Source organism: Pholis gunnellus (genome assembly GCF_910591455.1).
Source record: "Pholis gunnellus genome assembly, chromosome: 24".
In the NCBI taxonomy this organism is placed as follows: domain Eukaryota; kingdom Metazoa; phylum Chordata; class Actinopteri; order Perciformes; family Pholidae; genus Pholis; species Pholis gunnellus.
In genome coordinates this window covers 1,255,750-1,327,216 of record NC_136551.1, presented here as the reverse complement: position 1 = coordinate 1,327,216, position 71,467 = coordinate 1,255,750, and the positions used below count along the sequence as shown (strand labels likewise).

Sequence of the window (71,467 nt, the reverse complement as noted above, 5' to 3'; positions counted from 1 at the left end):
GAGGACATGCAGATGATGCTGTAAGTGAGGTCCAGTCTCGTGTGTGTGTGTTGGAGATGACTTTGGTTATTTCTTCACATTGTAGCCGTCCGGTGAAAATCTTGTACCTCTAAGTGGTGATTTTGAGTTCTCCAGATAAACTGACTGAGTGTTCCTTTATGTCTTCATCACCTCCTACGTCTTCAGCTAAATGAAGTTGACATTTTGGAGTTACATGGTCTTCCTACAGGGTATGGCGACAGCGTGCATTTCGCCCGTCACAATTCTCATGCGCACTACATCTGATGTCATGTCACCATCTTAATTGGTTTCCTGCAGAACTCTGCTCTCTGTCTTTGTCTTTGTGCACTTTTTGTCTGAGCATGTTGTATCCTGTCTCGTGCGCACAGTATCTCGTTCCAGCCGGGTTGAACACGTGCTCCACCGGCGCTGATGATCCCCATAAAAGACGGTCGGCCCTGCTTTATTGGTTGCTAAGGGAACCAGGAAGCTAGTTAGTGATCTTTCACATCTTCTCCTGTTGTTTATTCGTGTGGCACATGATGTTTGGAAAGTATTGTACAAAAGCTGTATTTTAGGATCGCTGTGCTGATGGTATCTGTAAACACCCCCAAGAGTGTTATCTCCATCAGCTGTAAAAGAATAAATTACGTCATTTAGTTTGGTAAAAGTAGATCCAAATCTTAGGTTTCCTTTTTCCAAGCAGGATTTTTTAGATATACAATTCATTTAGAAATGTAATTCGGGGCGCAACATTTCCTTTAAATTAAGTGAAAGAGATACTCAGAATAATATTCCCTTTCTCGGGACCTTGTGGCATGTGCTCATACAGTTATCTTTGAAACAAATTGCCGAGTGATATAAGTGCAGCCTGTGATGTAAAACGTGTTGGTCCCTACCCATAATGCCTTTCCATCGAGATTTGAACCCATCCGCGCCCCTCACCCGCGTCTCAGAGCCGGAGCTCGGCTGCTTCCAAAGCCTCGTGTCAGAAAGCGGGTCAGCATTTCAAAGCACTCCGAACATTCGTGAAAACCGCCGAAGGGGCCGGTGCCAACGATCGCTGTTTGTGTTGGCTCCGAGAACGATCGTACAGAAAGAGGGATTCAGAAGTTGCCAAGTAACGACTTGATAACCTCGAAAAGTAGAAGCGATTTTTTCGAAGACGTGCCAGAGATTTCTGCTTACGACCACAAACATGGAGGAGGACTTCTCTCTGAAGCAGAGATACATTCTGAGGTAATGCTAACCGTTTAGCATTGGGGTTGGATTTCAGCTTTCTAAGCATATATGTCTGCTAACATGTACAGCTGTGATTATGAGTTAGTGTGTCTATCTGCGCCTCACTGAGGGGATTTTGAGTACTCATGTGTGTCCTGTTCTATTCCAGCAAGCGTCCCGGGTGGTGACGGGTCTTAACGGCAGACGGATCGATGGTTGGGGACAGAGGTAGGGGTCGGTTGGTCCTCAGGGGTCCGCCGGTGACATCTCCTGCTGCAGCTCGCCGTCCGGCCAGCAGCTCGGGTCAGCTATCCCAGCAGGCCGTTCGCTCTGGCAGCAGTTACCAAGGTGACAGCATGTCAGCACAGCCCCGCGGCGCCGCTGGGGGCGGGAGGGGTGAGGCGGAGGGGAGCGAGCAGGGGGCCCGATGCATCACCAGCTCTGATGGGTTTGTCAATACTGCTTAGATCCATGGGGAGCCGGGCCCGTCGCGACACACACTGGGCCTCTCCAGAGAGCTAGCACACACACACACACACACACTTACCTGCATACACAAGGGCAAGTATGCACGTGTGTGCAACATATGCATTTTGGCTTTGATGTAGTCACACGCACACATTTCACTCCAGCATGTGTACATTTAGGTTACAATCATGAGGAGACTCATGCACACACATGCACTCACTAGTTTGTGTCGCTCAGTTTGTGTCCTGTGATTAATACAAGTACCCCTGCAAAGATTAACAGCGTACAATACAGGCACGTAAACATTCAGATAGGCATAGTGCATGAACAGCATATGTATTTTGGCTTAGAAACACACACTTGCGCATACATAACCTTGGTGCAGGACACACACACACACACATATTGTGTTGTGGTCTCATTTGCACATCAACAGATTCACATTTTGGCACAAAAAAAACCATCAAATGCAAATCACATTCATGAACAAATAGATACAAGCACATTGCCTTCACTTACATCCACTCCCTGGAGACGTTCCCCGACCCTAACCAAAACCACCGCGCGCCTAAATCCACCCCAACCCTCCAATTCACCCTAACCTGAACCAAAAACCCAAGATGTGTCTCACTTCCATGCTACGTCCTAACTCTAAGCAGGTTTGTAGAATGTTCACACTGGAAAAGTGGCTTATCTTCTCAAAAAGTAATATCATATTATCAAAAATGATGCTAACTAAAGCAGGTACTCGAGTAGCTAAAAGCAAAAAGGAAACAAACGTTTTACTCACAGCTGAAAAAAACTGAATAGATTTCAAATTCGGGAGACATTTCGTTGTCATCAGAGGAAGCACGCTTTGCATCATGAACAGTAAAGTGTGTTTATTTATTGCATACTAACCTTAAAAAACAGGATGCTATAGTGATTACTGTGAATTTATTGGTTAACCTTGTGGGGACCTGTTTTTTCTCCACAAATGGAAAGCGGGTCCCCACAATGTCATTAAAAGAGGTACTTCTACAAATACATAGGCATGTAGTTTGGAGACACACACACACACACACACACACCATACACACACATATACCCACACAGCAGGATTTACATTGATACATTTTTGTACATTGATATTTGAGCAAAAGAAAAATAACATTCTCTCGTTATGAACACACATATGCAGCGATGCACTCCGGACGGACTGACTGTTTGACTGCGTGGATGAAGCTGTTGGTGCAGCAGTCGAGAGCGAGCTGGCAGATACAAAATGACTGTAGCGTGTGCTGCTGCAGGACCAGGGAGCAAAGACAGAGAAAGGGGGAGAGAGGTGAAGGGAGAGAAAGCACGCTCGGGCCGTCTGATTCTGTATCTCATTAACCAAAGCGAGACGAGGATTGGAAAAGCAACATCAGCCACGTTTGGCTCAGAGCGGCTTGCAGTGTAACCATTTCTAGGCCGTGGATTTAATAGATTACCAATGATCGGCCACAGGTATTTCCAAGTTAGACATTAGAGGCGGATGCCCAAAAATGAGATCATTTGCTAATCCACACATTTTCACCTCTGTGATTCTTGAAACCCCCTTTGATATGTGAGTAAGAGCAGGGTACGCGTGTTTGCTGGGAGAAGGTTTACAGCTAGTGCTGCTATCTTGGTGTGGTGAGGTGTCGTAACACAGGGGGAGACGGTGTGAGGATATACGGAGCGCTCACGATACCTCGTAGGCTCTATATCCAATCTGACCAATCCTCTTAGCGAGCGAGAGTTGAGCTCTGCCTCCCCAGAGAAGTCTCTTTTTCATTAAAACTATTATGTCAATGTTTAATGCCTAAGGAGGGAGAGGAGAGAGGTAAAAACATCATGACTGTGGCCCCGGCAGAGCTTGTTTGCTGCTAATGCCGGAGCTCCCCTGTCACTTTCTCCTGGTTGTTTTTGAAACTAACAACAATTTTCCACAGTGAACCTGAGCTTTGTAGCAAATGCCTGATTTAAACAATTCCACGTGCGGCTCCTGAATGCTCGTCTCCTGCGAGCGGCAAAACACGACGTACACATCAGCAAACACGGAGGTTGCTTGCTCTCAAACACCATTCCAATGGCTTCCGCTGCCGTTTAAAAGCTTTGCTCGCTGAAATAAAAGTAATTAATTGGTGTTATACACCAAGGACATAATTATCTTTTCCAGTAACTGGCACATATTTAATTACCAGTAATTGTTCCCCGAGCCTTGTTCAAAAGTGTTGCGCGCCAGACAGTTCTGATATATTATACACTAATCCTGCACTTGATACTCAGTCAATTAGGAAATGTGTGTCAAAGAGCAATCATGTAAACAGCATTGTGGAACACACACACACACACACACACATCCTTGTGAGACACGACGCCTACGTGGGCCTTGGTCGGTGTCCGCACACACACACACACACACACACACATCTGTCTCACTGCTCTGCACTTTGTTTTCCTCCTCAGGGTACGAATCCCTACCTATCCCATTCCTTCCCAAGGTGTTAATGCCTGCCAGATTGGAGGAAAGTAATTTGAGATCATTTCGCAACAAAGGCCGCAGATACTGATTAACACGGGGGGGGCTACTTTCTGGCCAAGTGGCGCGGTCCCATTTAAGAAAGCGTCGGGAGCTAAATTTACTCCCCTGTGCCTTGGGGGGGTGTGTGGGGCCAGAGGCTGCAGAGGGGCCCTTGAACATGAGAACAGGGTTTAATAAGTAAACAGAAGAGGCAGAGAACAGTGCTTCTGATCAGGCCTGTTTGCCCGGCCGAGCCCCTGGTACGCGCTACTAGCTGATTAGCCTCGCCGATTGTACCTTGTAATTGCAGTGTCTTGACCCCCTCGAGGCAAATATTAGATTTTAGCGGTTTAACCTTTCCAGTCGTCAGAGCGGGGTAAATTGCCCAACCAGATGTTAAGGAGCCCAGCGGTAGTCTGCAGCCCTTCTGATCAGCAGGAGGGGGGGGGGGGACTCGCAGATTGAACCTTTTCTTTTTAATATTGTCTCAATTTCCTCTTCCCTTTCAAGCTGATTTCTCGCGGCGGTTTCCTTCCCCAAGAAATGTGCTCCGACTCCTCATCCCCTCCTCTGATGTCGGGTTACAAGCAAGACATATTATTTAAAATCAGTCCACTCACAGTCATTAGTGGGGGACAAATGATCAATGAAAAGATCATTGGTAGATATTAACCTAGCAACTAGTCCCTCAGTTCAATCACTCCAGCAATTTGTCACCTGGTGAGGTGCAGCATCTATTGAACAGGTCTGTTTTCCTCATGGTACTGGAGGAAATGCAACTTATTTACATGTAAAGAATTGTACTCCCTTAAAATGCACCAAATGTTTATGCAAAAAATGGAAGAAAACAGCAACTGTTGCTGTTATTATTCGACTCATTTCCTCTAAAATTATTATATTTCAACCAAAGTAGTTTGCAAACAGACTGCCAAGACTGCTGCGGTTACATTTTGAATGCAACCAGTTTCCCCATCGTCCGACGAGGCGCAGATAGAAGATTCCCTTCTAAGGATGCCACACTGCAGCGGCGAGAGAACAACAGATTGCAGACAAAGCAACGAGCTGTAGATGTCGTCAAACTCCCTTCGAATTCCCGCACGAGGTCAAACGAGCAGCAATTACACAATCCCATTCCTCGGATAGAAAGCATTGTTTTCCACCATAGTCCCTCCCTGCAACAAGGCAGTGATTGATGTGCGACTGCATGTGAGAGCTCGCTCCAAGCGTCCGTCCACATGAAATGGAAACAATATGAAAACGTTCTCTGGAGGATGGAATTTCCCCCGACTTTTTTTTTATCCAGCGCGGCATTTCAAAAATTCACACAGATATGTAAATCTCCCTCCACCGCAAGCCGAACAGCTGTGCCTGGTTTCCGTCATTCTTTGCGAACCTGTAGGTGTCTGTGCAGCCAAAGCAGAAATGCAAGGAGGTCACACACACCGCCGGACCGATTAACACAAACCTCCATCCCTGCTTAAGTTATAATCTATAACCTCAGAACTTGATTACAGCGGGGAAAGCGTAGACGTGTATGTGCTTGTTCCCATCGGTGCTTTCTGTGTATTCATGCTTTCACACATGCTTGTTTGAGTCCATGGGCCTGTAGGGAACCTCTGCAGACTGAGACCATTATGGGAAACACTTTCGGACAGGACAGGACGAGACCAGGATGGTGGAGGGGCAGCGGAAGTTTTTCTTGGGTCATTCCCAGACGTTTCTAGAGATCTCAGGTTTCTCCCCGTCCAGTGCCGGATCCAGATCCTCTTCCTCCCCGACGGGCCGGGCAGGGCTGGCAGCTGCGTCTCCAGGCCCCGGCTCACCCCCGCATGTAATAGTTTCCTTCCTCCCCGAGCCTCTCACCTGAAAAAAGAGTCGGACGGAAGAAGGGGAGGAAAATAGTTATCTTTTCTTCCCAGAGATGGACTGAAGTAACCCTTCAGCTGGAGAGGAAACCCAACACGGCCTCCAGCTCGCTGTCTGAGAGGACGGAGAGGAGAGGGCACGGGGGGGGGGGGGGGGGGCAACCAAAGTGCTTCCATGTGAGAAATGGAAGTGAAGTCTGGGAAAGACAGAGAGCGACACCCTGAACGTCCCTCCCTTTTCCTCCCCCTCCTTCCCTACTTCCCATCGCTGTGGACACCAAAGAGATAACAGTCTGCTCTCGTTTACTCTGACTACAGCTGTTTATAGACGTTCTGTTCTGTTCATGTGCTGTATTGAGGGATGTAAACCTGCTGAGGGATCAATCAGATCCCTCTACTACTGAAGGGACCTAGTGGCCTTCACCTACATAATATCAACCAAAGACACACCAACCACCCAGGGAGAGACTCAGAATGACCACAAAGAAACACAAAACCAGTACAAAGAGATCCAAAACAGCTGCAAAGAGACACAAAGAGACTCACAATAACTATGAAAAGGAGCAAAACAATTACAAAGTGACACCAAACCACCACAAAGAGACACCAAACCACAGAGAGATGAGTAATGACTATGAAGAGACTCAAGACAACAACAACAAAAAGAGCAAGAACAACCTTTAGACCAGGAGAGGTGCTGCAGCCCTCTGCATGTCTGTGGTCTCATAATGTTGAAGCACTTTCAAACTACCTCTGTGTTTTCTATTATGTGCGTTGCCTTCTGTTAGATTTTATTCTACTCTTTCCTTCCCTTCCTTCCTGTTCTATTCTGCTCTACTCTTTGTGTTCTGTGCCGTTCTGTTCCTCCTCTCTCGTGATCTTTATTTTGACTGTGCATTTAGCTCTCTGTGTTGCTTTCTGTATTTATTTGCATGGTGTGCTGTTCTATTTTGTTTTCTCTGTTCCAGTCATTTTTTGTTGTATTTTATGCTAATTCTGTGCTCCTTGTTACGCTATTCCAGCCTGTGCCCTTCTATTAGATTCCGTCACAGTCGGCTCTGTTCTGACTGTTTTCTGTTTTAATATGAAACTTCTAGAACAGAAGCAGCAGCAGCTTCCAGTCTGTTCAGGTAGCTTTCTCCCCTGTGGAGCCGCTCTGAGGAGGAGGCCTAATATCTGCAGACATCTATGGCCGCCGCCCAATCTGTTGCACGCTCCATTCATTTCACGCACTGCCAGAAGTGCTTTGTAATTATCCCGATATTGATGAAGGCTGATTCCAGCAGGTAATCGCTGGCAGTTCAGCTGTTTTTACGCATCTCAGCAAAATGTCTCTATCCATTACCAGTGGCAAATTAATTTCCACTCAATGACCATACTTGTTGATAATCTACCAATTTGTGAGTGTGTGAGTGAGTGTGTGTGTGTGTGTGTGTGTGTGAGAGAGAGGGATGAGTAATCCCTCCTAGAGCTCTGAACCGCAGCATATAACTTGGTTTACTTCACACAAAGATAACTGTGGGTGTTAGCTTGATACTACACAGAGGCCCGTAGCACGCTGATGCGTGTGCTTCAGTGTTATTGTATATGTATACGTGGATTTATTGGCAGCACTCTATATTGTAGCATTGTTAAAGTAGCAGCATTATGCTAGCAATAAAATAAACACAGGAATTCCCAGAGAGATAAAAGGAAATGGGAATGAAAATGGACGTAGAGCTATGGAATTGAATTTAAAGGAAATGACAAAAGAAATAGTGAAGGAAATGGGAATAGGCATGAAAAAGAAATGGGAATAGAAATATACAAGAATATAGCATATCTTTTTAGGATATTATGACTCTACAGACTTCAACTCAATTGAATTTACTTCCCTTCCTTCAGGAGCACTTGTTTTGATATATTTAGGTTTATTTTTGCAGATTGATGCCTCAGCATTTGCACATGTTGTGCACTGCAAGATCAGTGTCATAAAGATGCAGCTACGTATATTGAAGATGTGTGATTCCTGGTACAAATGACCACTCGTACTTATGAACACCCTTTCGACATCTTGCTGTGATGCATTGTGGTGTATTGGAGATCCCTTCCACCGCTGCACTAAGGGTAAATAAATGCGCCTTAAAAGAGTAAATGAGCTTGAGCAAAGTGGCCCTTTGAGTCCCCATGTTTGTGGAGCAACCATAATGGATTCTTTAGAGCCGTGAACGGTTTATAGGCATGACAGCCATGTTTCGGCACGATGGGCTTATCCCTACGCAAGGCGCTAAGGATATTAGGGAATCAGCGTAAAGCAGCATGGAAATGATGACTGGAGCAAAGCCTCAGCTCGCTGGTATTATAAGCCCTCAATTCTCCAGCACTCCTTCCTTGGGAAAAGAGGGGGAAGGAGCGGACTTGGCACAGCTCCACGGTATGATATCCTCCATTATTTCTTGCTCCATCTCTGTTTTAGCCATACAATTAAAAAGGACGCTTCTCAATCTGGGGATGGGGCACATTTGAGAGGAGGTCAATGTCGGTGCCGGAGCCCCCGTTGTCCATATGGAGATCTGTGGGAACAGTTGGATGAGAGCCAGCTCTCTATTGCCTGGCACAGAGCTGCAGCCTCATAAGAAGCATTGATGGCACACGCCAAGCATGAAAACAGACGCCCATAAGGTTCCCTAAATGAAATCCCTTTACTTTGACGTCATAGCACACTGTTTTCACTGCAAATGCATCATTTTCACATGCAGCTGTCGATGTTTGGTTCCCGTTAACAAAGTATATCCTCTTCGTTGACAAAAAGTGACTCGTGAAATGAATGCGTTGCAGTCATCCCAGTGTCGAGCTACCGCAGAAAGTCACAGGGTTTACCCAAGTCCACAGCGAGCTCACCAAACGAACATCTCCACCCGATCCACCCACGGTGGCTCGCCTGTCAGGGACGGGCCACAGCAGAAGGATGATTAATGTCCCACCTCTCACCCCCCACTGTAAATTAGAGAGCGTGGGTCGAAACTATTTTTCTTAGTGAGCAGCACGCTTGTGGCTAAAAAAACGGGGCAAACACTGTTTATCATCTGCCTGACGACAGCCGTCCTCGGGGCAAATTAACCACGCGGCCGTATCGACTGGCACGGGCCGGGAGTCAGTGCCCCTTCACTTTGATTAATCTCCCCGTGTTCCTGTTCCAACTCTATCAAAGTAATCTAAGTGAAGACACACAGCATTGATCTGTAAACACAGCGTACTACTGTGCCCAAACACACACACACACACACACACTGAGAGGGAAAGAAGCCACAACAACAGGAGCTTCTCCTCAATGTATGATTAACCAGAGGAAGGTTATTTGCATGCATCATGATTGGCAAACATATATGTAATTGTAAAATGACCAGATTTGGAGATACAGCGTCAGTTTGTGACTTGTAATTCAGCTCATAACCGATAACTTTTCATGTCAGATATTACAAGAATTTAGTTTCATAGAGAACAACGGAGAACAAAGGTATATGTGCAAGACGCATACGGTGTTTTAACAAGACAAAAAGCTCATGTAGATCCCCGTTAGAAAATATCTTAATTCTGTTTTAGGGCGAGACACCTCAGGCATGTTTTTTAGAGATTTTTGGCTATTTTGCTTCCATAAGGTGCGTCTTCTTTCAGACAAGTGGAAAGAAAACATCCAAAATACACCTAAATGTGTATTTTGGATGCAAATAAAAACCATTTCTAGTCTTGTTTCTGACCAACTAAATTTAGAGGGTGAAAATCAAACATGAACATCAGACTTAAATATTTCCCCACTTCTCCTGAGCATCATTGAGCACCTGATCGTCTGCTGCAGCATCATGAAAGGGAAACATGTGGTCGCACAGAAGATATGTTGTACTTTGAGGTATGAACAGCCCTCAACCGTTCCACGGAGGAATGAAGAGACGTTTGGACGAAGGTGGCAGCTTGAGCTCATTTATCCAAGATATCCACACAAAATGCCGTGTTAATCCATCTCTGCACTGCCCGGCACCGACTGCACCGCATATGCAAAACAATCTGTTTTATGTGTAGCCTTGCCAACGTGTTTGGCAGACGGTGACTGAGCATTTTTCATTGTGTTATTTCTGATAACTCATGTGGATCGGCTGCTTTAAATCCTGTGGCGTGACACTTACAGTACCCCTGCTATTGTCAGTGATTTTTACATGGAAGACAGATGGTGCTCACATGCAGCTCCTATTAAACCGGACAGGGCAGAGCCTTACAAGTGCAATGTTATTGGGTCTCTGGGGTCAAAGTGGTTTCACACAGTTGTGTGTTGGTGGGACTTGATTGTGACTCGCGCATGACAGAGTGGTTTTGTGTTGTCAGTCAACATATTTTAGTTTTTTTTTTGCAAACGGTAAAGAAGTGGAAGTGACAGGTGAATACAGACAAGTTGTAAGTAGTTTACGGCTGAATTTATAACCTCTAAAAAGGACATGAGGAATAGTTTTAGTGTGCTGGATCACTGCAGGTTTTGCTTTTAGTTGCAACATGTGGTCAGCATGTTTTGAATTTCCACCATCTTGCTGAAAAACACACGGTTTCAATGAGTTTGACATTGTGATGTGATGTGGACTGATACAAAAAAAAAGCAAATACATCACAATACTCAATTGTTTTAAAATGCTCTGTCCTTGACACATTGTCACTTGGCTCATTTGTCATTTTAGGCAGACTATGCAACTGTGTGGTCTGCTGTAATGTGGCTTGCATTATCATTCTCTTCTTCATTTTGTGCTATTTCTGTTCATTTTACATTTCTGGTGTTTTTTTATCTTCATATTTTTACACATTGTTATATAAAACACACAATGTCTTTTGAAACACTATATTATATACATGGGTAATGTTTATGAAGGCTCAGGGTTTAGTTTCATTCTCAATAAAGAACATATAAATACATATATCATTATTCACAGCAGCCAAAGCTTAAGTTAGCTTTATTTTAAAATAAAGGCTGATGTCACATATTCATTTACATTTCTGACATAATGAATAACAGTTGTAATGGAGCGAAAATAAGAAAAGAAAAGAAACGTTAACTATATAATAATGATTGTTTTTGCGATTTCTGGCTATATTTTCTGAGTAATTGTTTTAATTTGTATTTTTATTATATATTTCTGAGATAATGAATAGTTTTAATAAAGCAACAATAAAATAAGGAATCCCTAACTAGGTTTATAGCAAAGATTGTTTGGCGATTTCTGGCCATATTTTCTTGTAATTTGTATTTTATAATTCACGGCACTTGTTTATGACGTGACCAACGTCCGCCTCCGACGTCATCAAGATCAGACAACATGGCGGCGTCCTGTGTGCGAACCGTGGGATGGATTTTAGGAAAATGTGGGAATTGCAGCTCGAGCTTAAACGCAGTCACGTCGCAGTTAAGTCGACAGGTGAAGTGTGATTTTATCTTTCATAAAGTAACAAGTTATGTTGATAAATCAGACGGGAAGCCGTAGAAATAGACTGAAATGGACAAACACTGACGTCCTTGAGCTAGCATCATGTTAGCATCCTTAGGCTAACGGTACATGTATCATAATAACGGCCCTCTTCCTCTTCCTCGTTCTCAGGTCCTCAGCAGGCAGATATGCGCGAGCTCTGCCCTCCGGAGAAAGAACCTGGCGGCCGCGGGACCGGAGAAGTTCACGGTGGAATTCATCCAGAAGCAGGTGGAGGAGTTTAACATTGGGAAACGTCACCTGGCGAACATGATGGGAGAGGATCCCGAGAACTTCAGCCAGGAGGACATAGATGTAAGTGAGCTGTACTGATGACATGCACGTGCTCTGTGAGTGTCTGTCATGTACCCACAGGGGCTCAGCATTAAGCCCTGTGTTTATTACAGATCTTATGAGACTTAGTTAACAGAACATGTGTTGTGATTTGGTTAATAATTCCATAATGAAGGAGAATATGGGACACGTGTTTCTGGGAATGAACAGATGGTTTGTTAGCATGTATATCAAGCTAATATCAATATATTATAATATCAAGGACGGCTGGGATTTGGGGTTTTTAGTATAATATTAGACACAAAGGAAGAAGTAAAAGTCTTAATCCAGACTAAACACAACAGATTAAACCGACAAATGCAGAAAGCAAAGACAGCGATAAATCACACACTGTGTGAGTGAACAGATTTATAATATCACTGTCTCATCGAGTGATTGTAAATTATTAAAATGTTGTTAAACAGAGCTGGAGTTGCAGCTGAAATATTGTACATGTTATGATGTTGTTTTTGTCTGAGATTGATGTTTTCTTGCCAGCTGTCCTCTCATTTAACTTTCAGCCTGGATGATGCGTTTACCTGCTTCGTGTTTTGTTGAATATTATAGTTTTCTCTGGCATCAGACTCGTCCGTGTTTGCGATTGTTCATATGCTGCAAACACCTTCGTGGGGTTACTAATATTATTTGTTCTGCATTCATTCTACTCATGTTTTGGTTGTATGAGCCAACATCCATATTTAATAAAGTTGTATTTGCTCACATGATTTAATCATCACTCAATTATCACTTTGTTGCAGCTCCTCTTATTAATATGTTAAGTGCAAATTCTGTTTATATATTAAAAGCAATATTAAAGACACTTACTGCTGTTTGTGTAACATTTGGTAGAAACTGCTGTGAGCAGCTGTTTAAGCCTTTTTAAAAGAGAAATATGTGACGGCTACTGTAGGACCCAATAGGCTGGTGGCTGAGTGACAGAGTAGGATAGATGTTCTGCTTTTATGGGTCACATAAAGAGCAAGATTTGTAGCTGCCACTTTTGAATTCGAGCCGAGCCAAAGTGTGACAGCGGCCATCTGTTCTGTCGTTTTATTGCCTTATTGTACTGAGAAAGAGCTGCTGTGTGTTTACAGGCAGGAGCTCGTTTCATGAAGACGTCTCAGACGTAGTTTTACATCTCTTGGTGTCAGATCGCTCATCAACATTCACCGTCCTGAGCCGGAGTTTTAAAAGCCACAAAGCATTTTAAACATTGATTATGTTGCTGGAGAGTTGTGCTTTTTAAAGCGGTGCGGTATCTTCACAATCATCATCGTCGTCATCCTCAGGCAGGTGGAGCCACCTCTGGCTAATCCGCTGCATCGGGGATATTAGCGACGCCTTCACACGCATGCTTATTCCAGATTCTGGCAATGCATCAGGCCCTCACTGCTGCAACCATTTAGCTTGATTTCCCACCGTCCCCTCACCCAGTCCCCAGTGCCGCTCGCACGTAATGAAGAGAGCTGTCGTCTCCGGGCTGTGAAAGCCGAAGCGACGGCTAGCAGCCCGAACCTGGACGTGTGGAGGGAAAGGGGAACATCGGGTACCGGATAAAACCCGCCGCCCCGTTTAGAGTCCAGACTCCAAAGGATGTTTACCGGCATGCGGAGATATGAACACTGGCCACAGACCCATAAAGAGCCTTTCATCTCTTTAATGACTGAACACAACTGTTCTATCATCTTTATATGCTTTAAAATATATCTTAACATAACTGCTAATACCCAACGATTACTTTGAGCCAAGGTTAGGCCTCCAGTCACTGGTGCTGAAACAATTAGTTGATTTATTGATCTGTTGATCTGCAACTAAAGACAGTCAGTCGATTATTTACATTTATTAATGAATCGTTTCGTCAATAAAATGTCCGTAGTGATTTTACCTTCACCCCAAAATAATTACATTCGTGCTAAAAACAGATGAGTTGTATTATTTCAGGAGCCGAAAATGAATCGCCAGTAATTCAAATAATATAGTATTTGTAAATATATCTTCTTTTCTCCTCATGGCGTGTGGAAGCTTTGTATCTCTTTGTTTTGTCGTGACCGAGCGTCCTTCGTATCTGTAACGCTGGACTCCGGCGCTGCGGCGCCGCTCGGTGTCTTCCCGGTGCCGGTTGGACTCGCTCCTCCTCTGTCATCCCGTCGTCTCTGCTCGGGGGTCTCTGGCATGTTGTGCTGAGGCTCAGGGGACACACAGGTGTGTCTTCATCTGTTCCCTGCTTCTCTCTGCCTGTCTTTCCCTTTTCCTCTCTTCTTTTCACCCTTTAACTTCTCTTGCTGTCTCTCACACACACACACACACACACATCTCTCGACCGGCCCTTTTCTTCCTGCTCTCCGTCGTTTTGACAACCTTTAAAGGCAGCAACCTGTTCCCTCCGTGCAGCACCTGCTGCCTCACTAATTGAACCGACAGAGAGAGGGAGGAAGAGGAGGAAGAGGAGCGGGGAGACGGAGGAAGGGAAGAGATGAACAGACTGTCTTGATGAGTGTGGCGGGGCCAACACACTTTCTGTCTCCCTCTCTTCTCTCACACACACATTTCCAGTGCCATCTGTAGCCCTGCTAATCACACGGACACACACACACACACACACACACACACACACACACACACAGGGCAGAGGATGAACTTGGAGTGAACTGTTGGATGTCCACAGTGTCCTCTGCTCACTGTCAACTGGGCCAGAAACTTGTGCCTTTTTCTGCTAGTTTTCTCCTCTAACTCTCCAGAGTCACACACACACTCTCACTCACACACACACACACACACATCACGCTCGCCTTTTTGTGAACCCGCAAGCAGCTTGCGCCTCCTCTCGTCGCGTCCGCTGTCGTCCGTCGGTGTGACCTCCGTTGTTCGGACATGTCAGCGTTGTCACGATCTGCCGTCGCCGCGTCTCTCAAGCTGCCGTTTTTGTTTTTGCTGTTATTTTATTCATTTGTTTTTCCTCTTCCTCTCGCCGACAGAGGAGTATAGCGTACCTGTTCCCCTCCGGCCTGTTCGAGAAGAAAGCCCAGCCCCTCATGAAGGTACGTCTGTGTGGCTCACACTCGTATAAACCTCACTTTGCTGTGACGTGTAAAGGCTGTACATTCTTATTCAAGCTTATATCTATCAATGTTTTATTCTGCACATATTATCCTTATTCTCTCTGTGATCCTCGGGTATTTCTCTGTCCCGCATGTTTTATTGACTTCACTCTCTGATTTCCTTTCCAGCATCCGGAGGAAATCTTTCCACGGCAGAGAGGTATGTCCTCTGTGACATTCTGAATGTCTCCATAAGTGTGAGTTTTGTGTGAACCGGTTTCCCGTCTCGTCTCTAAAGCGGTCCAGTGGGGTGCAGACGGGCGGCCGTTCCACTTCCTGTTCTACACCGGCAAACAGTCCTACTTCTCCCTCATGCACGTGAGTACTGCAGGCAGGAGCTGCAGCACAAAGCAGCACTGTCAGGTTTTTATGTGAGGTGGAGGTAAATCTTCATCCAGGCCGAGTCCCTAGTTCTCCCCCTCCCCTCCCTCCCTCCCTCCCTCCCCCTCGGGTCATATCCTATTCAGACGGAGTGAGTTCAGAGAGGGCTGCGCTGTCCCCGAGGAGCGGCAACGTCGGATCCTCTTTTCCACATGGAGAGCTACAGCTGAATAGAGCCGGGGTGAAAGAGAGGTGGGAGATTAGAGGGAGGGAGGGAGGGAGGGAGGGAGGGAGTCCGCTTTAAAGGACTACCTCCCTCTACCTGAGCTCCAGAGAGCTGAAGTTGTTTATTCTGAAATCGGGCCGATTCTTAGGCCAAAAGAACGCTCTTACAGGAATTAAAATAAGGAAATGCATAATAAATAATAACAACAAAATCTATAATAATCATGAACACAATAATACTGTTTTTAAAATTGAGATTATGGCATGCAGTCCTCTTTTTAGGACGTGAAAGGGCAAGCCAGTGAAAGAATAGAACACGTTGAACACAGTCCAGGTGTGTTTTATATCTCAGTGACAGCAGAAAGCTTTAAAGCAAAGTGAAGACAGCGATAGGACATGAATGGAAAGGAGGGTGAAAGAGAGAACACAGGCAGCTGAGAGAAAAAGGGGCGTATTTGTAAGATTATACATCGTTTTTTGATTTAAAAAATGTCTTTTTGTCCTTTTTTTTAAAAACAAAAAGAACCAACAGGGGGCACCAACAATCCAACACCGGGCGTCTCACCGATGAGAACATTAAAGGACGTTTAATTTAGTAATTTGAACGTATAAATGATTAAACATAAGGTAGATAGAAGACGCAGAGCTCCCATAGATGAACAACATGCATCATGTGTTGTGTGAGATGGTGGAAAATGAAACAATGTGTCCGGGATCAGAATCCTGTTTGAGGTGTGGCGCATCTGGCTTGTCAAGCTTTGTCCCGCCACGGGGAAGGACTCCTCCATGGGGATTTGGGGGGGGGGGGGCTGCTGCACCATTCACACTGCTCCTTACATCTCAGCAGACCTCTTCCTCCTCTTCCTCTTCCTCCACCTTTTGTTGTTGTCACACTGCGACGCTGACCTTGTTCAAAGACGTTTCACAGATGAGAGGCGTGTGTCTGTATCTAAAACACAGAGCGGGGTGTGATCTCTGAATATTAGTCCCGAGCTCTCGCGTCTCACACACACACACACACACACACACACACACACACACACACACCATTGTGCCCTGCAGCCACAATCTGCACCCCCTGCTGTTGGATTAAATAGGTATGTCAGACATGTCTGAGAGCTCATTCTGCAGGTTTGCTTGATTGCAGGCTCAATCACTCCCTTTTACACTTGTGTTTTCTTCCACCTTTCCTCTTCCTGTTTCCTTCCCCTCACCACACACACACACACACACACACACACACACTCACATCAGGAGTGCTTCCAGGAGGGGGCAGTGGCGTGTAGAGCAGCCTCCCCCGGTCGGCTGCTCTCCTCTGGCTGTTGTTGGGCTCAGCCAGCGTGGCACATTAACCCGCTCACTGCTCCACTGAGCCCTTTATGGCCTCAACCCCGGGGAACCTGGAAACCCCCCCCCCCCCCCCCCCTCTTCCCTTTAACCCCGTGCATATCAAATAAAGGAGATATCCCACCAGAGAGCTCCGTCCTCTCTTAGCTAAAGCCTTGAACTTGAAGGTGTTGCCGTGCATATAGAGACGCACTGAATAGAGAGAGTGGAGCTCTCGCCGTCTGTCTCTGTAACAGCCTCGACTTAAATGTATCCAGATACCGGCCCTCTCCTCTTTCATCCAGCCAATCCATGCGAATTATTCCTCGCTACTGTTGTTCCCGCTGTTTGCAAACGTGTAACGCAAAGCCCTTATCCAAGCCCACCCCCCCCCTCTCCTCCTGCCTGCTCTTTTTTACTGATTTTCTATTACACTTCTTTTATTTATTTTTTGCAAAGAAAATTGGTTTTTGCTTGATGTTTTTTTTGTACCCCCCCCCCCCTGCCTGCTCCTCCGGTCCCCCTCTGTCGCTGGTCGGAGTGGCAGCGGATTAGGCACACTCTATCAAGAAGGAATTAAACAAACATCTGGTGAATAATTGACGGGGAAATGAGTTCTCACCCAGGCACCGGGGGGCTGAGGTGGGGGTCCCCGCCTCGGGGACGTGACCGGCATGCCCTCCCTCCTCCCTCCCTCCCTCCTCCCTCCTCCCTCCCTCCCTCCGTCCGTCCGTCTGTCTGTCTGCGCCCATCGCCGTGACGCACTCCCCCTCGGGTTATTCCCGATGAGAGTGAGCCCCCAAACTGTCCCGTCATTTCTTTAGTTTGGTGTTTGTGATTTTTCTTTCCAGCTTTGCTTCAGGCCAAATAAAGACACGGGTCCAGAAACTGTGAAGTACAACAGTTTTTATTTATTTCTATTGCCACGAGTAGATAAAAAAACATAAATGAATTCATGCACGTCACCACTATAGGACCTTTAGTGTCGAACATAATTAATTGGCCAAAAAAGGTGATAATACTGCAGAAATCTGAATGAATGTGAACTAAAAATGTTCTCTTTTTCCACGCTTTTCATCGAAAATGAACTTTTATAACTTTTGTATAGATACATCGTATCCAACAGGTCAGGCCTGATGCACCTGTAAATACACACGTTTCCCAATGTAAACGCATTGTGTCATCCTGATTGTGTTGTCTGGTGCATTTTTACAGGAATTGTACGGCAAAACCCTGAAGATAGAGAAGCACCAAGATCGCCTGAGAGCCAAGGGACTCTTCTCCATGGACACCAAGCAGATGTAAGTAGAGGAAGCTCCTGAAACATAGCGTCGGTGCTTTCAGGATGTCTTGGCGATGATTTTGGGGAAAATGAACGTGTCCGTGTGTCTGTCTCCACCAGCTCTCTGGGCACAAGCAGGTGGCTCACAAAGGAGGAACTGGAAGCGCTGCTGGTTGAGACCATCTCCTCTCATGACGTAAGAAGTCTCATTTCTCCTCCCATCTTTTTGACTCCAGCGCTTCTCTTGAGTTTGCCTCGCTTTAAACACGCTTTTTCTTGTGTTTTCTCTTCAGTACAATCGCTTCATCCAGCTGATGGAGCGCCTGCTGTCCATGCCCTACTGCGCCACAGAGGAGGACTTTGTCCTGCGGTACCGCCGGACACTGGAGTCCCTGTCCAGGAAGCAAATGGTGCCGACGCTGGAGCGGGATGAAAGGGGCGTGGCCTTCAGCACGGCAGACGGTAGATACGCACTAATGTACTCGCTCATTATACGTTTACTCAGACAGATATTCTTTTAAAACCAGTTGCCTCCTGTGTTGAAAATGCTCCTCTCAGGTCGGAGGAAGACGTCCACCTCCTCTGTGGTTCTTGGAGACTGCGGCTCCGGACGCATCACCATCAACGGCACAGACTACCTGCACTACTTCCCCGTTCTACAAGACAGGTAGGAGAGCCGTGTGAGCTAATAAAGCGTCTTTTTTTTCCCACATCGCAGGCTCTCTGCCGCCTTATTCGTAGATTCTTTTAAAAATGCAAGACGTGATGTCCTCCCCTTCAAAGAAACATTAAAAAGCAGCTTTTTCACTCTTCACAGCATCGCCTCGTTCCTTTATTTATCTCCTCCTAGTAAGTTAATTACACAGTTGAGTGAGTGTGTGTTGGTGTGTGTGTGCGCGGATGTCCAGAGCTGGCGTTGTCACGCAGTGTGAGGACGAGCTGTAATTGGAGCAGAGAGGTGACAATTGACTTTGTCAGCAGCCATAGGCCATTCAGCCTGAGACGCCATCCAGAACACACACACACACACACACACACACACACACAACCTTATCCTTTTCCTGCTGAGTCAGAAGTCACTCTGTAATATGTGGTGGTGCTGGGATCCTCTCTGCTTGTCTAAAAAGTCACCCAACCAGACATTAAATTAGCTAAGCCCCCGCCGTCGATACCGCTATCTGTTAAATAGCACACACTCTGCCATTCATTCATTTTATCTCCTGGTCATTTTTCCCTCTTCTCATCCCGCCTCTCAAGAGAGCAGCTGATGTTCCCGCTTCAGTTCATGGGCATGCTGGGACGCTTCGACCTGGAGTGCACCGTGAGCGGCGGCGGGCGGTCCGGCCAGGCGGGGGCGCTGCGGCTCGCCGTGTCCCGGGCCCTGCTCAGCTTCCTGTCCGAGGGGGAGGTGGAGACCATGAGACTCGGTGGGTCTTCACTCTTTGTGCTCACTTAATGTTTCTGTTGCTTTTACCTCTTTCATCTCCTTTTAACACGATCGTGTTTTAGGATTCTATTTCTTATTTATATAGAGAAGTCCAGGCTCAGCGTTGTCAGTTTGTGAACTCATTTCCTGAACAGAACACCAAAGAGCAACCCAGCTGTGCGTAGATATTGGATGCACTTTGTTTCAATCTGCTTCCATGTTTCTCAACTTGAACTTCCAGCTGGTCTGCTGACCCCCGACCCCAGAGTGAGGGAGAGGAAGAAGCCGGGCCAGGAGGGAGCGCGAAAGAAATTCACCTGGAAGAAACGCTGAGGAAGGAGATCGCCTCCCCCTCAACTCGAACAATGAAACATTCAAGGCTGACTTCTGGTGTTAGTGTTTCCCAGAAGCCCCGTCACCGTCAGGTTATTTAACCCAGTCAAGGAGAGAACAGGCCGCCATCTTTCAGGATGCAGCCCCGTCTCAACAAGCCGCAGTGAGCCTCTTCAGCCACCAGATGGAGGTGTGGGTCAAGGAACAAGATGAAAATGTATATCAATAAATTAAACAACGTGTTTTCATATAGAAGTACATGTTTTCTTGGTATTAGTATATTCATTTATGTTTTTCCTTGTGATTACTTGCAGGTGTCACGCCTTTTAGATGTTTTCTTACGTCAGCACTTTGTTCATGACTTTAGACTTATAATACACGTTGCAAATGTTTGGCATTTGTACTTGATTTATTTAAATTGAATTATTAGTTAACGCTTAAAATGATCTATTAGTTTTCTAATCAATTGATGAACTTTTCTAGACCTGCAGGTTTGCATCGTGTCATAACCAGCTTCAGCCACAAGATGTCGCCAGATGCACATGTTGAGCACGCGCGCTTCTGCTACTCATTATGCTAATATAAAGCATCTGTTCAGCGCAATTAGCTCATTAATTGAATGGGTCTGATGAACGAGTAACAATGCTCGGTGCACTATCTGCTATGAACAAAACAAACATCTCGGAAAAGGGATTAGAGAATGTGTTAAACGGTGTAAGTTTACAGTGTAAAATACAAATCCTGCACAATTTAGACATTATATGCTAATTAATATTGTGACAGGTGCAATGTCTACCTGTAGTGGGTGTAGTGTGTGAAGGAGGCGGAGGCTTGTGTGTGTGGTGGAGGGGTGGAGTCCAGACAGGCGCACCAGACTACAACCGGAATAGGAGTCAGTGTGAGGGGAATGAGCGCAGCAGCAGCTCGGCCCTACCTGTCCTCCGTCTCTCATTAAGATTGGAGGCGAGGTAGCGCCTTTAACTGCGGGTTTTGTGCTGTTCTGGTCCAATGGAGGCGGTGGTGCTGAACCACGCCATGATGGCAGAGGTGGACTGCAACAGCAACACCCTGAACGCCGAGTTGGAGGTGAAGAAGCTGCAGGAGCTGGTCCGGAAACTGGAGCGGCAGAACGAGCAGCTGCGGGCGAGTAGCTGCTCGGGCGGCCCGCACGGGCTCTCTCCAACCTCGGCGTGCATGCTCGGCAGCGCCGAGGGATACCGTCTCCCCAGCCCGCTGCCAACCCTGATGTGTCAGTCGTCCTTGGGGTCATTCTCGCCCCCGGAGGAGCCTTTCGACTATTTCCACTCGGGCGGGGATGGAGAGGAGGAGGCGGACGGATCCGAGCCGTCGGCTCTGGATGAGCTGGAACTTTTGGATTTTGATTCTTTGTGCTGCTCAGACGAGTCTGATGAAACATGGTAACTATTGTAATTTGCAACCATGTGTTGCTTTATGCGGCAGCTTTAAGTCATGGCTCCAGCGTGCATGTGTGATTGCGATGCTCCTCCTGTTAATTACGCCTGATTTCCTCATTGTGTCTGGATGCACCAGCCGGTCCAGCCTCCTGCTGCACAAAGACACACACACACACAATTAGCTGAGAGGAGATGCCACTTGTTATCGGGCTTCACTAAGCTGCCATTCTCCCTCTGCAGGCCACACATTCACATCAAAATGATATGTTTATCATTGCTGCCTTGCTCTACTGCCACACAGGGACTTGAACCCTAACAGTACTTAAACCACACATTCCATGAGCTGGTGTGATTGTTTAGTTTAAATGTCTTCTGCAGAAGGACCCTATAAGTTAATGTATTGTCTTCTTCCAGTGACGCAAACATTTGACGTTGTTGCAAAGACGCCAAATCAGGAACTGAAGTTTTGCTCATGATGTTGCAACCTGCAGGGTGACCAGACTGACCAGCATTGTATTGCATTACACTGAGAGGTGTTTCTATTATTTTGCCCACCCCATCTGTATTAGTGAGGAGCTCAAAGTCATCTTTGAAGAGTAAAGAGAGGGACTGATTCTGCACATTCATCCTTTCTTTGGCGTGTTCACATTGCAGGCATGTCTAGGAATAGTAACGCCGGTGTGTTTGTGTGTCACCTGATGTCAGTGAAGGTTGTAATCTATAATTCAGCTCGCTCCGTGTTGCCCGCAGAGCAAAACGTGGAGGAGAGAGTTCAGGGCTGCCAGCTTCTATCTGATCCGCTCCTCTTCCTCATAATCTAACCGGCTGATCAATCTGTGCTCAAAGTAATGATGAAATGCAGCCCTGCTCTTATAAAGACCTTGCAGATAAGGCACTTGTGTTTAGGGATAATTAGCGTGGAAAGCATGAACACCCACATGTTGGCATCAAAGAGATCAGAGCTGCTAGCCTGGCTGCAGACTCTAGAATGATTCTCCAAACTCCTTTATCCTTTTTTTTTTTTTACTTGAAGCATTTCAATCTGTGTCTCTTTCCAGGTTGTATGTGTCATCAAAAGCCAGAGAGTCCCGAGACGTCTCCCTCACACCTCTGCAGTGGTGCCGGCACGGTCTGGACTGTCCCAAATCAGAGGTGGAGGCCGCCAGAAGATCGCTGTCCCTCCGCCTGGAGCAAGGTACGAGACCCACACACTGTTTGTTCAGTGGAAAGAAACATGACAGAGACTGTTCTCACAGGGTGTTAAATCAGAAGTTATTGTGCATCAACACACGGCTGTGCGTCTGAGAGAGAGAGATTACTTGATTACGTCTGCTACTCTGTCTTTAGTTTTCATTAGATATCTTTTGCTCACCCACAGCCGATTAGTTTCTCCTCCGGGCTATTTTAAACTGATGTACACGGCTTAGGTGTCTTGCCAAAAAAGGAAAAAACACATTCTCTCACTGGCTCACAACACAAATGTTGAAGAACTCTTCATTCTCATGTAGACTTTGTAGCTGGGTGCTCTTGCTGACTCGTGAAGGAGGCCGTCTGGCACCAACGTACACTTTGTTGGATCTTGCAAGTCGTCGTAGGTGTTGAATTGCATTTTTGTTATACAAAGAAAAGAGGAAACAATGACTCCCAATGGACCTGTTGATTTGTCAAAACATGGCATCTACGTTACCCACAATGCAACTCGGCCGGTGACAGTTAAGAGATTTGTATATATTATGCTGCTTTTATTCTTGAGTCTACCAATTACATCTTCTTGATTCATTTCCTCAGCATTTGGTTGATAAAATGTCAGAAGAATAGTCAGAAATGTGTTGAATGTATAAAAGCGACTCGATCTAAATATACATCACTGACACTAATGCGCCTCAGCAGCACAGGAGACCTTCCTGTAATCTGTCCACTTCTTGTAGCCTTAAGCAGATCAGGCCCGGGGTCACCTGACCCACGTGTCTGCATGGTCACAGGCGTCGCTTCATAATAGCGTGCACCACAGAAGAAGAGGGAGCATGAAGTGCGGCTGCTGAGCTCCAGATCCAGGTGTCAGCCTGTGGAAGAAGCTCCTGGTGTGATGGATGAGTCACTGCGGAGGCGACGGCTCCCACGGCCTCGGCGGAACAGGCCGCCTGAAGGCCTCTGCTGAGAGGAGATGGTGCTGCAGGGGCGCGCTGGTGTGAGGCTGCTCTGCAACACTTTCAAAACAAAGTCTGGAGTCTTTTACGAAAGAAGTGCGTTTGTGCCGCACCGCTCTCTTTGTTGCAATCGGTCAGTGGCCAGTTCATGAAAGCTCCCACATTTACTGATGAGGTCCAGCACTGATGTGGATCAGGTCCGGCTCTCGGCTCATCCCGAAGAGGTTGGATAGGCTGACATCAGAGCTCTGTATGGAGTGATGTAGCCATCAGGCTCTTGTCACATTAATGCACACACGCATAGAGTAACCAGATTAAGACAATGGTTTGGTTTAACTGACTCTCTTATAAATGATTTCCTCCATTTAAATATAAATAATATTATTGAGTTATCTTCTTATCCTGCCTCGTTGCAGCAGCGGTGCAGCTGGTTGCATCAGAGGCGGTGAGGCTACATGCTACATGCTACATGCTAACCGCTCTGTGCATCGCTCCCATCTCCCCACCAGCTCGGCCCTGCTGCCATCTCTCTCTCTCTCTCCACAGTGAGAGGAAAAGGGAGAGCGGTTGCCATGGAAACCGTTTAAATGAAAGGAATGCCCCCCCCCCCCCTTCTATTCACATCGACAGGTAGCAGAGAGAAATCCTCGTCCTGCATCCTCTAACACGCTTCAATAAGAGCCGCACATCTGTCTTTATGCATCTTTATTCCCAAGATATTCATATCACAGGTGCTTCAAACCAGCTGAAGTCTACATCTAAGAATAGTAACGTGTGCGTGTGTGTGTGTCTGTGTGTGTGACACTCTGCACTAGGTACAGCTGCAGTGTGTGTGTGTGTGAGCGAGCGGCTCTGTTGAGTTCAATCCTGCTTTGTTCTTTTGTGCTGGAGCTGTTGAATAGAGCAGTTGGTGACAGTCACAGTGCTGGTGAGGTAACCGCTGCACAGTACTGCCCTCTCTTCAAAGATGTGTGTGTGTGTGTGTGTTGACTTATTGTTTGGCGCTGTGAGGTGAGAGGGCTTTTTCAGGAATTAAAGGGTGGAGTTAGTCCGATACCGGTGACGGATAAGGATGTGAGAAATGAATGTCTGCATAGACTTTGCACTCGGCTTCTTTGGAAGTGTTTGAATAAAAAACGGAATACATTTAATGTGCGAGAGGCTAAATAGTTTATCTGCTTTTCTAAATCGTGCTGCACCCTCACATATGACCTGCTGCATCATTAAAGAAGACGTATTCAGACACGTGCATCATGAGGCTTTTAATGCCTTTTTCAAAGGTGTACATGTTGTTTTAATATTTGACAAATTGTTCCTTTCTGAGGAAAAGAACATTTGGTCTTATGCAACCACATTCTGCAGGAATCTGCTTTAACTGAGACGTTTTCTGTGTGTTGCTGTTTGAAATAAATATATTTATATACACATGATCCCTCAGCTCTGCCCGTGTCACCTTAATGAAACATTGCATTTTAAAATAGTGGCTTATACTCGTAGATTTTTAAGAGAGTGACTTGTTTTGGTCTGCTTGTTTCTCCTCCTCAGTCTCCAGGTGGCGTAGCTCCCTGTCCAGCCCCTCTCCCACCTCCTCCCCGGGCCCTCCTCTGAGTCGAGTGGCCGGAGTGTCCCCCATCAGTTCTTCCCCTTCAGCCAAACCCTGCTCCACTCCCCAGTCGTCTGAACGACACGGTAACTCGGGACTTTTTGGCTCTGGAGCAGCTCCGACAAATATTATTAAACTGAAATTTCTCTTTTTGTCCTCCCTCCCTTTAGCTCCATCCCTCTCCTCCCCGCTCCACCCGGTCCTCCATCGGACCCTGAGTCCCGTAGGGAAGGATCTCTCCCCCGTATCTGAGAGGACTCCCACGTTCTTCCCCGCCAACCGCAGTAAGCCTCAGTGCTGCTTCTCCTATACACACTGAACATCAAACTGAATACTCCACGCGTTAGTGTAATCAGAATATCAATGTGCAGGTGTAGAAGTGGGTCAGCCACGAGCGTTTCAACTGTGTTCTCATGGAAGTCTGAGAATATGTTTCAGCTGCAGAAATAAAACTGTGCCGCTGCCTTTTTGTGCATTATTCGTGATGGAAAAAAGATAATGTTCCAAACACAGCAGAGGGTAAAGCTGCAGGGAGCGAGAGAGTGTCTATGTAGTGAGGTCAGCCACAGGGCCTCACTGCTGGCCTTTGAGCTCGAGGCCTAATTCCACGACCGTGTTGGTACAAACGGCGTCTGATTTAGCTTTTTCTTTACAGATATGTTGTGTGTTGTTCCAAAAATAAAACCTGCATTCATCTATGTGCCCTATTTATGTGTCACCAGTGTTATTCAGCCCATAGAGGGTTGTAGAAGTACACAGTCCACCAACCAAACTCTGTACAATTAATGAGGATATTTTACAACACATACAACTTCATGTATTCATTCATAGAAGTGTTTTCTGTAAATGCTCTTTTCTGTGTAAGTGTTTAATGTTGGGTGCGTAGGCTGTTGAAAAATCTAATTCAGCAGCAATATGTCTTTCTAAAAACAATGTCCAGACCACATGGAGATACATTTTAAGACCTTACTGTAAACGGTTTTAATATAAGGACCATTTCAGTAGTTCCAGTGAACTACCAATACAGTGAAGTGAGAAAAGATGTCTAATTTGGGTGGAAGATGACCCAGAAAAGTCTCATAAAGGTGCAGAAAACGTCTCCACATAAGAGCAAAATGTGACCAAAGTAATAAGCATAATACCGATGATGGGAAGGATTATTTCAGACCGCACAGATATCATTAACCGGGGAGAGGTTGGTGTAACCTCTCTGATCGTATTTCTGCCTCACTGCTGCTTAATAGACTCTAATTCTCAGAGCCAAGTATCGGCCTCCATTAGTTTGGATCCTTCATCTTTATGTAGATGACACTCGAGAGCTTTTCTCATTACCGAGCTTCCAAAACTGAGCGTCGTTGAGCTGCAGTGACGGCCTCATTTGTTTAACTCTGTCGGAAGCGAGCGGGGGGAGAAGTGGCGTGAATCAAACTGTTTTCTTACGCTGGTTTAATTCTTGTTTTTAAAAGGCCACATCCTCCGGCGCTCCGCCCTCAGTCCCCAGTCATCCACGGACGGTGACCTCGGTGCTTCAGGGCTGGAGGACGACTCCATCACTCTGGGATACAAACTGCAAGACCTGACCGACGTCCAGGTTATGGCCCGACTGCAGGAGGAGAGTAAGTTTGTTGGCTCGGCTTCGATTCAAGGGACACGAAGCGTACAATTAAAACCCCAAATTGCCATATTGGTCTTTAATTTCAGTGGTGTCCAAACTGTGGGGCAGAGACGGAGCATACAACAACTGAGTTTATCTTAAACATAAAGTGATTTGATGATGGATTTCATGTTTAATTCAGTGTGCTGTAGTTGTTCCTGTGTGTACCAACTGTCTTATGTCTCTCCTGTTCCCTTCTTTCTAATATTTTAACATATGGCACCAGATCTCAGAGCTCATCGCTACTTCAGCTTCATTAACCCCAGAAGGTGATGATTGTGTGTGTGTGTGTGTGTGTGTGTCCTGTCCTTGTGTGTGTGTTGCACGCTGTACCTCATGTCTCGCTCCCCCAGGTCTAAGGCAGGACTACGCCAGCACGTCGTCCATCCTGGCCAACCGCCGCAGCCAGAGCTTCACCTTCCAGCTCAGCCAGCTCAGCGCCGGCCTCGACCTGGACGAGGACGACGAGGACGACGAAGACTACGGCCTCCTTCCCCCGCCGCAGCCGCGCCTCACCCGCCTGCCGCACTCCCACACCTTCTCCAGCATCCGAGACTGGCGAAGAAGCACCAGTTCCCTGTCCACCCCACCTTCCACCCCCTCCACGCCGCCGTACCCGTCCGCTGGGTTCGCCTTTCAGCCTCAGCTGCAGCCACTGGGACTGGGACTGGGACTGGGACTGGGACTGGGACTGGGCAGCCTCTGCGCAGTCGAGCAGCACGGCTTCAGACCAGGATCAGGTGAGAAAAGAGCCGATACACCCATACTGTACACTACCTGCTCTGCACCAGAGTCAGAAAACCAATTGGCGACTATCTGATGTAGCATTTGGCAGCGGAAGAGCCAGATATTCCTCCTTAGGCGATGGAGGAGACCAACACCGAGCTAAAAAGAGACTCACTTAATACACTTTATTGAAGTAGAAACATGCTAACTTTGCAATATCTGGCTGTCAATGGAACTAATCAGTGATATCTTTGTTTATATCTTTTGTACGTGAAACGTTTATGTCTGTATTTGCAAACATGTGTGTGGCGTATTGTATTGGGGGCAACTTCATCATGGCATCCAGCCGACTATGAGAGTAAGTCTACGTTTTTAACCTCACAAACATTTAGAATGTCTTCGTTAACGCCAATCCAACTTTAAACACATCTAATTTAAACCTATTAATTCATTGCCTTTTTAAAATGTTCTTTCTCGTAATTTCTTTCATTTTACAATCCAGCCGGCCTTCCCTCTCTAATCACACGTCGACTGACCCCCACTGATGTCCTTACCACTTAATAATAACTCTGTCTAAGCCTCTTGTACAACTCTTTAAGCCCTCAGACTGCCGTGTGTTTCCGTTTCAGGGCGAGAGAGAGTTTGATGGGATTAGGGTTAGGAGTGTATATCTGACTGAGGGGGCTGGGAGGAGATCACGGACAGCTTTATGTGCCGTTTTTAAGGGACGTAATAAAGAAACGGGCATGACCAATACAGTATAATAGTTTATTTTTAAGGCTTTTAGGACAGTAATCAGGTCTATTCCCCTACAATCTGCCCTACTGCGTTGTTTATCTTCATTCATAGACGTTTGTTTGTCTGTCTCTGTCAGATAAGCTGCGAAGGAGCATGCCTAACCTTGTCAGAGCTCCCAGCATGCCTAGTGTGCCCAGTCCAACCAATCCTAGTGCTTCCCCTTGTTTGCTTCGTAACAGCCAGAGTTTTGATTCGTCCAGTGGGCTGACTCGACTGCAGTCCTCCAGTGAGTTGAAGTGTTTTTTTTTTTCTTATTCACGTTTATTATTGTGCAGCAAAAAGGATCTCATTTCATCTTTTACGCCCACCCCGTCTCCAGTCCCCTCCCCAGGCCAGCTGCAGAACAGGGTCCAGAGCGTGGGGAACTTCTCCCCATTATCACGGCAACCACTGAAGGCCACCGCCTACGTCAGTCCCACCATCAAGGGCTCTGCCTCCGCGCCGACCCCCACCAGCCTCCAGTGTCTGAATATTGGCGGCGGGGGAAGTAACGGGGGCGTCAGCGGCATCCCGATGTTCAGTAAGACTCCAGCTTCCACCACAAACACGCCCCGCAGCAGCCTGCCCCGCCCCGCCTCCTTTGTTGGCACCCAAAGCTCCGCCCCCCGGAGCAAGGTGGGCCAACCGTCACGAAGGTAAACCCTTTTATTACTGGATTAAATATAAGTTATTGTCTGTTTCTATTAATGTTGTCAAATGAGTAAATGGTAAATATGTGAATATTTTAGATTTGACCATTCCTTTATTGTTTTCCTCAGTTTACTGACGCCTCCAAAGAGCTTGTCCACCCTCAGTGCCCTGCGTGACAGCAACTGGAGAGACGGCTGCTACTGATGAGTGGATGAGTGGTGCAGCGGTGCAGTGGAAACCCCGCTGGCTGGGGTAACTCACTGCACCTCAACATGAACCTTTTTCCTTGGGGACATTTGAATGGGTTTGACCAAAAAGTGACTGAAACCTTAAATCCTGCATAGAACAGTTTAACGTTATCCAAAAGGGCCACAACTGAACTGTCCTCTCTTAAATTCTATGCAGAATTTCTTCGGAGAAGACGGGTTGTGAGAGTGTTTGCATGTCGGGTCTGATTTTACTGACAGCTCGACACAGTTTGGTCCGTGCCAAGAGGGAGTTGTTGCCCTTGTGCAATAAACCACTGGCTGTGGGGTACTAGTTACACTAACCTGCTAAAGAGGGCTGCCAGTTACTATACTATACTGTATGTATTTATATATTTATTTTAAATGACATTTTTTAACTTATCAGGTGTTTTCCCCTCTGGCAACAAGCGCCACTGATGCTGCTAAAAATGAATCAGTTCCTGTTAGTTTGGGCACATTTGGCCTAATTTTTACAAGACATTAAAGTACGTATTTGTGTACAAAGCTAACTATTAAGTGTGCTAATTCTATATTATTGTATAATTATATATGATTGAATTTTAAATGTGACCAAATTTAAATATGTCTGACTGCGTTTACAAAATTGTCTCACCATAAAAGCTGTGCATATTAACACTTTAAAATAGTTTAATCTGTTCCTGTTGCACTTTGTATCTCTGAACTCACTCAAGTTGTTATGTTCCGTTTACTAATGTTGGCACTTTCTTTTACAAGTTGCACGATTACATCTTCTGGATTCAAGGGGAGGAAAAAGGATTATTATTATTTGTTGGGGAAGATTTCAGTTATACACGGCATAATGTAGCACCCTTGTTTGTTTAAATGACCGTCACCATGGCACTTTTCACAAAATCCTGACACTTTTGTTACTGTGATGGACTAAATGACTGAAACATTTTATTAAAAAAACACTGAATCAAAGATGACTTTCTTTCCTCACGACTTCATGTTGACTATAAACCTGCATGACTCAAAACTGTGTCATTCCAGACACAGTTTTGAGTCATGAAAACTGAAATTGACATCATCCAGTTAGTGTGCAACAAGCTGTGATGATATGTTGCCACCTAGTGGTAGAATTATTGAAATATTGACTGGAAAGACAGTTTACAATTTAACCTTTTTATTATAAAACAAATCTCAACGGGTTAACGAGAAGTATAATGTATTCTTTCTGCTTTTAAATCCCAACAAACAATTCTTAGTTTTATAAAAATGTAATTAGAATAAGTTGCCACATAAATACATAATTCAATTGATAATTGACTAAAATAATGCATACAGCTCCAGCTGCCCCTCTGTCTGACACGGAGGACTTCTGTCAGCCCCGGTTTGTCCGTCGTCTTGTCAAGGTGCATCGGAGAGAAAAAGTTCATCGACACGCGGCTTCTGAAAAGTTCTGCTCTGAAGCTAGAAGATAGATGGAGATCAACGGCGGTGACACACGGATTTGTGCTGTTGACCTTTTGAGGCAGCGCTGATCCATGAAGTACAAAGTGCCCATGAGAGACGCACCTCCAGCAGCTTGGCCTCCACTGTTCTTCGCCAGATGATCTCCGGGTCTAAAAAGTGAAGCCAATGCTGCATGTGTTAAAGCTGCATTCTCTCTAGTGTCCACCAGGGGGCGACTCCTCTGGTTTTATAGAAGTCTATGAGAAAATGACTCTACTTCTCTCTTGATTTATTACCTCAGTAAACATTGTAAACATGAGTTTATGGTCTCAATCTCTAGTTTCAAGTCTTCTTCAGTACAGCATGATGTTCATTTAGTGCATTATGGTTAATTCTGAGTCGAACAGACCATAAAACAGGGTATGCTTTATGGGCTACTTTGTGATTGCCAGGTCACTATCTGGGTGTTGTCCGGTCCGGGAGTTGTCCGTGTTTTTGTCTTACAACTTTCCCAGTGTGTTTTCATTTCATGAATGATAAAATGTCTACGGTTGTACTTCGCTCCGCACTGTTGTTTCACTTCTGGTTCCAAAAAAAACAAGATGGCGGCGGCCAAAATGCAGAACCCGAGGCTTCTGTCAACAGAACAATGGGTGATGTCACGGTGACAATGTCCACTTATTTTAAAGTATATTGATCTGGACTGCTTTTGAAATGTATTGGTAGCTCTAAAATCTAAGTAATATCAAATTTAAATAGGAATAAACTTGAGGGAGGAGCCTAGTGCAACCGTCAAAATTCAGAGGATGTAATATCTGCATTGCCAAACAATGCCTGTAAGCACTCGTAATTACAACAGGGCCTGTAGCAGTAGTAGTGTTTATCAGCTTAAAATATCAATTCCAGAAGGAAAAAAGAAAACGGATAACATTTACAAACGCCTCAGTCACTGGTCCTGATGTTGCAGCTGCTGCTCACGTTCTGTTTTTGTGTCTGCGATGTTGACATGACATCAGTGGGGCAGTCGATAGCTGCTACCTCGTTGCTTATTCCATGCCTTAACAGAGAAATATGTACACGTCTGTCTCTTTAAATGCGTTTGTTGTGTGTCTGCTGAAAACCTCATACCTCCTAAATGTCCACTTTGAAGGAGATCATATCATATGCACAAAATATCTAGACATCCCATCATCTCAATATGTATTTTAAACACACATTTTTGTATGTAAAACATGATGTTGAATCACATAATACAGGATAAATATGTGCCATAAGTCTCACCAACGTTTGTTGTTATTGGCTGATGTCAGTGCCGTGCAACTCTAGTGTTCATTTGGGTACATAGAGATTGTGTAGTGTTTTCTTATGCAGTGGGAATAGAGAGGGAATAATGCAGCCTCTATGGAGGTGTCTTAATGCAGTTTATTCAACAAATATTCAAAGTGTATTCTTAATAAAAGCACACTTTACTCCCCTGTTTCTACCTTATGACCCAAAATGGAAATGCAGTGAGAAAATGTTCCTGTTATGCATTCTTGTCCTGTCCTCTGTATCCATGTCCACCTAAGAAATGATCTGTTTTATTTTTGCACAGTTTAAAACATATCTATCTCAAATCCATAGAAACACACTGTACCACACATGTCAAGGTTTTAAGTCTTTGGGCCATTGAACTGTTGAATCTGAGTTCCCTTTAAATGTAATGTGTTCGTCAAATGATGTCTTCTTTGTGCAAAGTTAGAATAAAGCTATACAGTATATCAGAATATTTCTAAAATATCTAAATAAATGGATATTGTTTACAATGTTGTTCAGCTTTCTGTCCATTTCTAACCGTGGAGAAGTCAGTAACAGTAAAAGTGTACATTAAGAGTGACACGTTCAAGTTTTTTTGGCGACGTAATGAATGACGCGCTCTTCCTGTGAGGTCATCACTATTTAGCTCAGGTGGACGAGCTCACCTGATGACGCATCCAAGATGGCTGACAACAACCTGAGCGGTCACTGCTCGCGTGTCGACAGTTTGTGAATGGAGGACCAGAGGAAACGGGAGACCTGCAGCTAACGTTACCTGTGAGTTACGATGACATTCAGGGGCTTTTGGTTATAGTCGTTCTGCTGTTGTTGTCAGAGGTGATGCTAACCTTAATCAAGGCACCTGTGGATTGTGTGTGGACTATCTTGCTGTGTGATAATGTACGGTATATTTGCATGTTATGCTAATTTCGTCTTGATTATTGGATACAGTTATATATTTCCGTTTGTTTGCAAGTGAAAAGTTGGACGGTTTAATATTTGTTTTCTTATTTCGGAGTTGGCTTTCTAACCATCCACAGAGATGCACTTCCTTGCGTTGAACACTAGAGGGCGTACTTCATAAATGATATGGAATAATAGTGTTGCAGGGATGACGCGTTTTTGTAGGCCAGCTAAGGGGAGTTAAGAGGGGATGTCAATCTATCATGGGGGTTCAACACATGCACAGTAGAATCTGGTCTCTCTAGCTGGCTGCGATCACAAGACACGATATTGATCGATCGCTCGTCTACCGTGACAGCCTCCCTGTGGACTGAGGCGGACTTCAGAATACCTCAAGCTGACATTACAGCCCATTTTATTTGTCTTCTTCTGTTGGTTCTCAGAGAGAAGACTCAAGGTGTGGGGCGAGGAGCAGCAGACTGGATGGAGACGAGGACATCAAGGTGAGGAGAGATGGACCTGAGAAACAAACCACCATCTGTACACGGCTGTAAACCGCAACAGTCGAAACACATGCTGCTTATATATGAACGGTTGTGTGTCTGTGATGTGTTGTTTGTGTCTCCATCCTCCAGAAAGTGCTGGAGTAGCAGCTGGAGAAGCTGCTCAGCCGCCTCCGAGACGAAGTCCAAGACAATCAGAGGATGCTGGACCAACCTGCAGAGTAAGGAAACACCAGTAAAGCAAAATCTTCTCTTCATCTTGATCTTTTAAATGTTTTAATTGCATTTTTGCCTTTTTTAATAATAGTTTGTGTAGAATGAAACCAGGGGAATTACATAGAATGTTATGAAATATTTCTTTCAAAAATGTCTTTCATAAAAAGTCATGAAATACAATGTCAAGAGATTTGATAGTGTGGCACAAAAAAGTAATGGTAAAGTATATATCATTTAAAATCACAAAAAGGCAAAGTATAGTATGTCATAAAGATTTTCATAAAAAGTAAGAGTATAGTATATCATAAATAAATGGCAATGTATTGTATGTTGTAAAGATTTTCGTATAATATCTCATTCAAATATGGTAAAAAATCGTAAAAAGTCCTCAAATTAAAATTGTATTGTATGTTATTAAAAAAATCAACATAGTCCGTCATAAAAATGTCATTGTATTCATTGGAAATGTCATGTTTTTAATAGTCATAATATAGTTTGCCATAAAAATGTACTGATATAAAACGTTGATAACTTTAGTTGTAGTAGTCATACATGTATGTGATGTCATTTCTAATGTTGTCTTCTCTTCTTTTGTCCTCAGATGAGTGCAGACTTTCCAGACCAGACCTGAGGACGACGGGGTTTCTGCTCTTCAGCAGAAGAGCAGAAACCCCGTCGTCTTCTGCTGCTGTGCGGTTACTCTGAGATCTAAAATGAGAGAGTGGGGGGTGGTTCAAAAGTTGAAAATTTGCTGTGCAGCTGACTATTCAATAAACAAAACTTCCATAACCCTCTCCGTTCACTTCTCTGAAAACCCGGGAGGAGACGGACGTCTCGACTCAACCGGGTGCCACGCGTCACTCACTGTCAGCTACTTATCTCGGTGAGCTATCCCTGAAGCTCGAGGCCCGTTCGTTCTGGGCTTTGTTCTCCACACTGCTGCTGTATGAGCTTCTTCAAATCAAACTTCCAGACCGCGAGTCGAGAACCGGGCAGCATGAGAAAACCAGGAATCCTTACCGCTTGACCATCTATGACGATTTTAACGCTAATGCTAACCTATACTAAGTAAACGATGTAAAACATGCAAACATTTAAAGAAACACAAGGTTTGATAAAATACAACATTATATACACAGTTAGTAAGAATAATTTAATATCTAATATCTTTAATATCTTAACATCTAAATTATTATTTTAAAATATGTATTCTATATGTAAAATAAAATATGTATAGACTCGCGGTCTGGAAGTTTGATTTGAAGAAGCTCATACAGCAGCAGTGTGGAGAACAAAGCCCAGAACGAACGGGCCTCTAGCTTCAGGGATAGCTCACCGAGATAAGCAGCTGACAGTGAGTGACGCGTGGCACCCTGAGGAGAAGGGATCAAATCCAGACTCTGGTTCAGGAAGGTCCGGTCTGTTTCCACCACCGATTAGAGACACCACAACTGAAGATGACTCATAATGTGATCTGGTGTTTTATTTGTAAATGTGCAGAACAATCTCTCATTGTTGGAAAGTAGCTTAAATGTTATTTTTTTTCAGAGGTTTTCTGTGTTTCAGAGCTGAGTGAAGGCGGTGTGACCAAACAGCTCAGTCAGTTAGCAGACTGCTCAGAAGACCTGAGTTCATGAGCTCGCTCCTTGTGAGGTGCAGAGATTTTTGAGTGAAAGTTCCGACACAAGTGGTGCGCGACAACATGAGGTGAAAGGATGAAAACCCTAACTGTGTTTCAGGAAGGTCCAGTCTGTTTCCTCCACACATGTGAAACACTAACAACAAAGCTGAAGCAGCTTTATAGAGAAGAGTGATAGTTTATTTTTGCAGATGAAAGTGTGACGCTGCAGCAGGTCAGCGTGTCAGATCCGATGGCTCAGGTTGATAGAGGACTGATCAGGAGTCTGGAGGTTGTGGGCTCGATCCCGGGGTGCGGTGAATTTTAAAGTCCAACAGCAAAGATGAGGAAGTTAAATATTCTATGAAGATGTACGACTTGACGCAAGTGAGGCTGGGTTATGAGTGACTGGAGGTTATGAGTTTGTACCTTCAGTAGTGCGCTACATGTTTAGGTCAACCAGTCAAAACAGAGGAGACAAATATGCAATGAAAAACACACACATGAGTGTCAGATCAGATAGCGTGAGGTGATGGACGACTGCTTAGAAGACAGGAGGTTGTGGGTTCAATCCTTATGTGGTGCAGTGGCTTTTGAGGTCTAACAGCCAAAGGAAGAAGTCAAATATACCAAGAGAACAGTTCAAAGCGTGAGTGACTTGATGGTGTTGTGACACAGTTCCCGGTTTGGATCCCGGGTTCGCGGGTTCGCTCCTCCTGTGAGGACGTCAATGTCCACTACCCCGGTTGAGTCGAGACGTCCGTCTCCTCCCGGGTTTTCAGAGAAGTGAACGGAGAGGGTTATGGAAGTTTTGTTTATTGAAAAGTCAGCTGTCAAATTTTCAACTTTTGAACCACCCCCCACTCTCTCATTTTAGATCTCAGAGCAACCGCACAGCAGCAGAAGACGACGGGGTTTCTGCTCTTCATCCACGTCAAGACGACGACGTGGATGAAGAGCAGAAACCCCGTCGTCCTCAGGTCTGGAAAGTCTGCACTCATCTGAGGACAAAAGAAGAGAAGACAACATTAGAAATGACATCACATACATGTATTATTACTACTGCAAAAGTTATCAACGTTTTATATCAGTACATTTTTATGGCAAACTATATTATGACTATTAAAAACATGACATTTCCAATGAATACAATGACATTTTTATGACGGACTATGTTGATTTTTTTAATAACATACAATACAATTTTAATTTGAGGACTTTTTACGATTTTTTACCATATTTGAATGAGATATTATACCAAAATCTTTACAACATACAATACATTGCCATTTATTTATGATATACTATACTCTTACTTTTTATGAAAATCTTTATGACATACTATACTTTGCCTTTTTGTGATTTTAAATGATATATACTTTACCATTACTTTTTTGTGACACACTATCAAATCTCTTGACATTTTTGAAAGAAATATTTCATAACATTCTATGTAATTCCCCTGGTTTCATTCTACACAAACTATTATTAAAAAAGGCAAAAATGCAATTAAAACATTTAAAAGATCAAGATGAAGAGAAGATTTTGCTTTACTGGTGTTTCCTTACTCTGCAGGTTGGTCCAGCATCCTCTGATTGTCTTGGACTTCGTCTCGGAGGCGGCTGAGCAGCTTCTCCAGCTGCTACTCCAGCACTTTCTGGAGGATGGAGACACAAACAACACATCACAGACACACAACCGTTCATATATAAGCAGCATGTGTTTCGACTGTTGCGGTTTACAGCCGTGTACAGATGGTGGTTTGTTTCTCAGGTCCATCTCTCCTCACCTTGATGTCCTCGTCTCCATCCAGTCTGCTGCTCCTCGCCCCACACCTTGAGTCTTCTCTCTGAGAACCAACAGAAGAAGACAAATAAAATGGGCTGTAATGTCAGCTTGAGGTATTCTGAAGTCCGCCTCAGTCCACAGGGAGGCTGTCACGGTAGACGAGCGATCGATCAATATCGTGTCTTGTGATCGCAGCCAGCTAGAGAGACCAGATTCTACTGTGCATGTGTTGAACCCCCATGATAGATTGACATCCCCTCTTAACTCCCCTTAGCTGGCCTACAAAAACGCGTCATCCCTGCAACACTATTATTCCATATCATTTATGAAGTACGCCCTCTAGTGTTCAACGCAAGGAAGTGCATCTCTGTGGATGGTTAGAAAGCCAACTCCGAAATAAGAAAACAAATATTAAACCGTCCAACTTTTCACTTGCAAACAAACGGAAAAATATAACTGTATCCAATAATCAAGACGAAATTAGCATAACATGCAAATATACCGTACATTATCACACAGCAAGATAGTCCACACACAGTCCACAGGTGCCTTGATTAAGGTTAGCATCACCTCTGACAACAACAGCAGAACGACTATAACCAAAAGCCCCTGAATGTCATCGTAACTCACAGGTAACGTTAGCTGCAGGTCTCCCGTTTCCTCTGGTCCTCCATTCACAAACTGTCGACACGCGAGCAGTGACCGCTCAGGTTGTTGTCCGCCATCTTGGATGCGTCATCAGGTGAGCTCGTCCACCTGAGCTAAATAGTGATGACCTCACAGGAAGAGCGCGTCATTCAGTTGGTCTGTGTAACGTTCCTCTTCTTCACAAACCGGAAGACTCCACCATAGTTCCCACGGACCGTGTAAACACCAGTCAACTTGCAACCATCTATGAGATGAAACGGAAAATAAATCGTCAATATAGTAATATTGAAAAGGAAAAGTAGCATACTTGTCATATAAGGCCTACAGGAATTATTTCTTCTCATGACATAAGTTTGACAGCGTTTAGAGGGGTAAATGTTTGTTAATCAAGTAACCAACTCAGGTAAAAACAGCTCCAACTTCTATCACTAAATATGTTGTCCCACCGGTGAGCCTCTTATTGAGGAAGAATGGATGAGACTTTATTCTACGTTAGTCATGTTTTTTCAGTCTTTAGCACTGAAATACACTCAAAACTCTCCAACATGCGCTATATTATGTACATCTCTCACCTCTGTTTTACACATGTAACGAGATCATTATGTTTATAGCAGTATTTAAGCAGTTGGTAATGTTAGGCAATGACAGAATCATGCATGAATACTATACAGTGCATCATCACACAGCAAAGGAAATTAATTGGTAATTTAACTGCAAGCAGTTTCATTGTTTAAGTAAACTAGTTTCTTAAATTCCACAATCTTTATACGCTGTTGTCCTCACCCTGGTTACCGATCAATAAAGGGCTTAAGAAACATTTGCATTCATGGGACTTTATTCTTTTAATTCTTTCATATAACAATGGAGCATCTTCAAGTGCTGTGTGGTTTTGATTTAATCCACACCAAAAGAGGAAAAGATAATATAACTTTATTTTTTCAAACATATTCTGTATTTAATTTAAGACGGTTGATTGAATATTTCAAACAATTATTCTTATAAGTTTTACTTTTTGTGGCCTGTAACTATAACGTCACCTGCTGCACCAGAATAAGTGCGTAGCTCCTGTTCAGATTATTGATTTTAAAAAGTTTGATTAATTTTTTTATGTTAACTTTGATAATTAGTTCTTTGATTATCTTTCATTTTTTTCCATGGTTTATGTAGCCGTTTACGATTGTTAATTTTGTTTTGTTCACCGTTATTCACGCAACTATTAACGCAGCTATTTATTCTGTTTACGCAGCTATTTTAGCATCTATTCCTATGTTATCTATATGCACATACACTGGTGAACGAGGAGGACTTGAACCCGACACTGGCGCCTTTCGTGTGGTGAACAAACCTCCTGCGCCGCCAACACAAGTACACACATGATGCTTCTCTTTGCATATTTGACCTTTTCATTTTCAGATTTGGACCTAAAAGTAACTGAACCACATAGGGTTTGAACACACAACCTCTAGCATTTAAACCCGTGTTATATCACTATAAGCTAACTCACCTTCGACACTTTAACATAGTTTCATAGAAGATTTTACTCCTCTTTGTTCCTTTGTCACTTCTGATCTAAATATCGTTTTCCAATCAAACTCATGAGGATTTACCTTTTTTCTACTCGCTCCCCTTTCATTAAAAATGTTCCTCAGAGACACACCTTCTTTGTATTTTTTTGCTCAGACAAACCAGCGAGCCCACAGCCGTCGTTAAGACAGTAAATCTGCATATTTCCCTCTTCTTCAACAGTACAGTCACTTTACGCACAAGTAGCCCAAGGAAAGACAATATCCAGCCTCTTTTCAATTATTTATTCCCACATCACTCCTAAAAGATGACAAATGCTCATTCTGGACCATTCCCCCAGCTGGGCATGCAAGTGCTCATTAGTTTTAAAGAAGGTTAATCCATTTAGGTTTTGCATATTGATATGCCAATTATGTCTAATCGTGGAATAGGCATCCGTCAAGGTAATAGTGCATAAACACATGCAAGAACATTAGGGAGAAGTCAACGTTATAATAAAGTAGGTGTTAATTGGTGAAGGAGGACTGTCGGCTAACTCGTGTGTGTAATGTACAGCCGGGTGAGGAGGGAGGAAAAGGGGGACTCATCACATTTTTCTCCCCCAAAATCCTGTCATTTTCAAACCAATATTCAGAGTACAGTGCAAAGTATGAATTATAGATGTAATATCCAATGAGGCCACAAGATGGCAGCAAACAGCAACTTTTAAATCACATCAGTGGCTTCATGGAACCAAGTTTTCAGATCATGTTCCACCATCCCAACAAGCTGCAGAAGTAGAACATGATGTTCAAATCAGATTTGTGTCTTTAGAGATTAAAGGGTTGGTTCACAGTTTGTTGTAAAACAGTAGTAGACTGAAACAGGCTGTAACATTCCTTCTGTTCATATAACATATATCATAATGATGTCACTGCCATGTTGTATACTTTTTAAAAGACACTCCACAAATGTATAATATAATGTGCTTCAAAATGATAAGAGCCCAAGCAGCTCACATATAATGCATGAACTGATATTTATAATATTTTGAGGGGGATTCCTCAGATGCAATAAGCACCTTTAAATATGTCAGCGATTGTGTGAATGCAGGAGGTTTGACGGATGACTCTGGCCTCACTTTGAGTGGAAACAGAGGCTGCTGGGCCTCACTGAGGGGCGGTTACACCTCCACCTCCACCTGAACATTATGCTTGAGGCTGATTTAATTTGGTGAACTGGGAGAGGATGAGTTTACTCTACCTGGAACCAGCCAGACTTCCTCCTCCCTCCTCTTCCTCTCAGGGATGTGGTCTTCTTCAGGGTCTCCTCTGATCCACCGCTGTGTGGAGAAACACTGGAGACACAAGAAGCTGCCACCTGTGCATCTGTTTTCAAATATTATATCAAATGTTGTATTACATAAATATATTACATTCAAATATAAACCAGTAGGTTTCTGTTTTAAACAATGATTTATTGCTGCAGTTTACAGTAAATGAAGTATTTTAATGAGGAACAGAGAACGAACAGAGACAATGACCATTGTCTCTCTTTAAAAGATCAACCAAAAATACATTTACATTGTTGTTTGTTATTGCATCATTACTTTGAGATGATTAAAGTCTTCAATACATACATTATGCCGACTGGTGACATTGATAGAACAGTTATGGCCTCTACTTGTTTTGCCAAAATACAGAAATAATTGAATCCTGATCCCAACAGAACTATTTGATGAATCTCACAGGGTGTCCATCAGCTTGAAGAATAATCTGTAGTTCCTCCATAAGTATCATCAAACCAGCTGACTACTGTAAACACAGACAGAAGACATCAGCACTTCACCGCCACACCGACGACGGCTTCACCAGATTTCAAAGCGCTCGTCTTTCTTAAAGGATGTTCTGTTCATGATGTGGTTCCTGAAGAGTCTAGAGAGAGAGAGAGAGAGAGAGAGAGAGAGAGAGAGAGAGAATATGATGGAACAGGGTTCACTGATCTGTGAGAACTGTGTGGATTAATGCCCGGTACTCACCGCACAGTGACCATGGAGGGGTTGATGGAGACCAGCTGGAGTAAGTTGTCAGTGGAAGCATCAGTGATGTTGTTGTGACTCAGACTGGAACACAGAGGAGCATTTGAGACTTTATATGTGGAGATTCAGGTTTATTCGTAGGGTCACTGTGTATCTTTGAGCTGACTACCTGCGTCACATAGATTTCTGTCACATGAACACATTACAGATGGACACTCACTCCAGGACTTGTACTTTGTGCAGATGTGTGCTGAGGTTGAGCAGCAGCTGGTCCGTGAGCTGACAGTGACTGAGGTCCAGCTCAGTCAGCCCCTCAGAGAACTCCAGCATCAGGGACAAAGCTCCACAGGCCCTCTGATCCAGTGTGGTGTGACTGAGGTCCAGCTCTCCACCCAGGGCTCCACAGAGGGACACTGCCCGTCTCACTGTGTCCCTCTCACTGTTCACAGGAAGCAGGGACAGCAGCTGGAGGAGGACGGCTTTACTGGCTCTAAACAGGAGAAACAGAGCAGACTGTTGGGATGAAGAAACATGGAAACAAGCTTCTTCTCTGGTCATTCTGTGGTCTTTCCCACCTGAGGAGGACTCCGTCTAGGACAGGAAACAGCAGGTCCAGTCCGCTGTCCTCCACCTCACAGTCCTGCAGGATGAGCTCTGCTTTCTGGCTGCTGCGTCTCAGGATGGTGGAGACGGCCCTGCAGTCCTCAGCAGTCAGCCTGAGAGTCTCACTGACATCCAGCTCCACACAGGAGGAGCAGGACAGATCCAGCCTGTGCTGCAGGGTCCTGAGCAGGTGGACTGCCGCCCCCTGCTGGGCGTCAGAGGCAGCACAGCTGTGGACAAACCTCAGCAGCAGTTTCCTGTCAACACTGGAGGAAAAATACATCCAACAATCAAACAAATAAGAGAAGCACAAAGGTTCATTGATCAGATACCGAAATTATCTGCAAACATATTCCTCTGTGAACTCTATCCTGAGTGTTGGAGCGTACTGATACTAATGTCTGACCTGATTTGAGAAACGTTGTCCAGCATAAAGAGGATGGACTCTACTTCCTCTGCTGGTACGGAGGTCCACAGGAGGTTCAGTTTAACTCCGTCGCTGTGTCTGAGGGTGAAGAGCAGAGCAGCGCAGTCCACCGAGTCCATCCCTCTGCAGGTCAGGTCGATCTCGTGATGCAAAGACCTCAGTAAACCGGCTACAAGCGGAGCGGCTCTAGCTTTATAGATCTCTCTGATGGCGGTCAACACAAAGCTGGGAGAGAGCCTGAAAGACACCAGAGGTCTCTGTTTAGGGAGATCAAGCCACAACAACACGTATAGACATGATTACACAGGATGATAATAACCCAAATAGATCACCCTTTGAACACAATCCTGTCCAGAAAGGGAAGCAGACGTGTGACGCTCTCCTGTAAGAAGCGGTTCCTCCTCAGGTTCACCGTGATGGTGTGAGATGATGACGACTGCTGAAGCACATAGTGAAGAAGCTCCCAGTTCAGACAGAAGCTGCTCAGGTCTCCACCAACCTTACTCAAGAAGGACCGGGTCAAGACCGTGTCCTGGATCTCATGGAGGAGGGAGAGCAGCTGCTGGAAAGTCTTCTCACTCAGTCTGCAGATAGAAAACGTATGAATATCTGTTAGAAGAGTCCAGGATGAATACATAGCATCAGTATGGAATCCTTCTACCTGATCGTTAGAGGGCCATCGTGAAGCAGCAGTGGGAGGAGACCCAGAGCAGGAGCACAGAACTCAGTCAGGTCTAACCGTGTGACTGTCCAGTATCTCAGCAGGGACGCCAAACTACTGACAACCTTCAACAACACTCTGTGTGACGGCTGGGCTTTCTGAGGGGAGAGAGAAAGCTCTTCCACAGCCAGCCGACGGTCCGCTTCCCTTCTTCTCACCCATCGACACAGTAGCAAGGCCATGTCGCTGGAAAGCCTGGAAATAAAGAAGAATGAAGTCACACAACTAACTGGACTTTCACAGTGGAAAGGATGGAGTCAGAAGAACTAAAGGCAGTAAAGATATGAAGCGTACCTCAGACTGTGTACTTGTGTTGCTCCTCTGAAGAGGAGGGAGGCTCCTCTGACAGACATCTTTCTGGCTGTGAGGATGAGATCCACTTCAGAGCCACAACGTCTGAGAACTGTCCCCACAGACCGGCAGGTTTTCCTGGGTAAGTCTCCCGTTAACCGGAGGCTGAAGCCCAGCAGCTGCAGCAGAGAGGACAACTGCTCGGCCTCCTCTCTGGATCGGACACAGATCAACGAACACACTGTCTGGAAGAAGTCTGGATCACAGCTGAAACAAGATGGATGAAGTGTGAAACCAGCAAAGACACAGTACGAGACACACTGCATGATAAACCATCTCATCAACAATGTCTTTCATCAAGGGTGACATTTAGAGAAAACATAGAGTGTGATGGAGTATTGGCTGTGATATTACACGAGATCAAAATACTGACAAAAGTTTCTTCTCCTTTATATACAGTATTCTGAAATATCCAGTATTCATCAGAGTTACCTGAGCTGTGAGATAAAAGGCAGACACTGTAGGAAACTCCTCACTTCACTCTCTTCATGTGAGCAGCCTATCAGCTTCACTTGTTTCTTCTCTGGTTGGAGTTTCATCACTTCCAGGAGGATGGAGGTCTTTCTCTCTGAGAGGTCTATGGACCAGACTGAAGGAGCTGACTGGAGAACTGACTGTAATGATGGAAGGAGACTCAGACCTGTTTCAGTCTCACAGTCCTTCAGGTGAGAGTACAGATCCAGCAGGAAACCACTCTGATATGTGTGATAATCCTTATTTAAAGGGAATGTTTTGTATGAGCACACTGATGATAACAGCTCCAGCATCTTCTCTCCTGTCTGTTCTCTCTCTGCTGCTGCACAGAACAGATTCCCAAAGAACTTGATTCCTTTAGAACGATCTGACCAGTGATGAATACTGAAATAATAAAGGAAACATTTAGTGATTTGGTTTCATCTGCATAAACACAACAAGTCACTACTGATGGACTCCATCTTGTACATGTGTGTACTGTGAACAATCTAATGACATGTTGACTGAACATCATGTCTGGACTTTGACTGACTCACAACACAAACACTCATCCTGTCTCTGGACTTACTGCAGCTTTGCTTCCTGCTGGTTTAGTTCACTTCATATCATTTGATTTCATGTTTGAGATTTGAGAGTAAAATAAATTCACAATATATAAATATAAATAGTGGAACAACAGCAGAGAGACAGAAGTTATACAACACAACTACATGTTGATGATTCAGAGGACTGACATCTGTTTAATTCATTCATGTTTAACATTACTGTGAAATATAATTAAAAGACATGTTTGTTATTTAATGTGTCAAAAGATATTTTCTTATGTTTTCAGGTTTATTTCTAATCTGCTGAGATGTAAATAAAATAAAGCCAACAGCAGTTTTACCTGCAGGTCTGTTCATGTGTGTGTGATGTGTTATTATGTGTGTATGAGGAGGTATTAGCAGGACTGAGCTACACTGTTCTTATTATTAATATTCACATCCTTTATTATTCTCATACAGGCAGCAGACTGTGACATGTTTCCAGACTTGTTGCAGTTTAATAAGTCACAGAAGAAGCTGTGTCCTCCCAAACTCTTTGCTCTGCTTCACTGGTTCGGTCAGACAGAGACCTTCATTCAGACACGTTAGCTTTACTGACGCTGATGTTTCATGTTGAGCGTCAGACGACTAGAAGCATGAGTGAGTGGTTTGACACGAGGTGCACTGGAGTAAGAGCATGATTATACTGACTCTGTTATTTATTGAATGGAGATCTACTTCTGAATGAAGAATGCATTCTGAATCACAACACCACAAATCTGACTGAAGCGTTTTAGTGCTGCAGCTGGTCGTGGAGAAGTAAATATGATCCACTTTAGTTTAATAACTGTTGGGTTGTTTAATCTATAATAAAAACTCATGTTTTATCAAATCATGTAAAGTAAAAGGACCTTACCTGAGCTGTGAGATAAAAGGCAGACACTGTAGGAAACTCCTCACTTCACTCTCTTCATGTGAGCAGACTCTCAGCTCCACTTGTTTCTTCTCTGGTTGGAGTTTCATCACTTCCAGGAGGATGGAGGTCTTTCTCTCTGAGAGGTCTATGGACCAGACTGAAGGAGCTGACTGGAGAACAACTGACTGGAGAACTGACTGTAATGATGGAAGGAGACTCAGACCTGTTTCAGTCTCACAGTCCTTCAGGTGAGAGTACAGATCCAGCAGGAAACCACTCTGTGTGTGATCATAATACTGATCATATTTCAAAGGGAATGTTTCAAATGAGCACACTGATGTTAACAGCTCCAGCATCTTCTCTCCTGTCTGTTCTCTCTCTGCTGCTGCACAGAACAGATTCCCAAAGAACTTGATTCCTTTAGAACGATCTGACCAGTCAGGATCAATACTGAAATAATAAAGGAAACATTTAGTGATTTGGTTTCATCTGCATAAACACAACAAGTCACTACTGATGGACTCCATCTTGTACATGTGTGGACTGTGAACAATCTAATGACATGTTGACTGAACATCATGTCTGGACTTTGACTGACTCACAACACAAACACTCATCCTGTCTCTGGACTTACTGCAGCTTTGCTTCCTGCTGGTTTAGTTCACTTCATATCATTTGATTTCATGTTTGAGATTTGAGAGTAAAATAAATTCACAATATATAAATATAAATAGTGGAACAACAGCAGAGAGACAGAAGTTATACAACACAACTACATGTTGATGATTCAGAGGACTGACATCTGTTTAATTCATTCATGTTTAACATTACTGTGAAATATAAATAAAAGAGATGTTTGTTATTTAATGTGTCAAAAGATATTTTATGTTTCCAGGTTTATCTTTGTGTTGTTGTCTCAGAGCCACATTGTTCCATTAATATTATTCACTTCATTGAATTATTCTCATACAGGCAGTAGACTGTGATAACTGTGATGATACATTATTACTGAACTGAGACATTATATTCATCTTTATCTACATTATGTGTATTTGTGAATGACAATTAACTATTTTAGAAACACTGCAGATTATGAAACAGGTTTTCTGACAAACCTCTGAAGAAGAAGCCACATGTTATAATTAAATATCCAGTATTCATCAGAGTTACCTGAGCTGTGAGATAAAAGGCAGACACTGTAGGAAACTCCTCACTTCACTCTCTTCATGTGACCAGTCAATCAGATACACTTGTTTCTTCTCTGGTTGGAGTTTCATCACTTCCAGGAGGATGGAGGTCTTTCTCTCTGAGAGGTCTATGAACCAGACTGAAGGAGCTGACTGGAGAACTGACTGTAATGATGGAAGGAGACTCAGACCTGTTTCAGTCTCACAGTCCTTCAGGTGAGAGTACAGATCCAGCAGGAAATCACTCTGATATGTGGGATCATCCTCATCATCATCATAATTTAAAGGGAATGTTTTGTATGAGCACACTGATGATAACAGCTCCAGCATCTTCTCTCCTGTCTGTTCTCTCTCTGCTGCTGCACAGAACAGAATCCCAAAGAACTTGATTTCTTCAGAACGATCTAACCGGTGATGATCAATACTGAAATAATAAAGGAAACATTTAGTGATTTGGTTTCATCTGCATAAACACAACAAGTCACTACTGATGGACTCCATCTTGTACATGTGTGTACTGTGAACAATCTAATGACATGTTGACTGAACATCATGTCTGGACTTTGACTGACTCACAACACAAACACTCATCCTGTCTCTGGACTTACTGCAGCTTTGCTTCCTGCTGGTTTAGTTCACTTCATATCATTTGATTTCATGTTTGAGATTTGAGAGTAAAATAAATTCACAATATATAAATATAAATAGTGGAACAACAGCAGCGAGACAGAAGTTATACAACACAACTACATGTTGATGATTCAGAGGACTGACATCTGTTTAATTCATTCATGTTTAACATTACTGTGAAATATAATTAAAAGAGATGTTTGTTATTTAATGTGTCAAAAGATATTTTCTTATGTTTTCAGGTTTTATTTCTAATCTGCTGAGATGTAAATAAAATAAAGCCAACAGCAGTTTTACCTGCAGGTCTGTTCATGTGTGTGTGATGTGTTATTATGTGTATATGAGGAGGTATTAGCAGGACTGAGCTACACTGTTCTTATTATTAATATTCACATCCTTTATTATTCTCATACAGGCAGCAGACTGTGACATGTTTCCAGACTTGTTGCAGTTTAATAAGTCACAGAAGAAGCTGTGTCCTCCCAAACTCTTTGCTCTGCTTCACTGGTTCGGTCAGACAGAGACCTTCATTCAGACACGTTAGCTTTACTGACGGTGATGTTTCATGTTGAACGTCAGACGACTAGAAGCATGAGTGAGTGGTTTGACACGAGGTGCACTGGAGTAAGAGCATGATTATACTGACTCTGTTATTTATTGAATGGAGATCTACTTCTGAATGAAGAATGCATTCTGAATCACAACACCACAAATCTGACTGAAGCGTTTTAGTGCTGCAGCTGGTCGTGGAGAAGTTGTTGGGGAAAATCTAAATGACTAATGATGAGGTGTGCTTACAAAGCTTGGTGTCCTTTATGTGTACTTGTTGTGTGAACTTCCTCTGACATTAAGCGCCACAGCTGTTTAGTCTATCCGAAAGAACACTCAGCACTGCTTGTAATGGTAAATAAAGTTGTAGACGGCGTCAATACTTCATGACGTCTTCAGATGATAAAAGTGACCTTTGTACAAGAACGAATTGTTAAAGTGTCCCGATACTTAGAATATGCTGAATGAAGGCAATTTGTGTGTGTTATGCTTTCGTGACGTATGTTGCCTGTGACACTATTGTTTACTTGGTATAAATATCCGAGGCTCAGAGTCAGACCTCTGAGCAGCCTTGATCCATGTATACTGTATGTGAATCAACTCTGTCTCCATCTTGCAAGAATAAATGGCCTGTTTGATGATTTTCTATCAGTCTCGGGTGAATTTTTCTAACAGAAGTAAATATGATCCACTTTAGTTTAATAACTGTTGGGTTGTTTAGTCTATAATAAAAACTCATGTTTTACCAAATCATGTAAAGTAAAATGACCTTACCTGAGCTGTGAGATAAAAGGCAGACACTGTAGGAAACTCCTCACTTCACTCTCTTCATGTGAGCAGATTATCAGATCCACTTGTTTCTTCTCTGGTTGGAGTTTCAGCACTTCCAGGAGGATGGAGGTCTTTATCTCTGAGAGGTCTATGAACCAGACTGAAGGAGCTGACTGGAGAACTGACTGTAATGATGGAAGGAGACTCAGACCTGTTTTAGTCTCACAGTCCTTCAGGTGAGAGCACAGATCCAGCAGGAAACCACTCTGATATGTGTGATCATCATCATCATCATCATAATATAAAGGGAATGTTTCATATGAGCACACTGATGATAACAGCTCCAGCATCTTCTCTCCTGTCTGTTCTCTCTCTGCTGCTGCACAGAACAGATTCCCAAAGAACTTGATGTCTTTAGAACGATCTGACCGGTGAGGATCAATACTGAAATAATAAAGGAAACGTTTAGTGATTTGGTTTCATCTGCATGAACACAACAAGTCACTACTGATGGACTCCATCTTGTACATGTGTGTACTGTGAACAATCTAATGACATGTTGACTGAACATCATGTCTGGACTTTGACTGACTCACAACACAAACACTCATCCTGTCTCTGGACTTACTGCAGCTTTGCTTCCTGCTGGTTTAGTTCACTTCATATCATTTGATTTCATGTTTGAGATTTGAGAGTAAAATAAATTCACAATATATAAATATAAATAGTGGAACAACAGCAGAGAGACAGAAGTTATACAACACAACTACATGTTGATGATTCAGAGGACTGACATCTGTTTAATTCATTCATGTTGAACATTACTGTGAAATATAATTAAAAGAGATGTTTGTTATTTAATGTGTCAAAAGATATTTTATGTTTCCAGGTTTATCTTTGTGTTGTTGTCTCAGAGCCACATTGTTCCATTAATATTATTCACTTCATTGAATTATTCTCATACAGGCAGAAGACTGTGATAACTGTGATGATACATTATTACTGAACTGAGACATTATATTCATCTTTATCTACATTATGTGTATTTGTGAATGACAATTAACTATTTTAGAAACACTGCAGATTATGAAACAGATTTACTGACAAACCTCTGAAGAAGAAGCCACATGTTATAATTAAATATCCAGTATTCATCAGAGTTACCTGAGCTGTGAGATAAAAGGCAGACACTGTAGGAAACTCCTCACTTCACTCTCTTCATGTGACCAGTCAATCAGATACACTTGTTTCTTCTCTGGTTGGAGTTTCATCACTTCCAGGAGGATGGAGGTCTTTCTCTCTGAGAGGTCTATGAACCAGACTGAAGGAGCTGACTGGAGAACAACTGACTGTAATGATGGAAGGAGACTCAGACCTGTTTCAGTCTCACAGTCCTTCAGGTGAGAGTACAGATCCAGCAGGAAACCACTCTGATATGTGGGATCATTATAATTTAAAGGGAATGATTCGTATGAGCACACTGATGATAACAGCTCCAGCATCTTCTCTCCTGTCTGTTCTCTCTCTGCTGCTGCACAGAACAGAATCCCAAAGAACTTGATTTCTTCAGAACGATCTGACCAGTGAGGATCAATACTGAAATAATAAAGGAAACATTTAGTGATTTGGTTTCATCTGCATAAACACAACAAGTCACTACTGATGGACTCCATCTTGTACATGTGTGTACTGTGAACAATCTAATGACATGTTGACTGAACATCATGTCTGGACTTTGACTGACTCACAACACAAACACTCATCCTGTCTCTGGACTTACTGCAGCTTTGCTTCCTGCTGGTTTAGTTCACTTCATATCATTTGATTTCATGTTTGAGATTTGAGAGTAAAATAAATTCACAATATATAAATATAAATAGTGGAACAACAGCAGCGAGACAGAAGTTATACAACACAACTACATGTTGATGATTCAGAGGACTGACATCTGTTTAATTCATTCATGTTTAACATTACTGTGAAATATAAATAAAAGAGATGTTTGTTATTTAATGTGTCAAAAGATATTTTCTTATGTTTTCAGGGTTTATTTCTAATCTGCTGAGATGTAAATAAAATAAAGCCAACAGCAGTTTTACCTGCAGGTCTTTTCATTTGTGTGTGATGTGTTATTATGTGTGTATGAGGAGGTATTAGCAGGACTGAGCTACACTGTTCTTATTATTAATATTCACATCCTTTATTATTCTCATACAGGCAGCAGACTGTGACATGTTTCCAGACTTGTTGCAGTTTAATAAGTCACATAAGAAGCTGTGTCCTCCCAAACTCTTTGCTCTGCTTCACTGGTTTGGTCAGACAGAGACCTTCATTCAGACACGTTAGCTTTACTGACGCTGATGTTTCATGTTGAACGTCAGACGACTAGAAGCATGAGTGAGTGGTTTGACACGAGGTGCACTGGAGTAAGAGCATGATTATACTGACTCTGTTATTTATTGAATGGAGATCTACTTCTGAATGTAGAATGCATTCTGAATCACAACACCACAAATCTGACTGAAGCGTTTTAGTGCTGCAGCTGGTCGTGGAGAAGTTGTTGGGGAAAATCTAAATGACTAATGATGAGGTATGCTTACAAAGCTTGGTGTCCTTATGTGTACTTGTTGTGTGAACTTCCTCTGACATTAAGCGCCACAGCTGTTTAGTCTATCCGAAAGAACACTCAGCACTGCTTGTAGTGGTAAATAAAGTTGTAGACGGCGTCAATACTTCATGACGTCTTCAGATGATAAAAGTGACCTTTGTACAAGAACGAATTGTTAAAGTGTCCCGATACTTAGAATATGCTGAAAGAAGGCAATTTGTGTGTGTTATGCTTTCGTGACGTATGTTGCCTGTGACACTATTGTTTACTTGGTATAAATATCCGAGGCTCAGAGTCAGACCTCTGAGCAGCCTTGATCCATGTATACTGTATGTGAATCAACTCTGTCTCCTTCTTGCAAGAATAAATGGCCTATTTGATGATTTTCTATCAGTCTCGGGTGAATTTGTCTAACAGAAGTAAATATGATCCACTTTAGTTTAATAACTGTTGGGTTGTTTAGTCTATAATAAAAACTCATGTTTTATCAAATCATGTAAAGTAAAATGACCTTACCTGAGCCGTGAGATAAAAGGCAGACACTGTAGGAAACTCCTCACTTCACTCTCTTCATGTGAGCAGCCTCTCAGCTTCACTTGTTTCTTCTCTGGTTGGAGTTTCATCACTTCCAGGAGGATGGAGGTCTTTCTCTCTGAGAGGTCTATGGACCAGACTGGAGGAGCTGACTGGAGAACTGACTGTAATGATGGAAGGAGACTCAGACCTGTTTCAGGATCATAAGAGTACAGGTCCAGGAGGAAATCACACCATCTCTCTTTCAAGGGGAATGTTTTGTATGAGCACACTGATGATAACAGCTCCAGCATCTTCTCTCCTGTCTGTTCTCTCTCTGCTGCTGCACAGAACAGATTCCCAAAGAACCGGATTTCTTCTGAAGGTTCTGATGACTGAGGCACAAAACTGAAATAAACGCGGATTAAAAAACATGTGATGCACCGTTTGTATCAAACAACACTCAACATTTCTCTCAACTGTAGCATAAAACTTCTAGTTTCTAGTGAAAACAGAAATGGTTAGAAAGGTAACCAGTTACCTGAGCTGTGAGATAAAAGGCAGACACTGTAGGAAACTCCTCACTTCACTCTCTTCATGTGAGCAGCCTCTCAGCTCCACTTGTTTCTTCTCTGGTTGGAGTTTCATCACTTCCAGGAGGATGGAGGTCTTTCTCTCTGAGAGGTCTATGGACCAGACTGAAGGAGCTGACTGGAGAACTGACTGTAATGATGGAAGGAGACTCAGGCCTGTTTCAGGATCATAAGAGTACAGGTCCAGGAGGAAATCACACCATCTCTCTTTCAAGGGGAATCTTTTGTATGAGCACACTGATGATAACAGCTCCAGCATCTTCTCTCCTGTCTGTTCTCTCTCTGCTGCTGCACAGAACAGAGTCCCAAAGAACTGGATTTCTTCTGAAGGTTTTGATGACTGAGGCACAAAACTGAAATAACGAGGATAAAAAAACATGTGATGCACCGTTTGTATCACACAACACTGAACATTTCTCTCAACTGTAGCATAAAACTTCTAGTTTCTAGTGAAAACCGAAATGGTTAGAAAGGTAACCAGTTACCTGAGCTGTGAGATAAAAGGCAGACACTGTAGGAAACTCCTCACTTCACTCTCTTCATGTGAGCAGCCTCTCAGCTCCACTTGTTTCTTCTCTGGTTGGAGTTTCATCACTTCCAGGAAGATGGAGGTCTTTCTCTTTGAGAGGTCTATGGACCAGACTGAAGGAGCTGACTGGAAAAGTGGCCTCAGTTTTGGAATGACAGCTGAAAACCCTTTCGTCTCGACATGCTGATAAAAGTCAAGAAGGGTGTTATTTAAGTCAGTGGTGACAGAAAACAATGAAAAGAGCGTCTTCACTTCATTGAGAAAGCTTTCTCCTTCATGAAGTGCTGCTTTCAGGCATAAATCCAGTAACAGCTGCTTCTTCTTCCTCTCCAGTTGCTCCTGTTCCTGTAATGCTGGACCTCCGTGTGTCATCCTCAAGCTGCATGATAACAAACAGATGCATCAAACAGTACATGTACTGTAAAACTCTTTAACATCAACGGTTTTACAAAAGGATCAAACTTAAAGTGTGTGGAATCAGCATCACGTAAAAACAGAAGCTCCATACCTGAGTGAGCTGATGTGTGGCAAAGCCTCTAAGAGAGACGTGCACAGACTCGGGCAGACTGGAGATTCTCTCTCCCAGTGGAGGCAGACATTAACCTTCATAGGAATCCTCTGCATGACTCTCACTGCTCTGTCAAACAGCTGTCTTTGACCCTCAACTGGAAGGTGCAACTGATTTCCATCAAGGCCAAGTAAGCTGATGTGGTCCATCTGCCCTTCACTCAGAAGCAAAACCCTCCACAGCTGCAGCAGCAGAGGGTCACACCTTTAATTTGAAGAATAATCAGAGAACACTTCCTCATTATTAAAATAACCGAGTAGAGAAACAGTAAAGGATCATAAAAAAGTATTTACGCACAGATGCTACAGCTACATTGAATTGATTTCTGTTCTATTTCCTCATCCTCAATATGTCTTGGATTAATTAATGAAAATAAGTGGTTACACATGAAGAAGAACAGATAAATTGTACTTAATTAGATGTGTTGTAACCTTAACACTCATTAGACACTTAAAACACATCTCACTCATACCTTTGGACGTTTTTAAGGCATCCGAATAGTTGTCTCATTCCTTGTTCTGATACCATGACGTCCTCAAGGTTCAGCGATATTTTCCTCTCCGTCGACTGAGCGACCACATAGGCCACAGCACAGCATGTGAGAGGGTCCAGACTCTCTCCACTGAGATCCAGATGGTAGTCCAGCTTGTCCAGGAGGTTCATGCATGCTTCAGGACACTGGGACTCATACAAGCACTGGCATAGGAACAGTATGCCCACATCAAGCCCACTGTCCTCAGGACCAGCCTCATCTTTTTCACACAATGTGTCGATCATTTCCTCAAAGAACCAGTTTGATGTATTCTTGAGCTCCTCAGCTGGAATCAGACACGTCATGAGACTCGCGCTCTTCACATTCAACAATCTACACATGAAAGGGATCAGGTGTTTCATGTGTTTCTTCTCCTCAGTGAGGCATTGCTGAAACACACCCTTGATTTGATCTGGATTCTTCAAGAGCCACAGCGCTGCAAAAAACTCCTGCATGGTGTAATGGAGAAATGCATATGTGGTGGTTGTCTCCGTGGGGTGGACTTTGATAAAAAGTGGATTCAGGAAGGAAAGGACACAGCTGTCTTTACAGGGACGTTTTGTCAAGTTCACAGATTTTCCTTCAGTTGCATGAAAAGCAACCTCAGCCAAAGATAGTATTTCATTCCTCTTGGTGTCGATGAAGGAATTTAGATCTTTGTTTTGTATTTGGCTGTTGATCTGAAGGCACTGGCGAACAATATTGATGTAGATGTCAGCTATACTGCACGGCTGTGGAGAGTCTTCTGGTGTCTCAAATGACAAGCAGACAGACACCATCAGTGCATACATTGGGACATGGCAAAGAGTGAACAACTCCACGTTGCTCAAAACCTTCTTCTGTTCCTCTCCGAGCATTGCAGATAAGTATGTTTTTATGGCCTGCTCACTAAAGCCTTTCACTTCCACTCTGTGAAAGTCTTCAGAAGGGAAGTCTTCTTCATCATCCGGCCTCAAAGTCACAATGATCTTGGCCTTAGACAGTAGTTTCTTCTCTAAAAGCCTCTTCACCACTAATGGATGGTGAGACAGATCTGTGATTCCATCAAAAATGAGCGTGACATTGTCAGAGTTCTTCTTTATGTCCAGTAAAACCTCTTCTTTGCCTTCTTCTGGTTCACTGTACACACCGAAGAGAAGATCCTCCAAGTTCTTGATGTCGGATTTTTTTCTCATGTCAAAGTAAAACATGTAATCAAGCTCCTCGTTGTCTCTTTCTGCCCACAGTTTCAACATTTGGTGAGTGACTGCTGTCTTTCCAATCCCAGGTTTACCAACCAACAGTATGTTTCTACCTGTCTTCAGCAGGTCACTGGGGGAAGTTTCTGCTTTGTTCTCTGGGAGGTATGTCCTTAACTTTTTAGGGCGAATCTTCTTGCCTTTCTTTCTCTTGGAGTTCTTGACTTTATCTGGAGGAGAAATGTTTTGTGTGTCTAACACAAGTGACGTGTACGACAGATCGGGCTTATTGTTTCCTTTAAACAGTTTTTTATTTGCCGTCCAGAACTCATTTAATATTTGTTGTGTTTCTTTCTTCATCGTTGCCCGAAATCTGTGGCACGGTCTTGGGTCTAAAATAAAAACAATAGTGAGTAAATAAATATACTATATATATAATACTACAGCACAGTATTTGCACTTAAAGGGTAACTTTGGTATTTTTCAACCTGGAGCATATTTTCCCATGTTTTTGTGTCCAAGTGATTAATGGGGACAATATTTTGTAATTGGTCCAGTATAAGAGAACCCTGGGGGTACCCTGATATGTCAGATATGTCTAGTGAATTTTTACCTCTGAGTAAAGTAGAAAGTAGAAAATACTCTAATAAAAATTAAGTATCTCAAACTTGCAGAGAAAATGTTTATTGACAGCTATAGTTGCTGTCCATTGTATTTGTTATTCTTGTTTTGTTTCTTACCCATTTGTTACACGTTTAAAATAGATAAATGAAAATAAAGTGGAACAAATTGTCACTGTCTACATGACTGTATGAAAATAATGCACGGAAGGCATATTGTTTGTTTTCATGATCTCCTTTCCTTTGGTTAAGGATGGTGCAGTGCATCCTAAGCTAAAGGAGATAAGAAAGGAAGCATTGAAGCACATTGACGGTGTGATCACATTTCAGCCCGTTCAGCAGCTGACGTCTGCAGCGTTCTCCCTCAATACTAAACCAGTTTAAAACACTGTTGTTCCCATTAGTCACAAAAACATGGGAGAATAGGTTGAGAAATACCAAAGTACATCAAATCAGCCCCTTAAAGCTAAATAATAAAGATGTAACACACACCATCAGTTAGAACTGTGCTTTCACATACCTTCTAAGGAGCTTGTATCTGTTTGTGAATCTTCGTGGAAGGGAAAGCAGCTGATCCAGTAGTGCATGTCCTTGTCTAAGGTCCACTTTCTCGTCACGTCAAGAATCCTGAGGAACTCGTAGCAGGCTGCTTTACCCTTTCTTATCACCGAGTCCAGTATTTTTCTGCGTTTATCGTAGTCATTTCGCTCTGCCTCTATTACGCAAACCTCCTCATCAATCAAAACGCCTTTCTGATTCAAGTTCTCCAGAATCACTGAGAGACTCTTTAATTTTCCCACGAGAGACAGTCTGCCATTTTTGACGTATTCTAAGGCAGACTGTGTTGTACAAGCCATGTCTCCTTACTTCTGTGTGTTCTGCACACGGATCCAACTTCAATGATCTGGAGAACAAAATAAAAGCTTACATAAAAAGTGAATTACAACAATGATTCTGACTGTGATGTATGAACTATTATGTAAAACCTCTCAAATCGTTCAGAGTAACAAGAAGTCTTTCTGAATAATGTGCTTCCCAAGATAAGAGGGTGGGGAACCAAACATCCATCGCTCATATTTACAGATTACTATCTCCACACGACATTTATACTGTCTGCAGAACAGGAAAAAGGCCTGGCTGAACCCGCTCCTTTTCTCAATGGTGTGCCTTTAATTGAAACATGCTTAAAGAAATCTGTGCCTGACTGATTTTGTACTAATCACCTTTTACCTTTTCCATCTTTTACTCTGCTACAGTATTTATTGTTACTTTTATTATAGCATTTAGCTTTTATTCGTTGTATTTCTGTCAGTTATGTTTCTAATTTAGCATCTTCCTTTTGTATATTGTGTGGCATATTATTGATTTTGCATAAACTGTTATTATAAATAGTTTCATTCTTTTTTTGAAGTCACAAAAAGGTTTTAAAGGGCAGAAGAAAATACATACTGCAGTAACAAAGAAGACAGCAACAGCTAAACAAGTGATGATTGAGGACTACACTAAACACATGCAGGCTGTATATCAGACACACTTACACATAGTTGTGGACCACACTGACCACATGCAGGCTGTATATCAGACACACTTACACATAGTTGTGGACCACACTGACCACATGCAGGCTGTATATCAGACACACTTACACATAGTTGTGGACCACACTGACCACATGCAGGCTGTATATCAGACACACTTACACATAGTTGTGGACCACACTGACCACATGCAGGCTGTATATCAGACACACTTACACATAGTTGTGGACCACACTGAACACATGCAGGCTGTATATCAGACACACTTGCACATCATTGTGGACCACACTGAACACATGCAGGCTGTATATCAAACACACTTACACAGAGGCCTCAAAGTTCCCCCTGATGATAGACTCCATCAGCTCTTCATTGCCTTTCGTTGTGATTTCCCTGATGACAAGAAAAAAGTCAAGTTAAAGCAGCCTGAGATGACAACGTACTTTCACCTCTTATGCACTTTTTTCAGGTGAAGAAAACAACCTAAGATGTTGTTTTAAGTATTTATTCTCTTAAAAAAACAAAGTATTGATCATCAACTCAACATAACACAGTACAGGACAGTGTTCTTTTCAATAAACGTGCACATATACAACACAGAGTGTTGTTATGCGCAAAGTTCAATAATGAATTCAAAAGTAGTGTATTGCGCACTTTTATTTTAGCAGTACTTTAAAAGTACTGCTAAAAGTGCAATAACATTTGGTTTGCAAACACTTTAAACAAATAAGGTGCTTTTTAAGAGCAGTATTCCCTTTACACAGTAGCTGTTAAAATGCAGTTATAATGATTCAGTCGGTGTTCACAACTTTATTTCCATGTGTGTAAGAGATGCAATTTGAAATATACACCTTGAAAACTGCAAACCTATCTACCTCATGTTTTTTCCTTTTTTTATGTTTGATATATTCTCAGTAGCGATAACTAAATGATATGCTTATTATACATATTACAAAAAAAACAACTTTAAAAACTCTAATATATATATATATATGTAATTACAGGGACGTGCGGTCAGGGGAGTCGTCATGAAAATAAAATAAAAAAATAATGATAAAATAAATATAAATCTTTCTCTACTGATCTGTGCTATACATGAAATTTCTCTGATTCCAATCATTTCAAGCATTTTTATAATCAAAATTGCTGACTTTGCGCATGTCCTGTGCAAACAGAGGAAACAAGCGAGCTGTGCCTCATCTCAGATTGCAGCAATCCCTCACAAACTGTGTTGAGCGCGTGCCTTTTGCCTTCTCATTGTTTGTCACCACTGCAATATTTCTAGACACTTTTATTATATGTCCTTTCTTTCCATAGAATATGTAATGCATTTCACTTATGTGTCGAACCTATTTAGTTTTGCTGATCTGGCATTAAAACGCAGAGAAAAAGCAGAGAGGGGAGTGCGTCAAGCTCCACAGAGCAGATCGAACCAGACAGGAAGTCAGTCACGAAATGGGACAGCGCATCCGGTAATTCTTCAAAATAAAACACTATGTGCTGACTTCCGCCTACTTACCCGCGAGCGATCCGCTTCTGAAACGCTCGCGGTGGAATCAAATATGTACCTTACCTGTGTGTAAAGAATGCGGATATGAAATATGAAAAACAACCAGTAGTCAATGTGCAAGGGGCCAATTGAATGGTGATTTAAGCTACTCTATTGGGTTCATATATTTGCCTCACCAGCCACGAACTTCACCGCACGTCACTGACTAATTACCACCTTGGTGTTAACACCTGTCTGCACACAGAAGAATACTGAGACACTTTGAAAAAGTACTGTGATGTTAGTGAACTCAAACAGTCCTAAATCTGAAATAAAGAGGTTTACATGAGCTACTAAAATAATGAAATGGACATATTTCTAAACATTGTAATCATCACAGGTTTATTATCTAAAATGATTAGTCTTTGGACTATGACACGTAGTAATAAACGAGTCGGTCTCTGTGGTCTGTTCCTCTTGATCTCCCTTTAAAAACACGGTTCTTCTCTTCTTTCTCACTAGAAACGCGCTCTACAAGAACAGTACATGAGCAGTTACCTCTCCTGTGTGGCCCAGTGGGAGCCTCTCGTCCCTCGGGGAGGTGGAGCTGGGCTTCTCTCTGTGTCCGCAGGTCCAAACCGAACATTCTCCTTCATGCACGATGTCGGAACGTTTCCTGCTCCGTTTTTACTTTCACTTCCTCAGACACTCCCGCTGCTGGAAGAGGCCACAAGAGGCCACCAGATGTCGCTGTTGACCAGCAGACAACAAGCTGAGCGATGAACTCCAGACTCTGAACCAGAAGTTATCCAGAAATTATTATTGGCTTTTGGTTTTGTGTTTATTCACGTATCTATACTGTTATAAATGACACAAATGTATTTATTGTACTTTTACTGCACTACATCTCAGAGGTATTTATTGTACTTTTACTGCACTACACCTCAGGGGTATATAACATAAGTTGTAACTCCTAATTATTGTTATCAGTGACTTATCTTATCAAAATCGAACTTGATCTGGAATCAAACAGTTGGGCTGAATACCAAGGCAACTAATACAGAGGAAATAAGTGTTTAACCTATAAAAAAATCATGTGAGGGACATTTAAATTGTCTCAAAAAGCACTTTAAAATATCTCCAATATCTAAATTTACTGCAATTTAGTCTCCGCTGTCTGTGAAAATATAAATCAGTAAGAACGTTTCAAAAATATGCATCATTAGCAACATTTGTAAAACAAACTATACTATTATCTAACTATTATTAGATAGGCTCGTGTTTTACATCTTAACTGAGGTAGCTGTATGAGGAAGAGTCCTAATTCAAAGAGGAATCTTCTGGGTCAGGTAGAGATGACTATCACCTTACTGGTCGTTGTTCGACTCCATAGATTTATTCCAGAGTTGCCACTGTAATACAGCAACAAACTAAATAATTAAAATAACTACAGTTGGGAATGTACAATAACAATGCTTATGAAGCTGATAATACCACAGCCTTTTCACTGACCTATATGAAGTGCCATTTAAAGTCAAGAAGGTTCTTCGGTAGTGAGGAGACGTCCCAGTGAGCATTTTTCCGTTTAAAAGACGTTTAAAAGACGTTTAAAAGACGTCTACGCCCACCGTTGAAAAGACGTTCAGAATTGGTTCAAAAGTGAAAGTTTTTTTTTCATAGACGGTGATTGAACGTTCACGCTGAGACCAGATTTCAACGGGATTTGCAATACTACAATTTTTCGTCCTCTACATTGTGCTAAAAGTATATCCTCATTTTAGAGGCGTACTAAGAAACCACATCCACATTTATCAGTTGAAAGCCAGTATTGCAAATCCCGTTGAAATCTGGTCTAAACCTGATTACACATTATCATGTCCTGTTTTACATAATCACAAAAACATAAAAGCCATAATGACTTCAATATATTTTATTGAATTTGAAAATGGCATGAACATTCTGGAACTGTTGGAATTTATAATATAACCATGTTTAATCATTGCAACCATTAAACGCTGTCCCCACTGCTATATCATAAGACATCATAATTATCAATATTAATTCAACATTTACCACTAAGAACACAAAACATTACAGAATAAAATGCTTATTATAAACTAGTCAATAATCAGTCAGTAATCAGAGTTTTCTTCCACGTTGTCTTCCTGCTCTGACACATCCTCCAAATCACCATCAACCTCCTCATGTTGGAAGAACAGATTGAGGGCCTGTTGCTCACTAAATCTTGCTGCCATGATGTCAGTTTGTCACATTTATAATGTTGTGAACCCCCACCCCCCCTTCCCCCCACCACCACCACCACACTCCCAACCCAAATTGATTCAAATGCGTTACTTTGTAGATTATTTAATAATAGTGCAGGTGCAAGTGCTTGTGCTTGCAGGTGCAGATCTTGAGTCTGTGACAAGGCACCCTCTGACCTCTGGATGACCTCTGTTCCCTTTGATCACTCCTGTGCTGTTTTACTATTTCACTGTTTCGAGGCTCCCCCATGCCCCTTCACAGACCAGCAGGTGTCTGTCTCTGCGGGAACCCGGGCAAATGTTGTTGGAACACAGACAGTTCTCGTAACAGTGTCGAGGTCCCAATTGAACTCTGTCACCACTGTCCCATAAGAAATACACACTGACATGGCCTGTACAGATTCAAGATTCCCTAAAACCACCATCTTCCTTGATTTGACCCACACTAGTAGATCTAAAATCCATCTCAATAGATACGGGTCAAATTTGACCCGAAACAGCCTCAGTGTACAAAAATGTGTAGCACCTGTTCAAAAGTATACCATTTTAAAATATTTTCATTTTTGTGTATTTTGGGTCACTTTAGGAAGTCATCAAATTTCAGGCAAAAGGAATGATGTTTAGGGTATTTTTACTGCTGTCAGAAAAAAGGATTATTATTATTTTGGGAAGATTTCAGTTGTACCCTTGTTTGTTTAAATGACCGTCACCATGGCAATCCTGACACTTTTGTTACTGTGATGGACTAAATGACTGAAACATTTTATTAAAAAAAACACTGAATCAAAGATGACTTTCTTTCCTCACTACTTCATGTTGACTATAAACCTGCATACTTTGATTCCAGACACAATTTTGAGTCATGAAAACTAGAATTGACATCCTCCAGTTAGTATGCAACAAGCTGTGGTGACAGTATGAGATATGTTGCCATCTAGTGGTAGAATTATGGAAATATTGACTGGCAAGACACAGTTTAACCTTTATTATAAGAAAAATCTCAACGGGTTAACCAGAAGTATAATTTATTCTTTCTGCTTTTAAATCCCAACAAACAATTCTTAGTTTTATAAAAATGAAATTAGAATAATTTACCACATAAATATATATATGTATATTTGTATATATTTATAGTAGAAGGTACAAGTACTGGGATATGGAGAGGCTCTCTGGAGGTAGAACTCATGTCTGATGCGGGACATGAACATTACGCTTGAGGCTGATTTAATTTGGTGAACTGGGAGAGGATGAGTTTACTCTACCTGGAACCAGCCGGACTTCCTCCTCCCTCCTCTTCCTCTCAGGGATGTGGTCTTCTTCAGGGTCTCCTCTGATCCACCTCTCTGTGTGGAGAAACACTGGAGACACAAGAAGCTGCCACCTGTGCATCTGTTTTCAAATATTATATCAAATGTTGTATTACATAAATATATTACATTCAAATATAAACCAGTAGGTTTCTGTTTTAAACAATGATTTATTGCTGCAGTTTACAGTAAATGAAGTATTTTAATGAGGAACAGAGAACGAACAGAGACAATGACCATTGTCTCTCTTTAAAAGATCAACCAAAAATACATTTACATTGTTGTTTGTTATTGCATCATTACTTTGAGATGATTAAAGTCTTCAATACATACATTATGCCGACTCGTGACATTGATAGAACAGTTTTGGCCTCTACTTGTTTTGCCAAAATACAGAAATAATTGAATCCTGATCCCAACAGAACTATTTGATGAATCTCACAGGGTGTCCATCATGAATATGAGCAGCTTGAAGAATAATCTGTAGTTCCTCCATAAGTATCATCACACCAGCTGACTACTGTAAACACAGTGTTAGTACTCGCACTACACTGATTATTATCATCTAACCATCAGCAGACAGAAGACATCAGCACTTCACCGCCACACCGACGACGGCTTCACCAGATTTCAAAGCGCTTGTCTTTCTTAAAGGATGTTCTGTTCATGATGTGGTTCCTGAAGAGTCTAGAGAGAGAGAGAGAGAGAATATGATGGAACAGGGTTCACTGATCTGTGAGAACTGTGTGGATTAATGCACTCACCGCACAGTGACCATGGAGGGGTTGATGGAGACCAGCTGGAGTAAGTTGTCAGTGGAAGCATCAGTGATGTTGTTGTGACTCAGACTGGAACACAGAGGAGCATTTGAGACTTTATATGTGGAGATTCAGGTTTATTCGTAGGGTCACTGTGTATCTTTGAGCTGACTACCTGCGTCACATAGATTTCTGTCACATGAACACATTACAGATGGACACTCACTCCAGGACTTGTACTTTGTGCAGATGTGTGCCGAGGTTGAGCAGCAGCTGGTCCGTGAGCTGACAGTGACTGAGGTCCAGCTCAGTCAGCCCCTCAGAGAACTCCAGCATCAGGGACAAAGCTCCACAGGCCCTCTGATCCAGTGTGGTGTGACTGAGGTCCAGCTCTCCACCCAGGGCTCCACAGAGGGACACTGCCCGTCTCACTGTGTCCCTCTCACTGTTCACAGGAAGCAGGGACAGCAGCTGGAGGAGGACGGCTTTACTGGCTCTAAACAGGAGAAACAGAGCAGACTGTTGGGATGAAGAAACATGGAAACAAGCTTCTTCTCTGGTCATTCTGTGGTCTTTCCCACCTGAGGAGGACTCCGTCTAGGACAGGAAACAGCAGGTCCAGTCCGCTGTCCTCCACCTCACAGTCCTGCAGGATGAGCTCTGCTTTCTGGCTGCTGCGTCTCAGGATGGTGGAGACGGCCCTGCAGTCCTCGGCAGTCAGCCTGAGAGTCTCACTGACATCCAGCTCCACACAGGAGGAGCAGGACAGATCCAGCCTGTGCTGCAGGGTCCTGAGCAGGTGGACCGCCGCCCCCTGCTGGGCGTCAGAGGCAGCACAGCTGTGGACAAACCTCAGCAGCAGTTTCCTGTCAACACTGGAGGAAAAATACATCCAACAATCAAACAAATAAGAGGAGCATAAAGGTGCATTGATCAGATACCAAAATTATCTGCAAACATATTCCTCTGTGAACTCTATCCTGAGTGTTGGAGCTACTGATACTAATGTCTGACCTGATTTGAGAAACGTTGTCCAGCATAAAGAGGATGGACTCTACTTCCTCTGCTGGTACGGAGGTCCACAGGAGGTTCAGTTTAACTCGGTCACTGTGTCTGAGGGTGAAGAGCAGAGCAGCGCAGTCCACCGAGTCCATCCCTCTGCAGGTCAGGTCGATCTCGTGATGCAAAGACCTCAGTAAACCGGCTACAAGCGGAGCGGCTCTAGCTTTATAGATCTCTCTGATGGCGGTCAACACAAAGCTGGGAGAGATCCTAAAAGACACCAGAGGTCTCTGTTTAGTGAGAACAAGCCACAACAACACGTATAGACATGATTAAACAGGATGATAAAAACCCAAATAGATCACCCTTTGAACACAATCCTGTCCAGAAAGGGAAGCAGACGTGTGACGCTCTCCTGTAAGAAGCGGTTCCTCCTCAGGTTCACCGTGATGGTGTGAGATGATGACGACTGCTGAAGCACATAGTGAAGAAGCTCCCAGTTCAGACAGAAGCTGCTCAGGTCTCCACCAACCTTACTCAAGATGGACCGGGTCAAGACCTTGTCCTGGATCTCATGGAGGAGAGAGAGCAGCTGCTGGAAAGTCTTCTCACTCAGTCTGCAGATAGAAAACGTATGAATATCTGTTAGAAGAGTCCAGGATGAATACATTACATCAGCATGGAATCCTTCTACCTGATCGTTAGAGGGCCTTCATGAAGCAGCAGTGGGAGGAGATCCAGAGCAGGAGCACTGAACTCAGTCAGGTCTAACCGTGTGACTGTCCAGTATCTCAGCAGGGAAGCCAAACTACTGACAACCTTCAACAACACTCTGTGTGACGGCTGGGCTTTCTGAGGGGAGAGAGAAAGCTCTTCCACAGCCAGCCGACGGTCCGCTTCCCTTCTTCTCACCCATCGACACAGTAGCAAGGCCATGTCGCTGGAAAGCCTGGAAATAAAGAGGAATGAAGTCACACAACTAACTGGACATTCACAGTGGAAAGGATGGAGTCAGAAGAACTAAAGGCCGTAAAGATATGAAGCGTACCTCAGACTGTGTACTTGTGTTGCTCCTCTGAAGAGGAGGGAGGCTCCTCTGACAGACATCTTTCTGGCTGTGAGGATGAGATCCACTTCAGAGCCACAACGTCTGAGAACTGTCCCCACAGACCGGCAGGTGTTCCTGGGTAAGTCTCCCGTTAACCGGAGGCTGAAGCCCAGCAGCTGCAGCAGAGAGGACAACTGCTCGGCCTCCTCTCTGGATCTGACACAGATCAACGAACACACTGTCTGGAAGAAGTCTGGATCACAGCTGAAACAAGATGGATGAAGTGTGAAACCAGCAAAGACACAGTACGAGACACACTGCATGATAAACCATCTCATCAACAATGTCTGTCATCAAGGATGACATTTAGAGAAAACATAGAGTGTGATGACTGACAAATACTTCTTCTTTATATATAGTATTCTTAAATATCCAGTATCCAGAACAACAGCAGAGAGACAGAAGTTATACAACACAACTCAATTCCATTAATATTATTCACTTCATTGAATTATTCTCATACAGGCAGAAGACTGTGATAACTGTGATGATACATTATTATTGAACTGAGACATTATATTCATCTTTATCTACATTATGTGTATTTATGAATGAAAATTAACTATTTTAGAAACACTGCAGATTATGAAACAGATTTACTGACAAACCTCTGAAGAAGAAGCCACATGTTATAATTAAATATCCAGTATTCATCAGAGTTACCTGAGCTGTGAGATAAAAGGCAGACACTGTAGGAAACTCCTCACTTCACTCTCTTCATGTGAGCAGACTATCAGCTTCACTTGTTTCTTCTCTGGTTGGAGTTTCATCACTTCCAGGAGGATGGAGGTCTTTGTCTCTGAGAGGTCTATGAACCAGACTGAAGGAGCTGACTGGAGAACTGACTGTAATGATGGAAGGAGACTCAGACCTGTTTCAGTCTCACAGTCCTTCAGGTGAGAGTACAGATCCAGCAGGAAACCACTCTGATATGTGGGATCATCATCATCATCATCATCATAATGATCAAAATATAAAGGGAATGTTTTGTATGAGCACACTGATGATAACAGCTCCAGCATCTTCTCTCCTGTCTGTTCTCTCTCTGCTGCTGCACAGAACAGATTCCCAAAGAACTTGATTTCTTCAGAACGATCTGACCAGAGATGATCAATACTGAAATAATAAAGGAAACATTTAGTGATTTGGTTTCATCTGCATAAACACAACAAGTCACTACTGATGGACTCCATCTTGTACATGTGTGTACTGTGAACAATCTAATGACATGTTGACTGAACATCATGTCTGGACTTTGACTGACTCACAACACAAACACTCATCCTGTCTCTGGACTTACTGCAGCTTTGCTTCCTGCTGGTTTAGTTCACTTCATATCATTTGATTTCATGTTTGAGATTTGAGAGTAAAATAAATTCACAATATATAAATATAAATAGTGGAACAACAGCAGCGAGACAGAAGTTATACAACACAACTACATGTTGATGATTCAGAGGACTGACATCTGTTTAATTCATTCATGTTGAACATTACTGTGAAATATAATTAAAAGAGATGTTTGTTATTTAATGTGTCAAAAGATATTTTCTGTTTCCAGGTTTATCTTTGTGTTGTTGTCTCAGAGCCACATTGTTCCATTAATATTATTCACTTCATTGAATTATTCTCATGCAGGCAGAAGACTGTGATAACTGTGATGATACATTATTACTGAACTGAGACATTATATTCATCTTTATCTACATTATGTGTATTTGTGAATGACAATTAACTATTTTAGAAACACTGCAGATTATGAAACAGGTTTTCTGACAAACCTCTGAAGAAGAAGCCACATGTTATAATTAAATATCCAGTATTCATCAGAGTTACCTGAGCTGTGAGATAAAAGGCAGACACTGTAGGAAACTCCTCACTTCACTCTCTTCATGTGAGCAGCCTCTCAGCTTCACTTGTTTCTTCTCTGGTTGGAGTTTCATCACTTCCAGGAGGATGGAGGTCTTTCTCTCTGAGAGGTCTATGAACCAGACTGAAGGAGCTGACTGGAGAACTGACTGTAATGATGGAAGGAGACTCAGACCTGTTTCAGTCTCACAGTCCTTCAGGTGAGAGTACAGATCCAGCAGGAAATCACTCTGATATCTGTGATCATAATACTGATCATATTTCAAAGGGAATGTTTTGTATGAGCACACTGATGATAACAGCTCCAGCATCTTCTCTCCTGTCTGTTCTCTCTCTGCTGCTGCACAGAACAGATTCCCAAAGAACTTGATTCCTTTAGAATGATCTAACCGGTGAGGATCAATCCTGAAATAATAAAGGAAACATTTAGTGATTTGGTTTCATCTACATAAACACAACAAGTCACTACTGATGGACTCCATCTTGTACATGTGTGTACTGTGAACAATCTAATGACATGTTGACTGAACATCATGTCTGGACTTTGACTGACTCACAACACAAACACTCATCCTGTCTCTGGACTTACTGCAGCTTTGCTTCCTGCTGGTTTAGTTCACTTCATATCATTTGATTTCATGTTTGAGATTTGAGAGTAAAATAAATTCACAATATATAAATATAAATAGTGGAACAACAGCAGAGAGACAGAAGTTATACAACACAACTACATGTTGATGATTCAGAGGACTGACATCTGTTTAATTCATTCATGTTTAACATTACTGTGAAATATAATTAAAAGAGATGTTTGTTATTTAATGTGTCAAAAGATATTTTATGTTTCCAGGTTTATCTTTGTGTTGTTGTCTCAGAGCCACATTGTTCCATTAATATTATTCACTTCATTGAATTATTCTCAAACAGGCAGTAGACTGTGATAACTGTGATGATACATTATTACTGAACTGAGACATTATATTCATCTTTATCTACATTATGTGTATTTGTGAATGAAAATTAACTATTTTAGAAACACTGCAGATTATGAAACAGGTTTTCTGACAAACCTCTGAAGAAGAAGCCACATGTTATAATTAAATATCCAGTATTCATCAGAGTTACCTGAGCTGTGAGATAAAAGGCAGACACTGTAGGAAACTCCTCACTTCACTCTCTTCATGTGAGCAGACTCTCAGCTCCACTTGTTTCTTCTCTGGTTGGAGTTTCATCACTTCCAGGAGGATGGAGGTCTTTCTCTCTGAGAGGTCTATGGACCAGACTGAAGGAGCTGACTGGAGAACTGACTGTAATGATGGAAGGAGACTCAGACCTGTTTCAGCCTCACAGTCCTTCAGGTGAGAGTACAGATCCAGCAGGAAACCACTCTGATATGTGGGATCATAATTAAAAGGGAATGTTTTGTATGAGCACACTGATGATAACAGCTCCAGCATCTTCTCTCCTGTCTGTTCTCTCTCTGCTGCTGCACAGAACAGATTCCCAAAGAACTTGATTCCTTCAGAACGATCTAACCGGTGAGGATCAATCCTGAAATAATAAAGGAAACATTTAGTGATTTGGTTTCATCTACATAAACACAACAAGTCACTACTGATGGACTCCATCTTGTACATGTGTGTACTGTGAACAATCTAATGACATGTTGACTGAACATCATGTCTGGACTTTGACTGACTCACAACACAAACACTCATCCTGTCTCTGGACTTACTGCAGCTTTGCTTCCTGCTGGTTTAGTTCACTTCATATCATTTGATTTCATGTTTGAGATTTGAGAGTAAAATAAATTCACAATATATAAATATAAATAGTGGAACAACAGCAGAGAGACAGAAGTTATACAACACAACTACATGTTGATGATTCAGAGGACTGACATCTGTTTAATTCATTCATGTTGAACATTACTGTGAAATATAATTAAAAGAGATGTTTGTTATTTAATGTGTCAAAAGATATTTTCTGTTTCCAGGTTTATCTTTGTGTTGTTGTCTCAGAGCCACATTGTTCCATTAATATTATTCACTTCATTGAATTATTCTCATACAGGCAGAAGACTGTGATAACTGTGATGATACATTATTACTGAACTGAGACATTATATTCATCTTTATCTACATTATGTGCATTTGTGAATGAAAATTAACTATTTTAGAAACACTGCAGATTATGAAACAGGTTTTCTGACAAACCTCTGAAGAAGAAGCCACATGTTATAATTAAATATCCAGTATTCATCAGAGTTACCTGAGCTGTGAGATAAAAGGCAGACACTGTAGGAAACTCCTCACTTCACTCTCTTCATGTGAGCAGACTATCAGCTCCACTTGTTTCTTCTCTGGTTGGAGTTTCATCACTTCCAGGAGGATGGAGGTCTTTCTCTCTGAGAGGTCTATGAACCAGACTGAAGGAGCTGACTGGAGAACAACTGACTGGAGAACTGACTGGAGAACTGACTGTAATGATGGAAGGAGACTCAGACCTGTTTCAGTCTCACAGTCCTTCAGGTGAGAGCACAGATCCAGCAGGAAACCACTCTGATATGTGTGATCATCATCATCATAATATAAAGGGAATGTTTCATGTGAGCACACTGATGATAACAGCTCCAGCATCTTCTCTCCTGTCTGTTCTCTCTCTGCTGCTGCACAGAACAGATTCCCAAAGAACTTGATGTCTTTAGAACGATCTGACCGGTGGTGATCAATACTGAAATAATAAAGGAAACGTTTAGTGATTTGGTTTCATCTGCATAAACACAACAAGTCACTACTGATGGACTTCATCTTGTACATGTGTGTACTGTGAACAATCTAATGACATGTTGACTGAACATCATGTCTGGACTTTGACTGACTCACAACACAAACACTCATCCTGTCTCTGGACTTACTGCAGCTTTGCTTCCTGCTGGTTTAGTTCACTTCATATCATTTGATTTCATGTTTGAGATTTGAGAGTAAAACAAATTCACAATATATAAATATAAATAGTGGAACAACAGCAGAGAGACAGAAGTTATACAACACAACTACATGTTGATGATTCAGAGGACTGACATCTGTTTAATTCATTCATGTTGAACATTACTGTGAAATATAATTAAAAGACATGTTTGTTATTTAATGTGTCAAAAGATATTTTATGTTTCCAGGTTTATCTTTGTGTTGTTGTCTCAGAGCCACATTGTTCCATTAATATTATTCACTTCATTGAATTATTCTCATACAGGCAGAAGACTGTGATAACTGTGATGATACATTATTACTGAACTGAGACATTATATTCATCTTTATCTACATTATGTGTATTTGTGAATGACAATTAACTATTTTAGAAACACTGCAGATTATGAAACAGGTTTTCTGACAAACCTCTGAAGAAGAAGCCACATGTTATAATTAAATATCCAGTATTCATCAGAGTTACCTGAGCTGTGAGATAAAAGGCAGACACTGTAGGAAACTCCTCACTTCACTCTCTTCATGTGAGCAGCCTATCAGATACACTTGTTTCTTCTCTGGTTGGAGTTTCAGCACTTCCAGGAGGATGGAGGTCTTTCTCTCTGAGAGGTCTATGAACCAGACTGAAGGAGCTGACTGGAGAACAACTGACTGGAGAACTGACTGGAGAACTGACTGTAATGATGGAAGGAGACTCAGACCTGTTTCAGTCTCACAGTCCTTCAGGTGAGAGTACAGATCCAGCAGGAAACCACTCTGATATGTGTGATCATCATCATCATCATCATCATCATCATCATCATCATTCTTATATAAAGGGAATGTTTTGTATGAGCACACTGATGATAACAGCTCCAGCATCTTCTCTCCTGTCTGTTCTCTCTCTGCTGCTGCACAGAACAGATTCCCAAAGAACTTGATTTCTTCAGAACGACCTGACCGGTGATAAATACTGAAATAATAAAGGAAACATTTAGTGATTTGGTTTCATCTGCATAAACACAACAAGTCACTACTGATGGACTCCATCTTGTACATGTGTGTACTGTGAACAATCTAATGACATGTTGACTGAACATCATGTCTGGACTTTGACTGACTCACAACACAAACACTCATCCTGTCTCTGGACTTACTGCAGCTTTGCTTCCTGCTGGTTTAGTTCACTTCATATCATTTGATTTCATGTTTGAGATTTGAGAGTAAAATAAATTCACAATATATAAATATAAATAGTGGAACAACAGCAGCGAGACAGAAGTTATACAACACAACTACATGTTGATGATTCAGAGGACTGACATCTGTTTAATTCATTCATGTTTAACATTACTGTGAAATATAAATAAAAGAGATGTTTGTTATTTAATGTGTCAAAAGATATTTTCTTATGTTTTCAGGTTTTATTTCTAATCTGCTGAGATGTAAATAAAATAAAGCCAACAGCAGTTTTACCTGCAGGTCTGTTCATGTGTGTGTGATGTGTTATTATGTGTATATGAGGAGGTATTAGCAGGACTGAGCTACACTGTTCTTATTATTAATATTCACATCCTTTATTATTCTCATACAGGCAGCAGACTGTGACATGTTTCCAGACTTGTTGCAGTTTAATATGTCACATAAGAAGCTGTGTCCTCCCAAACTCTTTGCTCTGCTTCACTGGTTCGGTCAGACAGAGACCTTCATTCAGACACGTTAGCTTTACTGACGCTGATGTTTCATGTTGAACGTCAGACGACTAGAAGCATGAGTGAGTGGTTTGACACGAGGTGCACTGGAGTAAGAGCATGATTATA

The 71,467-nt window shown here is 42.9% G+C and overlaps 5 protein-coding genes and 1 long non-coding RNA gene across 6 annotated transcripts; 3 read left to right on the top strand and 3 right to left on the bottom strand.

Annotated features, from left to right (window-relative positions):
* The first annotated feature begins 11,405 nt into the window (after positions 1–11,405).
* On the top strand, positions 11,406–20,139 carry mrps9 (mitochondrial ribosomal protein S9). Its single transcript, XM_079185768.1, has 11 exons — positions 11,406–11,513; positions 11,694–11,876; positions 14,870–14,932; positions 15,122–15,152; positions 15,231–15,310; positions 18,080–18,165; positions 18,267–18,342; positions 18,440–18,608; positions 18,705–18,813; positions 19,404–19,573; positions 19,814–20,139. The coding sequence occupies exons 1-11, from the start codon at positions 11,415–11,417 to the stop codon at positions 19,903–19,905; spliced, it is 1,158 nt and encodes a 385-aa protein (XP_079041894.1). The 5' UTR covers positions 11,406–11,414; the 3' UTR covers positions 19,906–20,139.
* Positions 20,140–20,913: 774 nt separating this feature from the next.
* LOC306715554 (SLAIN motif-containing protein 1-like) lies at positions 20,914–29,122 on the top strand (the record flags this gene model as incomplete). Its single annotated transcript, XM_079185952.1, has 9 exons — positions 20,914–21,323; positions 22,379–22,515; positions 25,013–25,156; positions 25,241–25,354; positions 26,537–26,686; positions 27,078–27,464; positions 28,325–28,474; positions 28,568–28,883; positions 29,007–29,122. 9 exons carry the CDS (start codon positions 20,914–20,916, stop codon positions 29,080–29,082), a joined length of 1,884 nt encoding a protein of 627 aa, XP_079042078.1. The 3' UTR covers positions 29,083–29,122.
* A 3,385-nt stretch (positions 29,123–32,507) lies between these two features.
* On the top strand, positions 32,508–33,467 carry LOC306715533. Its single transcript, XR_013767686.1, has 3 exons — positions 32,508–32,612; positions 33,182–33,241; positions 33,374–33,467. It is a non-coding gene; the product is annotated as an uncharacterized lncRNA (long non-coding RNA).
* A 6,441-nt stretch (positions 33,468–39,908) lies between these two features.
* On the bottom strand, positions 39,909–43,994 carry LOC306715485 (uncharacterized protein). Its single transcript, XM_079185877.1, has 9 exons — positions 43,587–43,994; positions 43,098–43,361; positions 42,744–42,998; positions 42,415–42,666; positions 42,062–42,319; positions 41,628–41,921; positions 41,273–41,542; positions 41,053–41,136; positions 39,909–40,948 (listed from the first exon to the last, which is right to left on the bottom strand). The coding sequence occupies exons 1-9, from the start codon at positions 43,919–43,921 to the stop codon at positions 40,882–40,884; spliced, it is 2,079 nt and encodes a 692-aa protein (XP_079042003.1). The 5' UTR covers positions 43,922–43,994; the 3' UTR covers positions 39,909–40,881.
* A 5,371-nt stretch (positions 43,995–49,365) lies between these two features.
* Positions 49,366–59,040, bottom strand: LOC306715263 (uncharacterized protein; the record flags this gene model as incomplete). Its single annotated transcript, XM_079185578.1, has 9 exons — positions 58,932–59,040; positions 57,209–57,277; positions 55,867–56,250; positions 53,489–55,118; positions 52,957–53,220; positions 52,405–52,827; positions 51,868–52,272; positions 51,330–51,734; positions 49,366–49,801 (listed from the first exon to the last, which is right to left on the bottom strand). Exons 3-9 carry the CDS (start codon positions 56,201–56,203, stop codon positions 49,366–49,368), a joined length of 3,900 nt encoding a protein of 1,299 aa, XP_079041704.1. The 5' UTR covers positions 56,204–56,250; positions 57,209–57,277; positions 58,932–59,040.
* Positions 59,041–62,102: 3,062 nt separating this feature from the next.
* Positions 62,103–65,897, bottom strand: LOC306715519 (uncharacterized protein). The gene is made up of 9 exons (XM_079185919.1): positions 65,476–65,897; positions 64,753–65,016; positions 64,399–64,653; positions 64,070–64,321; positions 63,717–63,974; positions 63,284–63,577; positions 62,929–63,198; positions 62,709–62,792; positions 62,103–62,631 (listed from the first exon to the last, which is right to left on the bottom strand). Exons 1-9 carry the CDS (start codon positions 65,832–65,834, stop codon positions 62,565–62,567), a joined length of 2,103 nt encoding a protein of 700 aa, XP_079042045.1. The 5' UTR covers positions 65,835–65,897; the 3' UTR covers positions 62,103–62,564.
* Positions 65,898–71,467: the final 5,570 nt, after the last annotated feature.

Bases quoted from the DNA above. Each gene is read 5' to 3' on its own strand.
- mrps9 (XM_079185768.1), top strand. From the start codon at position 11,415: ATGGCGGCGTCCTGTGTGCGAACCGTGGGATGGATTTTAGGAAAATGT. The intron at 18,609-18,704 runs GTAGATACGCAC...TGCTCCTCTCAG, and splicing joins GGCCTTCAGCACGGCAGACG to GTCGGAGGAAGACGTCCACC. The intron at 18,814-19,403 runs GTAGGAGAGCCG...CCGCCTCTCAAG, and splicing joins TTCCCCGTTCTACAAGACAG to AGAGCAGCTGATGTTCCCGC.
- LOC306715485 (XM_079185877.1), bottom strand. From the start codon at position 43,921: ATGCTGGAGCTGTTATCATCAGTGTGCTCATACAAAACATTCCCTTTA. The intron at 42,999-43,097 runs GTACGCTTCATA...CTTTATTTCCAG, and splicing joins ACACAAGTACACAGTCTGAG to GCTTTCCAGCGACATGGCCT. The intron at 41,922-42,061 runs GTCAGACATTAG...TTTTTCCTCCAG, and splicing joins GACAACGTTTCTCAAATCAG to TGTTGACAGGAAACTGCTGC.
- LOC306715519 (XM_079185919.1), bottom strand. From the start codon at position 65,834: ATGCTGGAGCTGTTATCATCAGTGTGCTCATACAAAACATTCCCTTTA. The intron at 65,017-65,475 runs GTAACTCTGATG...ATCTTGTTTCAG, and splicing joins CCTTTTATCTCACAGCTCAG to CTGTGATCCAGACTTCTTCC. The intron at 62,632-62,708 runs GTGAGTGCATTA...CTCTCTCTCTAG, and splicing joins CCCTCCATGGTCACTGTGCG to ACTCTTCAGGAACCACATCA.